The sequence below is a fragment of the Phyllobates terribilis genome, unplaced genomic scaffold (assembly GCF_046119375.1).
Source record: "Phyllobates terribilis strain yellow unplaced genomic scaffold, ASM4611937v1 Scaffold_182__1_contigs__length_3807330, whole genome shotgun sequence".
In the NCBI taxonomy this organism is placed as follows: domain Eukaryota; kingdom Metazoa; phylum Chordata; class Amphibia; order Anura; family Dendrobatidae; genus Phyllobates; species Phyllobates terribilis.
The window spans coordinates 948,969-1,021,057 of record NW_027362942.1 but is presented as its reverse complement, the minus strand read 5'-3'; positions in this window follow the sequence as shown (position 1 = coordinate 1,021,057).

Genomic DNA, 72,089 nt, shown 5'->3' with positions numbered 1-72,089 from the left:
AAAAATTTCAGAATTGCACCTTCCAATGCGGAGAAATTACTGTTTGTGCATTTACAATACTCATTGATTTTTGCCATTGAAAAACATCATGTTATTCATATACCAGAAATGTTTGAAGCTACTGACTGAATGAAAAGAGCTGGCATCTCACTCTCTTTGAATCTTCTTTATCATGCTAAGAGGAGCAGGAAAAAGCAAAAAATTTGAGAATTGCACCTTGCAATGTGGAGAAATTACTGTTTGTGCATTTACAATATTCATTGATTTTTGCCATTGAAAAACGTCCAGAAATGTTTGAAGCTACTGACTGAATGAAAGGAGCTGGCATCTCACTCTCTTTGAATCTTCTTTATCATGCTAAGAGGAGCAGGAAAAAGCAAAAAATTTCAGAATTGCACCTTGCAATGCGGAGAAATTACTGTTTGTGCATTTACAATATTCATTGATTTTTGCCATTGAAAAACATCATGTTATTCATGTACCAGAAATGTTTGAAGCTACTGACTGAATGAAAAGAGCTGGCATCTCACTCTCTTTGAATCTTCTTTATCATGCTAAGAGGAGCAGGAAAAGGCAAAAAATTTCAGAATTGCACCTTGCAATGTGGAGAAATTACTGTTTGTGCATTTACAATATTCATTGGTTTTTGCCATTGAAAAACGTCCAGAAATGTTTGGAGCTCCTGACTGAATGAAAGGAGCTGGCATCTCACTCTCTTTGAATCTTCTTTATCATGCTAGGATTAGCAGGAAAAAGCAAAAAAATTTCAGAATTGCACCTTGCAATGTGGAGAAATTACTGTTTGTGCATTTACAATATTCATTGATTTTTGCCATTGAAAAACATCATGCTATTCATATACCAGAAATGTTTGAAGCTACTGACTGAATGAAAAGAGCTGGCATCTCACTCTCTTTGAATCTTCTTTATCATGCTAAGAGGAGCAGGAAAAAGCAAAACATTTCAGAATTGCACCTTGCAATGTGGAGAAATTACTATTTGTGCATTTACAATATTCATTGATTTTTGCCATTGAAAAACGTCCAGAAATGTTTGAAGCTACTGACTGAATGAAAGGAGCTGGCATCTCACTCTTTGAATCTTCTTTATCATGCTAAGAGGAGCAGGAAAAAGCAAAAAATTTCAGAATTGCACCTTGCAATGCGGAGAAATTACTGTTTGTGCATTTACAATATTCATTGATTTTTGCCATTGAAAAACATCATGTTATTCATATACCAGAAATGTTTGAAGCTACTGACTGAATGAAAAGAGCTGGCATCTCACTCTCTTTGAATATTCTTTATCATGCTAAGAGGAGCAGGAAAAAGCAAAAAATTTCAGAATTGCACCTTGCAATGTGGAGAAATTACTGTTTGTGCATTTACAATATTCATTGATTTTTGCCATTGAAAAACGTCCAGAAATGTTTGAAGCTACTGACTGAATGAAAGGAGCTGGCATCTCACTCTCTTTGAATCTTCTTTATCATGCTAAGAGGAGCAGGAAAAAGCAAAAAATTTTAGAATTGCACCTTGCAATGCGGAGAAATTACTGTTTGTGCATTTACAATATTCATTGATTTTTGCCATTGAAAAACATCATGTTATTCATATACCAGAAATGTTTGAAGCTACTGACTGAATGAAAAGAGCTGGCATCTCACTCTCTTTGAATCTTCTTTATCATGCTAAGAGGAGCAGGAAAAAGGAAAAAATTTCAGAATTGCACCTTGCAATGTGGAGAAATTACTGTTTGTGCATTTACAATATTCATTGGTTTTTGCCATTGAAAAACGACCAGAAATGTTTGAAGCTCCTGACTGAATGAAAGGAGCTGGCATCTCACTCTCTTTGAATCTTCTTTATCATGCTAGGGTTAGCAGGAAAAAGCAAAAAATTTCAGAATTGCACCTTGCAATGCGGAGAAATTACTGTTTGTGCATTTACAATATTCATTGATTTTTGCCATTGAAAAACATCATGTTATTCATATACCAGAAATGTTTGAAGCTACTGACTGAATGAAAAGAGCTGGCATCTCACTCTCTTTGAATCTTCTTTATCATGCTAAGAGGAGCAGGAAAAAGCAAAAAATTTCAGAATTGCAACTTGCAATGTGGAGAAATTACTGTTTGTGCATTTACAATATTCATAGGTTTTTGCCATTAAAAAAAGTCCAGAAATGTTTGAAGCTACTGACTGAATGAAAGGAGCTGGCATCTCACTCTCTTTGAATCTTCTTTATCATGCTAGGATTAGCAGGAAAAAGCAAAAAATTTCAGAATTGCACCTTGCAATGCGGAGAAATTACTGTTTGTGCATTTACAATATTCATTGATTTTTGCCATTGAAAAACATCATGTTATTCATATACCAGAAATGTTTGAAGCTACTGACTGAATGAAAAGAGCTGGCATCTCACTCTCTTTGAATCTTCTTTATCATGCTAAGAGGAGCAGGAAAAAGCAAAAAAATTCAGAATTGCACCTTGCAATGTGGAGAAATTACTGTTTGTGCATTTACAATATTCATTGGTTTTTGCCATTGAAAAACGTCCAGAAATGTTTGAAGCTACTGACTGAATGAAAGGAGCTGGCATCTCACTCTCTTTGAATCTTCTTTATCATGCTAGGATCAGCAGGAAAAAGCAAAAAATTTCAGAATTGCACCTTGCAATGCGGAGAAATTATTGTTTGTGCATTTACAATATTCATTGATTTTTGCCATTGAAAAGCATCATGTTATTCATATACCAGAAATGTTTGAAGCTACTGACTGAATGAAAAGAGCTGGCATCTCACTCTCTTTGAATCTTCTTTATCATGCTAAGAGGAGCAGGAAAAAGCAAAAAATTTCAGAATTGCACCTTGCAATGTGGAGAAATTACAATTTGTGCATGTAAAATATTCATTGATTTTTGCCATTGAAAAACGTCCAGAAATGTTTGAAGCTACTGACTGAATGAAAGGAGCTGGCATCTCACTCTCTTTGAATCTTCTTTATCATGCTAGGATTAGCAGGAAAAAGCAAAAAATGTCAGAATTGCACCTTGCAATGCGGAGAAATTACTATTTGTGCATTTAAAATATTCATTGATTTTTGCCATTGAAAAACGTCCAGAAATGTTTGAAGCTACTGACTGAATGAAAAGAGCTGGCATCTCACTCTCTTTGAATCTTCTTTATCATGCTAAGAGGAGCAGGAAAAAGCAAAAAATTTCAGAATTGCACCTTGCAATGCAGAGAAATTACTATTTGTGCATTTAAAATATTCATTGATTTTTGCCATTGAAAAACGTCCAGAAATGTTTGAAGCTACTGACTGAATGAAAAGAGCTGGCATCTCACTCTCTTTGAATCTTCTTTATCATGCTAAGAGGAGCAGGAAAAAGCAAAAAATTTCAGAATTGCACCTTGCAATGTGGAGAAATTGCTGTTTGTGCATTTACAATATTCATTGATTTTTGAAATTGAAAAACGTCCAGAAATGTTTGAAGCTACTGACTGAATGAAAGGAGCTGGCATCTCACTCTCTTTGAATCTTCTTTATCATGCTAAGAGGAGCAGGAAAAAGCAAAAAATTTCAGAATTGCACCTTGCAATGCGGAGAAATTACTGTTTGTGCATTTACAATATTCATTGATTTTTGCCATTGAAAAACATCATGTTATTCATATACCAGAAATGTTTGAAGCTACTGACTGAATGAAAAGAGCTGGCATCTCACTCTCTTTGAATTTTCTTTATCATGCTAAGAGGAGCAGGAAAAAGCAAAAAATTTCAGAATTACACCTTGCAATGTGGAGAAATTACTGTTTGTGCATTTACAATATTCATTGGTTTTTGCCATTGAAAAACGTCCAGAAATGTTTGAAGCTCCTGACTGAATGAAAGGAGCTGGCATCTCACTCTCTTTGAATCTTCTTTATCATGCTAGGATTAGCAGGAAAAAGCAAAAAATTTCAGAATTGCACCTTGCAGTGCGGAGAAATTACTGTTTGTGCATTTACAATATTCATTGATTTTTGCCATTGAAAAACATCATGTTATTCATATACCAGAAATGTTTGAAGCTACTGACTGAATGAAAAGAGCTGGCATCTCACTCTCTTTGAATCTTCTTTATCATGCTAAGAGGAGCAGGAAAAAGCAAAAAATTTCAGAATTGCACCTTGCAATGTGGAGAAATTACTGTTTGTGCATTTACAATATTCATTGGTTTTTGCCATTGAAAAACGTCCAGAAATGTTTGAAGCTACTGACTGAATGAAAGGAGCTGGCATCTCACTCTCTTTGAATCTTCTTTATCATGCTAGGATTAGCAGGAAAAAGCAAAAAATTTCAGAATTGCACCTTGCAATGCGGAGAAATTACTGTTTGTGCATTTACAATATTCCTTGATTTTTGCCATTGAAAAACATCATGTTATTCATATACCAGAAATGTTTGAAGCTACTGACTGAATGAAAAGAGCTGGCATCTCACTCTCTTTGAATCTTCTTTATCATGCTAAGAGGAGCAGGAAAAAGCAAAAAATTTCAGAATTGCACCTTGCAATGTGGAGAAATTACTGTTTGTGCATTTACAATATTCATTGGTTTTTGAAATTGAAAAAAGTCCAGAAATGTTTGAAGCTCCTGACTGAATGAAAGGAGCTGGCATCTCACTCTCTTTGAATCTTCTTTATCATGCTAGGATTAGCAGGAAAAAGCAAAAAATTTCAGAATTGCACCTTGCAATGTGGAGAAATTACTGTTTGTGCATTTACAATATTCATTGGTTTTTGCCATTGAAAAACGTCCAGAAATGTTTGAAGCTCCTGACTGAATGAAAGGAGCTGGCATCTCACTCTCTTTGAATCTTCTTTATCATGCTAGGATTAGCAGGAAAAAGCAAAAAATTTCAGAATTGCACCTTGCAATGCGGAGAAATTACTGTTTGTGCATTTACAATATTCATTGATTTTTGCCATTGAAAAACATCATGTTATTCATATACCAGAAATGTTTGAAGCTACTGACTGAATGAAAAGAGCTGGCATCTCACTCTCTTTGAATCTTCTTTATCATGCTAAGAGGAGCAGGAAAAAGCAAAAAATTTCAGAATTGCACCTTGCAATGTGGAGAAATTACTGTTTGTGCATTTACAATATTCATTGGTTTTTGCCATTGAAAAACGACCAGAAATGTTTGAAGCTCCTGACTGAACGAAAGGAGCTGGCATCTCACTCTCTTTGAATCTTCTTTATCATGCTAGGGTTAGCAGGAAAAAGCAAAAAATTTCAGAATTGCACCTTGCAGTGCGGAGAAATTACTGTTTGTGCATTTACAATATTCATTGATTTTTGCCATTGAAAAACATCATGTTATTCATATACCAGAAATGTTTGAAGCTACTGACTGAATGAAAAGAGCTGGCATCTCACTCTCTTTCAAACTTCTTTATCATGCTAAGAGGAGCAGGAAAAAGCAAAAAATTTCAGAATTGCAACTTGCAATGTGGAGAAATTACTGTTTGTGCATTTACAATATTCATTGGTTTTTGCCATTGAAAAACGTCCAGAAATGTTTGAAGCTACTGACTGAATGAAAGGAGCTGGTATCTCACTCTCTTTGAATCTTCTTTATCATGCTAGGATTAGCAGGAAAAAGCAAAAAATTTCAGAATTGCACCTTGCAATGCGGAGAAATTACTGTTTGTGCATTTACAATATTCCTTGATTTTTGCCATTGAAAAACATCATGTTATTCATATACCAGAAATGTTTGAAGCTACTGACTGAATGAAAAGAGCTGGCATCTCACTCTCTTTGAATCTTCTTTATCATGCTAAGAGGAGCAGGAAAAAGCAAAAAATTTCAGAATTGCACCTTGCAATGTGGAGAAATTACTGTTTGTGCATTTACAATATTCATTGGTTTTTGAAATTGAAAAAAGTCCAGAAATGTTTGAAGCTCCTGACTGAATGAAAGGAGCTGGCATCTCACTCTCTTTGAATCTTCTTTATCATGCTAGGATTAGCAGGAAAAAGCAAAAAATTTCAGAATTGCACCTTGCAATGTGGAGAAATTACTGTTTGTGCATTTACAATATTCATTGGTTTTTGCCATTGAAAAACGTCCAGAAATGTTTGAAGCTCCTGACTGAATGAAAGGAGCTGGCATCTCACTCTCTTTGAATCTTCTTTATCATGCTAGGATTAGCAGGAAAAAGCAAAAAATTTCAGAATTGCACCTTGCAATGCGGAGAAATTACTGTTTGTGCATTTACAATATTCATTGATTTTTGCCATTGAAAAACATCATGTTATTCATATACCAGAAATGTTTGAAGCTACTGACTGAATGAAAAGAGCTGGCATCTCACTCTCTTTGAATCTTCTTTATCATGCTAAGAGGAGCAGGAAAAAGCAAAAAATTTCAGAATTGCACCTTGCAATGTGGAGAAATTACTGTTTGTGCATTTACAATATTCATTGGTTTTTGCCATTGAAAAACGACCAGAAATGTTTGAAGCTCCTGACTGAACGAAAGGAGCTGGCATCTCACTCTCTTTGAATCTTCTTTATCATGCTAGGGTTAGCAGGAAAAAGCAAAAAATTTCAGAATTGCACCTTGCAGTGCGGAGAAATTACTGTTTGTGCATTTACAATATTCATTGATTTTTGCCATTGAAAAACATCATGTTATTCATATACCAGAAATGTTTGAAGCTACTGACTGAATGAAAAGAGCTGGCATCTCACTCTCTTTCAATCTTCTTTATCATGCTAAGAGGAGCAGGAAAAAGCAAAAAATTTCAGAATTGCAACTTGCAATGTGGAGAAATTACTGTTTGTGCATTTACAATATTCATTGGTTTTTGCCATTGAAAAACGTCCAGAAATGTTTGAAGCTACTGACTGAATGAAAGAAGCTGGCATCTCACTCTCTTTGAATCTTCTTTATCATGCTAGGATTAGCAGGAAAAAGCAAAAAATTTCAGAATTGCACCTTGCAATGCGGAGAAATTACTGTTTGTGCATTTACAATATTCCTTGATTTTTGCCATTGAAAAACATCATGTTATTCATATACCAGAAATGTTTGAAGCTACTGACTGAATGAAAAGAGCTGGCATCTCACTCTCTTTGAATCTTCTTTATCATGCTAAGAGGAGCAGGAAAAAGCAAAAAATTTCAGAATTGCACCTTGCAATGTGGAGAAATTACTGTTTGTGCATTTACAATATTCATTGGTTTTTGAAACTGAAAAAAGTCCAGAAATGTTTGAAGCTCCTGACTGAATGAAAGGAGCTGGCATCTCACTCTCTTTGAATCTTCTTTATCATGCTAGGATTAGCAGGAAAAAGCAAAAAATTTCAGAATTGCACCTTGCAATGTGGAGAAATTACTGTTTGTGCATTTACAATATTCATTGGTTTTTGCCATTGAAAAACGTCCAGAAATGTTTGAAGCTCCTGACTGAATGAAAGGAGCTGGCATCTCACTCTCTTTGAATCTTCTTTATCATGCTAGGATTAGCAGGAAAAAGCAAAAAATTTCAGAATTGCACCTTGCAATGCGGAGAAATTACTGTTTGTGCATTTACAATATTCATTGATTTTTGCCATTGAAAAACATCATGTTATTCATATACCAGAAATGTTTGAAGCTACTGACTGAATGAAAAGAGCTGGCATCTCACTCTCTTTGAATCTTCTTTATCATGCTAAGAGGAGCAGGAAAAAGCAAAAAATTTCAGAATTGCACCTTGCAATGTGGAGAAATTACTGTTTGTGCATTTACAATATTCATTGGTTTTTGCCATTGAAAAACGACCAGAAATGTTTGAAGCTCCTGACTGAACGAAAGGAGCTGGCATCTCACTCTCTTTGAATCTTCTTTATCATGCTAGGGTTAGCAGGAAAAAGCAAAAAATTTCAGAATTGCACCTTGCAGTGCGGAGAAATTACTGTTTGTGCATTTACAATATTCATTGATTTTTGCCATTGAAAAACATCATGTTATTCATATACCAGAAATGTTTGAAGCTACTGACTGAATGAAAAGAGCTGGCATCTCACTCTCTTTCAATCTTCTTTATCATGCTAAGAGAAGCAGGAAAAAGCAAAAAATTTCAGAATTGCAACTTGCAATGTGGAGAAATTACTGTTTGTGCATTTACAATATTCATTGGTTTTTGCCATTGAAAAACGTCCAGAAATGTTTGAAGCTACTGACTGAATGAAAGGAGCTGGCATCTCACTCTCTTTGAATCTTCTTTATCATGCTAGGATTAGCAGGAAAAAGCAAAAAATTTCAGAATTGCACCTTGCAATGCGGAGAAATTACTGTTTGTGCATTTACAATATTCATTGATTTTTGCCATTGAAAAACATCATGTTATTCATATACCAGAAATGTTTGAAGCTACTGACTGAATGAAAAGAGCTGGCATCTCACTCTCTTTGAATCTTCTTTATCATGCTAAGAGGAGCAGGAAAAAGCAAAAAATTTCAGAATTGCACCTTGCAATGTGGAGAAATTACTGTTTGTGCATTTACAATATTCATTGGTTTTTGCCATTGAAAAACGTCCAGAAATGTTTGAAGCTACTGACTGAATGAAAGGAGCTGGCATCTCACTCTCTTTGAATCTTCTTTATCATGCTAGGATTAGCAGGAAAAAGCAAAAAATTTCAGAATTGCACCTTGCAATGCGGAGAAATTATTGTTTGTGCATTTACAATATTCATTGATTTTTGCCATTGAAAAGCATCATGTTATTCATATACCAGAAATGTTTGAAGCTACTGACTGAATGAAAAGAGCTGGCATCTCACTCTCTTTGAATCTTCTTTATCATGCTAAGAGGAGCAGGAAAAAGCAAAAAATTTCAGAATTGCACCTTGCAATGTGGAGAAATTACTGTTTGTGCATTTACAATATTCATTGGTTTTTGAAATTGAAAAACGTCCAGAAATGTTTGAAGCTCCTGACTGAATGAAAGGAGCTGGCATCTCACTCTCTTTGAATCTTCTTTATCATGCTAGGATTAGCAGGAAAAAGCAAAAAATTTCAGAATTGCACCTTGCAATGTGGAGAAATTACTGTTTGTGCATTTACAATATTCATTGGTTTTTGCCATTGAAAAACGTCCAGAAATGTTTGAAGCTCCTGACTGAATGAAAGGAGCTGGCATCTCACTCTCTTTGAATCTTCTTTATCATGCTAGGATTAGCAGGAAAAAGCAAAAAATTTCAGAATTGCACCTTGTAATGCGGAGAAATTACTGTTTGTGCATTTACAATATTCATTGATTTTTGCCATTGAAAAACATCATGTTATTCATATACCAGAAATGTTTGAAGCTACTGACTGAATGAAAAGAGCTGGCATCTCACTCTCTTTGAATCTTCTTTATCATGCTAAGAGGAGCAGGAAAAAGCAAAAAATTTCAGAATTGCACCTTGCAATGTGGAGAAATTACTGTTTGTGCATTTACAATATTCATTGGTTTTTGCCATTGAAAAACGACCAGAAATGTTTGAAGCTCCTGACTGAATGAAAGGAGCTGGCATCTCACTCTCTTTGAATCTTCTTTATCATGCTAGGGTTAGCAGGAAAAAGCAAAAAATTTCAGAATTGCACCTTGCAGTGCGGAGAAATTACTGTTTGTGCATTTACAATATTCATTGATTTTTGCCATTGAAAAACATCATGTTATTCATATACCAGAAATGTTTGAAGCTACTGACTGAATGAAAAGAGCTGGCATCTCACTCTCTTTGAATCTTCTTTATCATGCTAAGAGGAGCAGGAAAAAGCAAAAAATTTCAGAATTGCAACTTGCAATGTGGAGAAATTACTGTTTGTGCATTTACAATATTCATTGGTTTTTGCCATTGAAAAACGTCCAGAAATGTTTGAAGCTACTGACTGAATGAAAGGAGCTGGCATCTCACTCTCTTTGAATCTTCTTTATCATGCTAGGATTAGCAGGAAAAAGCAAAAAATTTCAGAATTGCACCTTGCAATGCGGAGAAATTACTGTTTGTGCATTTACAATATTCATTGATTTTTGCCATTGAAAAACATCATGTTATTCATATACCAGAAATGTTTGAAGCTACTGACTGAATGAAAAGAGCTGGCATCTCACTCTCTTTGAATCTTCTTTATCATGCTAAGAGGAGCAGGAAAAAGCAAAAAAATTTCAGAATTGCACCTTGCAATGTGGAGAAATTACTGTTTGTGCATTTACAATATTCATTGGTTTTTGCCATTGAAAAACGTCCAGAAATATTTGAAGCTACTGACTGAATGAAAGGAGCTGGCATCTCACTCTCTTTGAATCTTCTTTATCATGCTAGGATTAGCAGGAAAAAGCAAAAAATTTCAGAATTGCACCTTGCAATGCGGAGAAATTATTGTTTGTGCATATACAATATTCATTGATTTTTGCCATTGAAAAGCATCATGTTATTCATATACCAGAAATATTTGAAGCTACTGACTGAATGAAAAGAGCTGGCATCTCACTCTCTTTGAATCTTCTTTATCATGCTAAGAGGAGCAGGAAAAAGCAAAAAATTTCAGAATTGCACCTTGCAATGTGGAGAAATTACTATTTGTGCATTTACAATATTCATTGATTTTTGCCATTGAAAAACGTCCAGAAATGTTTGAAGCTACTGACTGAATGAAAGGAGCTGGCATCGCACTCTCTTTGAATCTTCTTTATCATGCTAGGATTAGCAGGAAAAAGCAAAAAATTTCAGAATTGCACCTTGCAATGCGGAGAAATTACTATTTGTGCATTTAAAATATTCATTGATTTTTGCCATTGAAAAACGTCCAGAAATGTTTGAAGCTACTGACTGAATGAAAAGAGCTGGCATCTCACTCTCTTTGAATCTTCTTTATCATGCTAAGAGGAGCAGGAAAAAGCAAAAAATTTCAGAATTGCACCTTGCAATGTGGAGAAATTACTGTTTGTGCATTTACAATATTCATTGATTTTTGAAATTGAAAAACGTCCAGAAATGTTTGAAGCTACTGACTGAATGAAAGGAGCTGGCATCTCGCTCTCTTTGAATCTTCTTTATCATGCTAAGAGGAGCAGGAAAAAGCAAAAAATTTCAGAATTGCACCTTGCAATGCGGAGAAATTACTGTTTGTGCATTTACAATATTCATTGATTTTTGCCATTGAAAAACATCATGTTATTCATATACCAGAAATGTTTGAAGCTACTGACTGAATGAAAAGAGCTGGCATCTCACTCTCTTTGAATCTTCTTTATCATGCTAAGAGGAGCAGGAAAAAGCAAAAAATTTCAGAATTACACCTTGCAATGTGGAGAAATTACTGTTTGTGCATTTACAATATTCATTGGTTTTTGCCATTGAAAAACGTCCAGAAATGTTTGAAGCTCCTGACTGAATGAAAGGAGCTGGCATCTCACTCTCTTTGAATCTTCTTTATCATGCTAGGATTAGCAGGAAAAAGCAAAAAATTTCAGAATTGCACCTTGCAGTGCGGAGAAATTACTGTTTGTGCATTTACAATATTCATTGATTTTTGCCATTGAAAAACATCATGTTATTCATATACCAGAAATGTTTGAAGCTACTGACTGAATGAAAAGAGCTGGCATCTCACTCTCTTTGAATCTTCTTTATCATGCTAAGAGGAGAAGGAAAAAGCAAAAAATTTCAGAATTGCACCTTGCAATGTGGAGAAATTACTGTTTGTGCATTTACAATATTCATTGGTTTTTGCCATTGAAAAATGTCCAGAAATGTTTGAAGCTACTGACTGAATGAAAGGAGCTGGCATCTCACTCTCTTTGAATCTTCTTTATCATGCTAGGATTAGCAGGAAAAAGCAAAAAATTTCAGAATTGCACCTTGCAATGCGGAGAAATTACTGTTTGTGCATTTACAATATTCCTTGATTTTTGCCATTGAAAAACATCATGTTATTCATATACCAGAAATGTTTGAAGCTACTGACTGAATGAAAAGAGCTGGCATCTCACTCTCTTTGAATCTTCTTTATCATGCTAAGAGGAGCAGGAAAAAGCAAAAAATTTCAGAATTGCACCTTGCAATGTGGAGAAATTACTGTTTGTGCATTTACAATATTCATTGGTTTTTGAAATTGAAAAACGTCCAGAAATGTTTGAAGCTCCTGACTGAATGAAAGGAGCTGGCATCTCACTCTCTTTGAATCTTCTTTATCATGCTAGGATTAGCAGGAAAAAGCAAAAAATTTCAGAATTGCACCTTGCAATGTGGAGAAATTACTGTTTGTGCATTTACAATATTCATTGGTTTTTGCCATTGAAAAACGTCCAGAAATGTTTGAAGCTCCTGACTGAATGAAAGGAGCTGGCATCTCACTCTCCTTGAATCTTCTTTATCATGCTAGGATTAGCAGGAAAAAGCAAAAAATTTCAGAATTGCACCTTGCATTGCGGAGAAATTACTGTTTGTGCATTTACAATATTCATTGATTTTTGCCATTGAAAAACATCATGTTATTCATATACCAGAAATGTTTGAAGCTACTGACTGAATGAAAAGAGCTGGCATCTCACTCTCTTTGAATCTTCTTTATCATGCTAAGAGGAGCAGGAAAAAGCAAAAAATTTCAGAATTGCACCTTGCAATGTGGAGAAATTACTATTTGTGCATTTACAATATTCATTGATTTTTGCCATTGAAAAACGTCCAGAAATGTTTGAAGCTACTGACTGAATGAAAGGAGCTGGCATCTCACTCTCTTTGAATCTTCTTTAACATGCTAAGAGGAGCAGGAAAAAGCAAAAAATTTCAGAATTGCACCTTGCAATGCGGAGAAATTACTGTTTGTGCATTTACAATATTCATTGATTTTTGCCATTGAAAAACAACATGTTATTCATATACCAGAAATGTTTGAAGCTACTGACTGAATGAAAAGAGCTGGCATCTCACTCTCTTTGAATCTTCTTTATCATGCTAAGAGGAGCAGGAAAAAGCAAAAAATTTCAGAATTACACCTTGCAATGTGGAGAAATTACTGTTTGTGCATTTCAATATTCATTGATTTTTGCCATTGAAAAACGTCCAGAAATGTTTGAAGCTACTGACTGAATGAAAGGAGCTGGCATCTCACTCTCTTTGAATCTTCTTTATCATGCTAGGATTAGCAGGAAAAAGCAAAAAATGTCAGAATTGCACCTTGCAATGCGGAGAAATTACTATTTGTGCATTTAAAATATTCATTGATTTTTGCCATTGAAAAACGTCCAGAAATGTTTGAAGCTACTGACTGAATGAAAAGAGCTGGCATCTCACTCTCTTTGAATCTTCTTTATCATGCTAAGAGGAGCAGGAAAAAGCAAAAAATTTCAGAATTGCACCTTGCAATGTGGAGAAATTACTGTTTGTGCATTTACAATATTCATTGATTTTTGAAATTGAAAAACGTCCAGAAATGTTTGAAGCTACTGACTGAATGAAAGGAGCTGGCATCTCACTCTCTTTGAATCTTCTTTATCATGCTAAGAGGAGCAGGAAAAAGCAAAAAATTTCAGAATTGCACCTTGCAATGCGGAGAAATTACTGTTTGTGCATTTACAATATTCATTGATTTTTGCCATTGAAAAACATCATGTTATTCATATACCAGAAATGTTTGAAGCTACTGACTGAATGAAAAGAGCTGGCATCTCACTCTCTTTGAATCATCTTTATGATGCTAAGAGGAGCAGGAAAAAGCAAAAAATTTCAGAATTACACCTTGCAATGTGGAGAAATTACTGTTTGTGCATTTACAATATTCATTGGTTTTTGCCATTGAAAAACGTCCAGAAATGTTTGAAGCTCCTGACTGAATGAAAGGAGCTGGCATCTCACTCTCTTTGAATCTTCTTTATCATGCTAGGATTAGCAGGAAAAAGCAAAAAATTTCAGAATTGCACCTTGCAGTGCGGAGAAATTACTGTTTGTGCATTTACAATATTCATTGATTTTTGCCATTGAAAAACATCATGTTATTCATATACCAGAAATGTTTGAAGCTACTGACTGAATGAAAAGAGCTGGCATCTCACTCTCTTTGAATCCTCTTTATCATGCTAAGAGGAGCAGGAAAAAGCAAAAAATTTCAGAATTGCACCTTGCAATGTGGAGAAATTACTGTTTGTGCATTTACAATATTCATTGGTTTTTGCCATTGAAAAACGTCCAGAAATGTTTGAAGCTACTGACTGAATGAAAGGAGCTGGCATCTCACTCTCTTTGAATCTTCTTTATCATGCTAGGATTAGCAGGAAAAAGCAAAAAATTTCAGAATTGCACCTTGCAATGCGGAGAAATTACTGTTTGTGCATTTACAATATTCCTTGATTTTTGCCATTGAAAAACATCATGTTATTCATATACCAGAAATGTTTGAAGCTACTGACTGAATGAAAAGAGCTGGCATCTCACTCTCTTTGAATCTTCTTTATCATGCTAAGAGGAGCAGGAAAAAGCAAAAAATTTCAGAATTGCACCTTGCAATGTGGAGAAATTACTGTTTGTGCATTTACAATATTCATTGGTTTTTGAAATTGAAAAACGTCCAGAAATGTTTGAAGCTCCTGACTGAATGAAAGGAGCTGGCATCTCACTCTCTTTGAATCTTCTTTATCATGCTAGGATTAGCAGGAAAAAGCAAAAAATTTCAGAATTGCACCTTGCAATGTGGAGAAATTACTGTTTGTGCATTTACAATATTCATTGGTTTTTGCCATTGAAAAACGTCCAGAAATGTTTGAAGCTCCTGACTGAATGAAAGGAGCTGGCATCTCACTCTCTTTGAATCTTCTTTATCATGCTAGGATTAGCAGGAAAAAGCTAAAAATTTCAGAATTGCACCTTGCAATGCGGAGAAATTACTGTTTGTGCATTTACAATATTCATTGATTTTTGCCATTGAAAAACATCATGTTATTCATATACCAGAAATGTTTGAAGCTACTGACTGAATGAAAAGAGCTGGCATCTCACTCTCTTTGAATCTTCTTTATCATGCTAAGAGGAGCAGGAAAAAGCAAAAAATTTCAGAATTGCACCTTGCAATGTGGAGAAATTACTGTTTGTGCATTTACAATATTCATTGGTTTTTGCCATTGAAAAACGACCAGAAATGTTTGAAGCTCCTGACTGAATGAAAGGAGCTGGCATCTCACTCTCTTTGAATCTTCTTTATCATGCTAGGGTTAGCAGGAAAAAGCAAAAAATTTCAGAATTGCACCTTGCAGTGCGGAGAAATTACTGTTTGTGCATTTACAATATTCATTGATTTTTGCCATTGAAAAACATCATGTTATTCATATACCAGAAATGTTTGAAGCTACTGACTGAATGAAAAGAGCTGGCATCTCACTCTCTTTGAATCTTCTTTATCATGCTAAGAGGAGCAGGAAAAAGCAAAAAATTTCAGAATTACACCTTGCAATGTGGAGAAATTACTGTTTGTGCATTTACAATATTCATTGGTTTTTGCCATTGAAAAACGTCCAGAAATGTTTGAAGCTCCTGACTGAATGAAAGGAGCTGGCATCTCACTCTCTTTGAATCTTCTTTATCATGCTAGGATTAGCAGGAAAAAGCAAAAAATTTCAGAATTGCACCTTGCAGTGCGGAGAAATTACTGTTTGTGCATTTACAATATTCATTGATTTTTGCCATTGAAAAACATCATGTTATTCATATACCAGAAATGTTTGAAGCTACTGACTGAATGAAAAGAGCTGGCATCTCACTCTCTTTGAATCCTCTTTATCATGCTAAGAGGAGCAGGAAAAAGCAAAAAATTTCAGAATTGCACCTTGCAATGTGGAGAAATTACTGTTTGTGCATTTACAATATTCATTGGTTTTTGCCATTGAAAAACGTCCAGAAATGTTTGAAGCTACTGACTGAATGAAAGGAGCTGGCATCTCACTCTCTTTGAATCTTCTTTATCATGCTAGGATTAGCAGGAAAAAGCAAAAAATTTCAGAATTGCACCTTGCAATGCGGAGAAATTACTGTTTGTGCATTTACAATATTCCTTGATTTTTGCCATTGAAAAACATCATGTTATTCATATACCAGAAATGTTTGAAGCTACTGACTGAATGAAAAGAGCTGGCATCTCACTCTCTTTGAATCTTCTTTATCATGGTAAGAGGAGCAGGAAAAAGCAAAAAATTTCAGAATTGCACCTTGCAATGTGGAGAAATTACTGTTTGTGCATTTACAATATTCATTGGTTTTTGAAATTGAAAAACGTCCAGAAATGTTTGAAGCTCCTGACTGAATGAAAGGAGCTGGCATCTCACTCTCTTTGAATCTTCTTTATCATGCTAGGATTAGCAGGAAAAAGCAAAAAATTTCAGAATTGCACCTTGCAATGTGGAGAAATTACTGTTTGTGCATTTACAATATTCATTGGTTTTTGCCATTGAAAAACGTCCAGAAATGTTTGAAGCTCCTGACTGAATGAAAGGAGCTGGCATCTCACTCTCTTTGAATCTTCTTTATCATGCTAGGATTAGCAGGAAAAAGCAAAAAATTTCAGAATTGCACCTTGCAATGCGGAGAAATTACTGTTTGTGCATTTACAATATTCATTGATTTTTGCCATTGAAAAACATCATGTTATTCATATACCAGAAATGTTTGAAGCTACTGACTGAATGAAAAGAGCTGGCATCTCACTCTCTTTGAATCTTCTTTATCATGCTAAGAGGAGCAGGAAAAAGCAAAAAATTTCAGAATTGCACCTTGCAATGTGGAGAAATTACTGTTTGTGCATTTACAATATTCATTGGTTTTTGCCATTGAAAAACGACCAGAAATGTTTGAAGCTCCTGACTGAATGAAAGGAGCTGGCATCTCACTCTCTTTGAATCTTCTTTATCATGCTAGGGTTAGCAGGAAAAAGCAAAAAATTTCAGAATTGCACCTTGCAGTGCGGAGAAATTACTGTTTGTGCATTTACAATATTCATTGATTTTTGCCATTGAAAAACATCATGTTATTCATATACCAGAAATGTTTGAAGCTACTGACTGCATGAAAAGAGCTGGCATCTCACTCTCTTTGAATCTTCTTTATCATGCTAAGAGGAGCAGGAAAAAGCAAAAAATTTCAGAATTGCAACTTGCAATGTGGAGAAATTACTGTTTGTGCATTTACAATATTCATTGGTTTTTGCCATTGAAAAACGTCCAGAAATGTTTGAAGCTACTGACTGAATGAAAGGAGCTGGCATCTCACTCTCTTTGAATCTTCTTTATCATGCTAGGATTAGCAGGAAAAAGCAAAAAATTTCAGAATTGCACCTTGCAATGCGGAGAAATTACTGTTTGTGCATTTACAATATTCATTGATTTTTGCCATTGAAAAACATCATGTTATTCATATACCAGAAATGTTTGAAGCTACTGACTGAATGAAAAGAGCTGGCATCTCACTCTCTTTGAATCTTCTTTATCATGCTAAGAGGAGCAGGAAAAAGCAAAAAATTTCAGAATTGTACCTTGCAATGTGGAGAAATTACTGTTTGTGCATTTACAATATTCATTGGTTTTTGCCATTGAAAAACGTCCAGAAATGTTTGAAGCTACTGACTGAATGAAAGGAGCTGGCATCTCACTCTCTTTGAATCTTCTTTATCATGCTAGGATTAGCAGGAAAAAGCAAAAAATTTCAGAATTGCACGTTGCAATGCGGAGAAATTTTTGTTTGTGCATTTACAATATTCATTGATTTTTGCCATTGAAAAGCATCATGTTATTCATATAACAGAAATGTTTGAAGCTACTGACTGAATGAAAAGAGCTGGCATCTCACTCTCTTTGAATCTTCTTTATCATGCTAAGAGGAGCAGGAAAAAGCAAAAAATTTCAGAATTGCACCTTGCAATGTGGAGAAATTACTGTTTGTGCATTTACAATATTCATTGGTTTTTGAAATTGAAAAACGTCCAGAAATGTTTGAAGCTCCTGACTGAATGAAAGGAGCTGGCATCTCACTCTCTTTGAATCTTCTTTATCATGCTAGGATTAGCAGGAAAAAGCAAAAAATTTCAGAATTGCACCTTGCAATGTGGAGAAATTACTGTTTGTGCATTTACAATATTCATTGGTTTTTGCCATTGAAAAACGTCCAGAAATGTTTGAAGCTCCTGACTGAATGAAAGGAGCTGGCATCTCACTCTCTTTGAATCTTCTTTATCATGCTAGGATTAGCAGGAAAAAGCAAAAAATTTCAGAATTGCACCTTGCAATGCGGAGAAATTACTGTTTGTGCATTTACAATATTCATTGATTTTTGCCATTGAAAAACATCATGTTATTCATATACCAGAAATGTTTGAAGCTACTGACTGAATGAAAAGAGCTGGCATCTCACTCTCTTTGAATCTTCTTTATCATGCTAAGAGGAGCAGGAAAAAGCAAAAAATTTCAGAATTGCACCTTGCAATGTGGAGAAATTACTGTTTGTGCATTTACAATATTCATTGGTTTTTGCCATTGAAAAACGACCAGAAATGTTTGAAGCTCCTGACTGAATGAAAGGAGCTGGCATCTCACTCTCTTTGAATCTTCTTTATCATGCTAGGGTTAGCAGGAAAAAGCAAAAAATTTCAGAATTGCACCTTGCAGTGCGGAGAAATTACTGTTTGTGCATTTACAATATTCATTGATTTTTGCCATTGAAAAACATCATGTTATTCATATACCAGAAATGTTTGAAGCTACTGACTGAATGAAAAGAGCTGGCATCTCACTCTCTTTGAATCTTCTTTATCATGCTAAGAGGAGCAGGAAAAAGCAAAAAATTTCAGAATTGCAACTTGCAATGTGGAGAAATTACTGTTTGTGCATTTACAATATTCATTGGTTTTTGCCATTGAAAAACGTCCAGAAATGTTTGAAGCTACTGACTGAATGAAAGGAGCTGGCATCTCACTCTCTTTGAATCTTCTTTATCATGCTAGGATTAACAGGAAAAAGCAAAAAATTTCAGAATTGCACCTTGCAATGCGGAGAAATTACTGTTTGTGCATTTACAATATTCATTGATTTTTGCCATTGAAAAGCATCATATTATTCATATACCAGAAACATTTGAAGCTACTGACTGAATGAAAAGAGCTGGCATCTCACTCTCTTTGAATCTTCTTTATCATGCTAAGAGGAGCAGGAAAAAGCAAAAAATTTCAGAATTGCACCTTGCAATGTGGAGAAATTACTATTTGTGCATTTACAATATTCATTGATTTTTGCCATTGAAAAACGTCCAGAAATGTTTGAAGCTACTGACTGAATGAAAGGAGCTGGCATCGCACTCTCTTTGAATCTTCTTTATCATGCTAGGATTAGCAGGAAAAAGCAAAAAATTTCAGAATTGCACCTTGCAATGCGGAGAAATTACTGTTTGTGCATTTAAAATATTCATTGATTTTTGCCATTGAAAAACGTCCAGAAATGTTTGAAGCTACTGACTGAATGAAAAGAGCTGGCATCTCACTCTCTTTGAATCTTCTTTACCATGCTAAGAGGAGCAGGAAAAAGCAAAAAATTTCAGAATTGCACCTTGCAATGTGGAGAAATTACTGTTTGTGCATTTACAATATTCATTGATTTTTGAAATTGAAAAACGTCCAGAAATGTTTGAAGCTACTGACTGAATGAAAGGAGCTGGCATCTCACTCTCTTTGAATCTTCTTTATCATGCTAAGAGGTGCAGGAAAAAGCAAAAAATTTCAGAATTGCACCTTGCAATGCGGAGAAATTACTGTTTGTGCATTTACAATATTCATTGATTTTTGCCATTGAAAAACATCATGTTATTCATATACCAGAAATGTTTGAAGCTACTGACTGAATGAAAAGAGCTGGCATCTCACTCTCTTTGAATCTTCTTTATCATGCTAAGAGGAGCAGGAAAAAGCAAAAAATTTCAGAATTACACCTTGCAATGTGGAGAAATTACTGTTTGTGCATTTACAATATTCATTGGTTTTTGCCATTGAAAAACGTCCAGAAATGTTTGAAGCTCCTGACTGAATGAAAGGAGCTGGCATCTCACTCTCTTTGAATCTTCTTTATCATGCTAGGATTAGCAGGAAAAAGCAAAAAATTTCAGAATTGCACCTTGCAGTGCGGAGAAATTACTGTTTGTGCATTTACAATATTCATTGATTTTTGCCATTGAAAAACATCATGTTATTCATATACCAGAAATGTTTGAAGCTACTGACTGAATGAAAAGAGCTGGCATCTCACTCTCTTTGAATCTTCTTTATCATGCTAAGAGGAGCAGGAAAAAGCAAAAAATTTCAGAATTGCACCTTGCAATGTGGAGAAATTACTGTTTGTGCATTTACAATATTCATTGGTTTTTGCCATTGAAAAACGTCCAGAAATGTTTGAAGCTACTGACTGAATGAAAGGAGCTGGCATCTCACTCTCTTTGAATCTTCTTTATCATGCTAGGATTAGCAGGAAAAAGCAAAAAATTTCAGAATTGCACCTTGCAATGCGGAGAAATTACTGTTTGTGCATTTACAATATTCCTTGATTTTTGCCATTGAAAAACATCATGTTATTCATATACCAGAAATGTTTGAAGCTACTGACTGAATGAAAAGAGCTGGCATCTCACTCTCTTTGAATCTTCTTTATCATGCTAAGAGGAGCAGGAAAAAGCAAAAAATTTCAGAATTGCACCTTGCAATGTGGAGAAATTACTGTTTGTGCATTTACAATATTCATCGGTTTTGAAATTGAAAAACGTCCAGAAATGTTTGAAGCTCCTGACTGAATGAAAGGAGCTGGCATCTCACTCTCTTTGAATCTTCTTTATCATGCTAGGATTAGCAGGAAAAAGCAAAAAATTTCAGAATTGCACCTTGCAATGTGGAGAAATTACTGTTTGTGCATTTACAATATTCATTGGTTTTTGCCATTGAAAAACGTCCAGAAATGTTTGAAGCCCCATGACTGAATGAAAGGAGCTGGCATCTCACTCTCTTTGAATCTTCTTTATCATGCTAGGATTAGCAGGAAAAAGCAAAAAATTTCAGAATTGCACCTTGCAATGCGGAGAAATTACTGTTTGTGCATTTACAATATTCATTGATTTTTGCCATTGAAAAACATCATGTTATTCATATACCAGAAATGTTTGAAGCTACTGACTGAATGAAAAGAGCTGGCATCTCACTCTCTTTGAATCTTCTTTATCATGCTAAGAGGAGCAGGAAAAAGCAAAAAATTTCAGAATTGCACCTTGCAATGTGGAGAAATTACTATTTGTGCATTTACAATATTCATTGATTTTTGCCATTGAAAAACGTCCAGAAATGTTTGAAGCTACTGACTGAATGAAAGGAGCTGGCATCTCACTCTCTTTGAATCTTCTTTATCATGCTAAGAGGAGCAGGAAAAAGCAAAAAATTTCAGAATTGCACCTTGCAATGCGGAGAAATTACTGTTTGTGCATTTACAATATTCATTGATTTTTGCCATTGAAAAACAACATGTTATTCATATACCAGAAATGTTTGAAGCTACTGACTGAATGAAAAGAGCTGGCATCTCACTCTCTTTGAATCTTCTTTATCATGCTAAGAGGAGCAGGAAAAAGCAAAAAATTTCAGAATTACACCTTGCAATGTGGAGAAATTACTGTTTGTGCATTTACAATATTCATTGATTTTTGCCATTGAAAAACGTCCAGAAATGTTTGAAGCTACTGACTGAATGAAAGGAGCTGGCATCTCACTCTCTTTGAATCTTCTTTATCATGCTAAGAGGAGCAGGAAAAAGCAAAAAATTTCAGAATTGCACCTTGCAATGTGGAGAAATTACTGTTTGTGCATTTACAATATTCATTGATTTTTGCCATTGAAAAACGTCCAGAAATGTTTGAAGCTACTGACTGAATGAAAGGAGCTGGCATCTCACTCTCTTTGAATCTTCTTTATCATGCTAAGACGAGCAGGAAAAAGCAAAAAATTTCAGAATTGCACCTTGCCATGCGGAGAAATTACTGTTTGTGCATTTACAATATTCATTGATTTTTGCCATTGAAAAACATCATGTTATTCATATACCAGAAATGTTTGAAGCTACTGACTGAATGAAAAGAGCTGGCATCTCACTCTCTTTGAATCTTCTTTATCATGCTAAGAGGAGCAGGAAAAAGCAAAAAATTTCAGAATTACACCTTGCAATGTGGAGAAATTACTGTTTGTGCATTTACAATATTCATTGATTTTTGCCATTGAAAAACGTCCAGAAATGTTTGAAGCTACTGACTGAATGAAAGGAGCTGGCATCTCACTCTCTTTGAATCTTCTTTATCATGCTAAGAGGAGCAGGAAAAAGCAAAAAATTTCAGAATTGCACCTTGCAATGCGGAGAAATTACTGTTTGTGCATTTACAATATTCATTGATTTTTGCCATTGAAAAACATCATGTTATTCATATACCAGAAATGTTTGAAGCTACTGACTGAATGAAAGGAGCTGGCATCTCACTCTCTTTGAATCTTCTTTATCATGCTAGGATTAGCAGGAAAAAGCAAAAAATTTCAGAATTGCACCTTGCAATGCGGAGAAATTACTGTTTGTGCATTTACAATATTCCTTGATTTTTGCCATTGAAAAACATCATGTTATTCATATACCAGAAATGTTTGAAGCTACTGACTGAATGAAAAGAGCTGGCATCTCACTCTCTTTGAATCTTCTTTTTCATGCTAAGAGGAGCAGGAAAAAGCAAAAAATTTCAGAATTGCACCTTGCAATGTGGAGAAATTACTGTTTGTGCATTTACAATATTCATTGGTTTTTGAAATTGAAAAACGTCCAGAAATGTTTGAAGCTCCTGACTGAATGAAAGGAGCTGGCATCTCACTCTCTTTGAATCTTCTTTATCATGCTAGGATTAGCAGGAAAAAGCAAAAAATTTCAGAATTGCACCTTGCAATGTGGAGAAATTACTGTTTGTGCATTTACAATATTCATTGATTTTTGCCATTGAAAAACGTCCAGAAATGTTTGAAGCTCCTGACTGAATGAAAGGAGCTGGCATCTCACTCTCTTTGAATCTTCTTTATCATGCTAGGATTAGCAGGAAAAAGCAAAAAATTTCAGAATTGCACCTTGCAATGCGGAGAAATTACTGTTTGTGCATTTACAATATTCATTGATTTTTGCCATTGAAAAACATCATGTTATTCATATACCAGAAATGTTTGAAGCTACTGACTGAATGAAAAGAGCTGGCATCTCACTCTCTTTGAATCTTCTTTATCATGCTAAGAGGAGCAGGAAAAAGCAAAAAATTTCAGAATTGCACCTTGCAATGTGGAGAAATTACTATTTGTGCATTTACAATATTCATTGATTTTTGCCATTGAAAAACGTCCAGAAATGTTTGAAGCTACTGACTGAATGAAAGGAGCTGGCATCTCACTCTCTTTGAATCTTCTTTATCATGCTAAGAGGAGCAGGAAAAAGCAAAAAATTTCAGAATTGCACCTTGCAATGCGGAGAAATTACTGTTTGTGCATTTACAATATTCATTGATTTTTGCCATTGAAAAACATCATGTTATTCATATACCAGAAATGTTTGAAGCTACTGACTGAATGAAAAGAGCTGGCATCTCACTCTCTTTGAATCTTCTTTATCATGCTAAGAGGAGCAGGAAAAAACAAAAAATTTCAGAATTACACCTTGCAATGTGGAGAAATTACTGTTTGTGCATTTACAATATTCATTGATTTTTGCCATTGAAAAACGTCCAGAAATGTTTGAAGCTACTGACTGAATGAAAGGAGCTGGCATCTCACTCTCTTTGAATCTTCTTTATCATGCTAAGAGGAGCAGGAAAAAGCAAAAAATTTCAGAATTGCACCTTGCAATGTGGAGAAATTACTGTTTGTGCATTTACAATATTCATTGATTTTTGCCATTGAAAAACGTCCAGAAATGTTTGAAGCTACTGACTGAATGAAAGGAGCTGGCATCTCACTCTCTTTGAATCTTCTTTATCATGCTAAGAGGAGCAGGAAAAAGCAAAAAATTTCAGAATTGCACCTTGCAATGCGGAGAAATTACTGTTTGTGCATTTACAATATTCATTGATTTTTGCCATTGAAAAACATCATGTTATTCATATACCAGAAATGTTTGAAGCTACTGACTGAATGAAAAGAGCTGGCATCTCACTCTCTTTGAATCTTCTTTATCATGCTAAGAGGAGCAGGAAAAAGCAAAAAATTTCAGAATTACACCTTGCAATGTGGAGAAATTACTGTTTGTGCATTTACAATGTTCATTGATTTTTGCCATTGAAAAACGTCCAGAAATGTTTGAAGCTACTGACTGAATGAAAGGAGCTGGCATCTCACTCTCTTTGAATCTTCTTTATCATGCTAAGAGGAGCAGGAAAAAGCAAAAAATTTCAGAATTGCACCTTGCAATGCGGAGAAATTACTGTTTGTGCATTTACAATATTCATTGATTTTTGCCATTGAAAAACATCATGTTATTCATATACCAGAAATGTTTGAAGCTACTTACTGAATGAAAAGAGCTGGCATCTCACTCTCTTTGAATCTTCTTTATCATGCTAAGAGGAGCAGGAAAAAGCAAAAAATTTCAGAATTGCACCTTGCAATGTGGAGAAATTACTGTTTGTGCATTTACAATATTCATTGGTTTTTGCCATTGAAAAACGTCCAGAAATGTTTGAAGCTCCTGACTGAATGAAAGGAGCTGGCATCTCACTCTCTTTGAATCTTCTTTATCATGCTAGGATTAGCAGGAAAAAGCAAAAAGTTTCAGAATTGCACCTTGCAATGCGGAGAAATTACTATTTGTGCATTTAAAATATTCATTGATTTTTGCCATTGAAAAACGTCCCGAAATGTTTGAAGCTACTGACTGAATGAAAGGAGCTGGCATCTCACTCTCTTTGAATCTTCTTTATCATGCTAAGAGGAGCAGGAAAAAGCAAAAAATTTCAGAATTGCACCTTGCAATGCGGAGAAATTACTGTTTGTGCATTTACAATATTCATTGATTTTTTCCATTGAAAAACATGTTATTCATATACCAGAAATGTTTGAAGCTACTGACTGAATGAAAAGAGCTGGCATCTCACTCTCTTTGAATCTTCTTTATCATGCTAAGAGGAGCAGGAAAAAGCAAAAAATTTCAGAATTGCACCTTGCAATGTGGAGAAATTACTGTTTGTGCATTTACAATATTCATTGATTTTTGAAATTGAAAAACGTCCAGAAATGTTTGAAGCTACTGACTGAATGAAAGGAGCTGGCATCTCACTCTCTTTGAATCTTCTTTATCATGCTAAGAGGAGCAGGAAAAAGCAAAAAATTTCAGAATTGCACCTTGCAATGCGGAGAAATTACTGTTTGTGCATTTACAATATTCATTGATTTTTGCCATTGAAAAACATCATGTTATTCATATACCAGAAATGTTTGAAGCTACTGACTGAATGAAAAGAGCTGGCATCTCACTCTCTTTGAATCTTCTTTATCATGCTAAGAGGAGCAGGAAAAAGCAAAAAATTTCAGAATTACACCTTGCAATGTGGAGAAATTACTGTTTGTGCATTTACAATATTCATTGATTTTTGCCATTGAAAAACGTCCAGAAATGTTTGAAGCTACTGACTGAATGAAAGGAGCTGGCATCTCACTCTCTTTGAATCTTCTTTATCATGCTAAGAGGAGCAGGAAAAAGCAAAAAATTTCGGAATTGCACCTTGCAATGTGGAGAAATTACTGTTTGTGCATTTACAATATTCATTGATTTTTGCCATTGAAAAACGTCCAGAAATGTTTGAAGCTACTGACTGAATGAAAGGAGCTGGCATCTCACTCTCTTTGAATCTTCTTTATCATGCTAAGAGAAGCAGGAAAAAGCAAAAAATTTCAGAATTGCACCTTGCAATGCGGAGAAATTACTGTTTGTGCATTTACAATATTCATTGATTTTTGCCATTGAAAAACATCATGTTATTCATATACCAGAAATGTTTGAAGCTACTGACTGAATGAAAAGAGCTGGCATCTCACTCTCTTTGAATCTTCTTTATCATGCTAAGAGGAGCAGGAAAAAGCAAAAAATTTCAGAATTACACCTTGCAATGTGGAGAAATTACTGTTTGTGCATTTACAATATTCATTGATTTTTGCCATTGAAAAACGTCCAGAAATGTTTGAAGCTACTGACTGAATGAAAGGAGCTGGCATCTCACTCTCTTTGAATCTTCTTTATCATGCTAAGAGGAGCAGGAAAAAGCAAAAAATTTCAGAATTGCACCTTGCAATGCGGAGAAATTACTGTTTGTGCATTTACAATATTCATTGATTTTTGCCATTGAAAAACATCATGTTATTCATATACCAGAAATGTTTGAAGCTACTGACTGAATGAAAAGAGCTGGCATCTCACTCTCTTTGAATCTTCTTTATCATGCTAAGAGGAGCAGGAAAAAGCAAAAAATTTCAGAATTACACCTTGCAATGTGGAGAAATTACTGTTTGTGCATTTACAATATTCATTGATTTTTGCCATTGAAAAACGTCCAGAAATGTTTGAAGCTACTGACTGAATGAAAGGAGCTGGCATCTCACTCTCTTTGAATCTTCTTTATCATGCTAAGAGGAGCAGGAAAAAGCAAAAAATTTCAGAATTGCACCTTGCAATGCGGAGAAATTACTGTTTGTGCATTTACAATATTCATTGATTTTTGCCATTGAAAAACATCATGTTATTCATATACCAGAAATGTTTGAAGCTACTTACTGAATGAAAAGAGCTGGCATCTCACTCTCTTTGAATCTTCTTTATCATGCTAAGAGGAGCAGGAAAAAGCAAAAAATTTCAGAATTGCACCTTGCAATGTGGAGAAATTACTATTTGTGCATTTACAATATTCATTGATTTTTGCCATTGAAAAACGTCCAGAAATGTTTGAAGCTACTGACTGAATGAAAGGAGCTGGCATCTCACTCTCTTTGAATCTTCTTTATCATGCTAAGAGGAGCAGGAAAAAGCAAAAAATTTCAGAATTGCACCTTGCAATGCGGAGAAATTACTGTTTGTGCATTTACAATATTCATTGATTTTTGCCATTGAAAAACATCATGTTATTCATATACCAGAAATGTTTGAAGCTACTGACTGAATGAAAGGAGCTGGCATCTCACTCTCTTTGAATCTTCTTTATCATGCTAGGATTAGCAGGAAAAAGCAAAAAATTTCAGAATTGCACCTTGCAATGCGGAGAAATTACTGTTTGTGCATTTACAATATTCCTTGATTTTTGCCATTGAAAAACATCATGTTATTCATATACCAGAAATGTTTGAAGCTACTGACTGAATGAAAAGAGCTGGCATCTCACTCTCTTTGAATCTTCTTTTTCATGCTAAGAGGAGCAGGAAAAAGCAAAAAATTTCAGAATTGCACCTTGCAATGTGGAGAAATTACTGTTTGTGCATTTACAATATTCATTGGTTTTTGAAATTGAAAAACGTCCAGAAATGTTTGAAGCTCCTGACTGAATGAAAGGAGCTGGCATCTCACTCTCTTTGAATCTTCTTTATCATGCTAGGATTAGCAGGAAAAAGCAAAAAATTTCAGAATTGCACCTTGCAATGTGGAGAAATTACTGTTTGTGCATTTACAATATTCATTGATTTTTGCCATTGAAAAACGTCCAGAAATGTTTGAAGCTCCTGACTGAATGAAAGGAGCTGGCATCTCACTCTCTTTGAATCTTCTTTATCATGCTAGGATTAGCAGGAAAAAGCAAAAAATTTCAGAATTGCACCTTGCAATGCGGAGAAATTACTGTTTGTGCATTTACAATATTCATTGATTTTTGCCATTGAAAAACATCATGTTATTCATATACCAGAAATGTTTGAAGCTACTGACTGAATGAAAAGAGCTGGCATCTCACTCTCTTTGAATCTTCTTTATCATGCTAAGAGGAGCAGGAAAAAGCAAAAAATTTCAGAATTGCACCTTGCAATGTGGAGAAATTACTATTTGTGCATTTACAATATTCATTGATTTTTGCCATTGAAAAACGTCCAGAAATGTTTGAAGCTACTGACTGAATGAAAGGAGCTGGCATCTCACTCTCTTTGAATCTTCTTTATCATGCTAAGAGGAGCAGGAAAAAGCAAAAAATTTCAGAATTGCACCTTGCAATGCGGAGAAATTACTGTTTGTGCATTTACAATATTCATTGATTTTTGCCATTGAAAAACATCATGTTATTCATATACCAGAAATGTTTGAAGCTACTGACTGAATGAAAAGAGCTGGCATCTCACTCTCTTTGAATCTTCTTTATCATGCTAAGAGGAGCAGGAAAAAACAAAAAATTTCAGAATTACACCTTGCAATGTGGAGAAATTACTGTTTGTGCATTTACAATATTCATTGATTTTTGCCATTGAAAAACGTCCAGAAATGTTTGAAGCTACTGACTGAATGAAAGGAGCTGGCATCTCACTCTCTTTGAATCTTCTTTATCATGCTAAGAGGAGCAGGAAAAAGCAAAAAATTTCAGAATTGCACCTTGCAATGTGGAGAAATTACTGTTTGTGCATTTACAATATTCATTGATTTTTGCCATTGAAAAACGTCCAGAAATGTTTGAAGCTACTGACTGAATGAAAGGAGCTGGCATCTCACTCTCTTTGAATCTTCTTTATCATGCTAAGAGGAGCAGGAAAAAGCAAAAAATTTCAGAATTGCACCTTGCAATGCGGAGAAATTACTGTTTGTGCATTTACAATATTCATTGATTTTTGCCATTGAAAAACATCATGTTATTCATATACCAGAAATGTTTGAAGCTACTGACTGAATGAAAAGAGCTGGCATCTCACTCTCTTTGAATCTTCTTTATCATGCTAAGAGGAGCAGGAAAAAGCAAAAAATTTCAGAATTACACCTTGCAATGTGGAGAAATTACTGTTTGTGCATTTACAATGTTCATTGATTTTTGCCATTGAAAAACGTCCAGAAATGTTTGAAGCTACTGACTGAATGAAAGGAGCTGGCATCTCACTCTCTTTGAATCTTCTTTATCATGCTAAGAGGAGCAGGAAAAAGCAAAAAATTTCAGAATTGCACCTTGCAATGCGGAGAAATTACTGTTTGTGCATTTACAATATTCATTGATTTTTGCCATTGAAAAACATCATGTTATTCATATACCAGAAATGTTTGAAGCTACTTACTGAATGAAAAGAGCTGGCATCTCACTCTCTTTGAATCTTCTTTATCATGCTAAGAGGAGCAGGAAAAAGCAAAAAATTTCAGAATTGCACCTTGCAATGTGGAGAAATTACTGTTTGTGCATTTACAATATTCATTGGTTTTTGCCATTGAAAAACGTCCAGAAATGTTTGAAGCTCCTGACTGAATGAAAGGAGCTGGCATCTCACTCTCTTTGAATCTTCTTTATCATGCTAGGATTAGCAGGAAAAAGCAAAAAGTTTCAGAATTGCACCTTGCAATGCGGAGAAATTACTATTTGTGCATTTAAAATATTCATTGATTTTTGCCATTGAAAAACGTCCCGAAATGTTTGAAGCTACTGACTGAATGAAAGGAGCTGGCATCTCACTCTCTTTGAATCTTCTTTATCATGCTAAGAGGAGCAGGAAAAAGCAAAAAATTTCAGAATTGCACCTTGCAATGCGGAGAAATTACTGTTTGTGCATTTACAATATTCATTGATTTTTTCCATTGAAAAACATGTTATTCATATACCAGAAATGTTTGAAGCTACTGACTGAATGAAAAGAGCTGGCATCTCACTCTCTTTGAATCTTCTTTATCATGCTAAGAGGAGCAGGAAAAAGCAAAAAATTTCAGAATTGCACCTTGCAATGTGGAGAAATTACTGTTTGTGCATTTACAATATTCATTGATTTTTGAAATTGAAAAACGTCCAGAAATGTTTGAAGCTACTGACTGAATGAAAGGAGCTGGCATCTCACTCTCTTTGAATCTTCTTTATCATGCTAAGAGGAGCAGGAAAAAGCAAAAAATTTCAGAATTGCACCTTGCAATGCGGAGAAATTACTGTTTGTGCATTTACAATATTCATTGATTTTTGCCATTGAAAAACATCATGTTATTCATATACCAGAAATGTTTGAAGCTACTGACTGAATGAAAAGAGCTGGCATCTCACTCTCTTTGAATCTTCTTTATCATGCTAAGAGGAGCAGGAAAAAGCAAAAAATTTCAGAATTACACCTTGCAATGTGGAGAAATTACTGTTTGTGCATTTACAATATTCATTGATTTTTGCCATTGAAAAACGTCCAGAAATGTTTGAAGCTACTGACTGAATGAAAGGAGCTGGCATCTCACTCTCTTTGAATCTTCTTTATCATGCTAAGAGGAGCAGGAAAAAGCAAAAAATTTCGGAATTGCACCTTGCAATGTGGAGAAATTACTGTTTGTGCATTTACAATATTCATTGATTTTTGCCATTGAAAAACGTCCAGAAATGTTTGAAGCTACTGACTGAATGAAAGGAGCTGGCATCTCACTCTCTTTGAATCTTCTTTATCATGCTAAGAGAAGCAGGAAAAAGCAAAAAATTTCAGAATTGCACCTTGCAATGCGGAGAAATTACTGTTTGTGCATTTACAATATTCATTGATTTTTGCCATTGAAAAACATCATGTTATTCATATACCAGAAATGTTTGAAGCTACTGACTGAATGAAAAGAGCTGGCATCTCACTCTCTTTGAATCTTCTTTATCATGCTAAGAGGAGCAGGAAAAAGCAAAAAATTTCAGAATTACACCTTGCAATGTGGAGAAATTACTGTTTGTGCATTTACAATATTCATTGATTTTTGCCATTGAAAAACGTCCAGAAATGTTTGAAGCTACTGACTGAATGAAAGGAGCTGGCATCTCACTCTCTTTGAATCTTCTTTATCATGCTAAGAGGAGCAGGAAAAAGCAAAAAATTTCAGAATTGCACCTTGCAATGCGGAGAAATTACTGTTTGTGCATTTACAATATTCATTGATTTTTGCCATTGAAAAACATCATGTTATTCATATACCAGAAATGTTTGAAGCTACTGACTGAATGAAAAGAGCTGGCATCTCACTCTCTTTGAATCTTCTTTATCATGCTAAGAGGAGCAGGAAAAAGCAAAAAATTTCAGAATTACACCTTGCAATGTGGAGAAATTACTGTTTGTGCATTTACAATATTCATTGATTTTTGCCATTGAAAAACGTCCAGAAATGTTTGAAGCTACTGACTGAATGAAAGGAGCTGGCATCTCACTCTCTTTGAATCTTCTTTATCATGCTAAGAGGAGCAGGAAAAAGCAAAAAATTTCAGAATTGCACCTTGCAATGCGGAGAAATTACTGTTTGTGCATTTACAATATTCATTGATTTTTGCCATTGAAAAACATCATGTTATTCATATACCAGAAATGTTTGAAGCTACTTACTGAATGAAAAGAGCTGGCATCTCACTCTCTTTGAATCTTCTTTATCATGCTAAGAGGAGCAGGAAAAAGCAAAAAATTTCAGAATTGCACCTTGCAATGTGGAGAAATTACTATTTGTGCATTTACAATATTCATTGATTTTTGCCATTGAAAAACGTCCAGAAATGTTTGAAGCTACTGACTGAATGAAAGGAGCTGGCATCTCACTCTCTTTGAATCTTCTTTATCATGCTAAGAGGAGCAGGAAAAAGCAAAAAATTTCAGAATTGCACCTTGCAATGCGGAGAAATTACTGTTTGTACATTTACAATATTCATTGATTTTTGCCATTGAAAAACATCATGTTATTCATATACCAGAAATGTTTGAAGCTACTGACTGAATGAAAAGAGCTGGCATCTCACTCTCTTTGAATCTTCTTTATCATGCTAAGAGGAGCAGGAAAAAGCAAAAAATTTCAGAATTACACCTTGCAATGTGGAGAAATTACTGTTTGTGCATTTACAATATTCATTGATTTTTGCCATTGAAAAACGTCCAGAAATGTTTGAAGCTACTGACTGAATGAAAGGAGCTGGCATCTCACTCTCTTTGAATCTTCTTTATGATGCTAAGAGGAGCAGGAAAAAGCAAAAAATTTCAGAATTGCACCTTGCAATGTGGAGAAATTACTGTTTGTGCATTTACAATATTCATTGATTTTTGCCATTGAAAAACGTCCAGAAATGTTTGAAGCTACTGACTGAATGAAAGGAGCTGGCATCTCACTCTCTTTGAATCTTCTTTATCATGCTAAGAGGAGCAGGAAAAAGCAAAATATTTCAGAATTGCACCTTGCAATGCGGAGAAATTACTGTTTGTGCATTTACAATATTCATTGATTTTTGCCATTGAAAAACATCATGTTATTCATATACCAGAAATGTTTGAAGCTACTGACTGAATGAAAAGAGCTGGCATCTCACTCTCTTTGAATCTTCTTTACCATGCTAAGAGGAGCAGGAAAAAGCAAAAAATTTCAGAATTACACCTTGCAATGTGGAGAAATTACTGTTTGTGCATTTACAATATTCATTGATTTTTGCCATTGAAAAACGTCCAGAAATGTTTGAAGCTACTGACTGAATGAAAGGAGCTGGCATCTCACTCTCTTTGAATCTTCTTTATCATGCTAAGAGGAGCAGGAAAAAGCAAAAAATTTCAGAATTGCACCTTGCAATGCGGAGAAATTACTGTTTGTGCATTTACAATATTCATTGATTTTTGCCATTGAAAAACATCATGTTATTCATATACCAGAAATGTTTGAAGCTACTGACTGAATGAAAAGAGCTGGCATCTCACTCTCTTTGAATCTTCTTTATCATGCTAAGAGGAGTAGTGTTGAGCCATGCCCGTAGTGTTCGAGTTCGGTTCGGTTCGTCGAACACCCGTGTGTTCGCCGAACTGTTCGTCGAACTGTTCGTCGAACACCTTCGAACACCGTTAAAACCAATGGCAGGCAAACAAAAACACATAGAAACACATAGAAAACACCTTCAAAGGTGTCCAAAAGCTGACAAACTGCTCAGAAGACACAACTAACACATGGAAAAGTGACAAGTACATATAGTCATGCGAAAAGAAAAGAGGTGGAGGAGTAAAAGGAGGGGTAGACACAGATATAGGCATGTCATGCCCTTCTAAAATCCAAAAAGTGAGAAGCCGACACGGCCAGTCCGCTCCTGCCCTTGCCACCTCCGTGTCGCCGGGTTTGTGCCAGAGCCGCGGTGAACCCTGATGGCCAGCCCCCCTCTCCCAATACTGGTGCCTGTCCGCTGGTGGGTCGAGCGAGCTCCCCTGTGGTGGAGGCAGCTCTAAGCTTTTTAATTTAAATTGTCTCTCTAATTTGAATGAATACACTTTAAATCCATTTACAAGGATCTATTGGAGGGCAAGTCTCATGCCAGCAGCTGCGTAATTCCAGCTCCAGTAGCGTCCACTAAAGCTGCTGCAGTTAAAAAGCTTTTATAAGGATCGAGCTTGGCTGTCCACCGCAAGGCATCCTACTGCCAGTCCCAGCCCCTATGCCTTGGGGTGCCTCCTGATGCTCTTCACTGAGTATCCCGTGGTCCCGAAGCATTTCCTTTGAAAAAATTAAGTGTCCAAACTACAGGTGGTGTAGCTTGCTTAACAGCCGGGATAATCCGCTGACTAGCAGACACTGCTACTAGGCACAAAGTATTTCCTGGGCTAGATGTAGTTAAAAATTTGTAAGTAGATACTCTCGTTGGATGCTGAGAAAGCATTCCATAGAGTCTCCTGGCACGCCATATATGATTCTCTTAAAAAGCTTGGGGTAGGGGTCTAGGGGACCCTTTTATAGCCAAAATCACGGCCCTGTATCACAATACGTCACCTAGGCTGAAGATAAATGGAACTGTAGCACCCTGAGGGCTCGGTTGCTACAGACGTATTGCACCTCACCCAGAGGTGTGATATCTCACTCTCAGATAAGGATGGAGTGTGGATCAGGACCCGACACCTGCATGCATTACACCACATTGCCGTGGGGCAGGGCGACCAATATGCCCCTGAGATGGGCACCACAGTCCCTGTCCCTGGCTGGAGTGGGGGGAGGGAACACTGAGGAAGGGGAACCCTGCAGTGCAGGAGCAGGGAGGAAGCAGTTCCTGGGTGCATTGAGAAGGGAGTATAAAAGGTGGGCACCATCTTAGTTCAGTGCAGAGAAGTCTGAGCAGAAGTGGCAGGGAGCAGGGGCTCTGCATGAGCTCTGCTCCGGAGGCGGGCCTAGTAACAGAGGCCCAGGCCTGCAAGAGGGAGAAGGAAGGAAGAGGAGCGGAGAAGGCTCCAGGAACGAGGAATGAAGGGATCCCAGGGGTGCGGACGGGCGAGTCGCCACCGCACGCCCGAATCCACCTGCGTGGAGGGGTCAGGCCAAAGGGGGAGACCGGTCCCCGAACTAGTGGAGGCAGGAAACGACCCTCAGCTAGAAACCGGAGGCTCTGACATTTTATGTGGCGCAGCCCCTTGCTACACCCGCTAGGAAGGCACCACATAGGGTCAGGGAAACTGGCGCCAAGTTTACCAAGAGGAGGCCCGAGGCAGCCGGACAGAAGTGTTGGTAAGAAAGGCCAGACAAAGGACACACAAAGGGGGTCCTGTGAAGCGCTCCAAAGTTATCTGGGAGTTGTCTGAGCCCCTCACCTGGTGAGCACAGTACGACGTGGGCAGCCGTTACCTGCAGACGTGGTCTGGATAATAAGAACTGTGAGTAAAGGCCCTGAACTGCATCACTGACTCCGTGTCGTTACTGCTGCTGCCCTGCACCATCACCCCCATCCTCCGCATACACTGCCCTGAGGCTATACTCCTCCCGTGGGGAGTTATGCTACGCTCTGCTGCACCCACAACACCAGCCTTAGCGGTCTGCCCTGTAGCGGCGGTTCACTCTGACCGCAATCCACGGGTGGCGTAGTCGGACATTTAAACATCAAAACCACATAAATAGTTCCGCCACTGGTTTGACCACCCTGAGCCACGGAACCGGATCGCCGCCACGAAGACTACAACCACCAGCATCCACCAAAAAGGGTCCGGCTCCGGGTGTCCCAAGGCCCAGGGGGTGCGTCAGAACATTTTCATCACCTTTCACAATCACCAATGGGACAAGGCAGGGATGTCCTCTGTCCCCTCTCTTATACATCCTAGTGACGGAGCACCTGCTCTCATCAATTCGCCATAACCCCAATATTAGGTGGATTGAGGTGGGAGGCACCGAGTACAAGTGCTCTCTATTTGCTGATGATGTCCTAGTATATATCACTCAATCACATATATCCATCCATGCTGTTATGGCTGAAATAGATCACTTTGTTACATGGTCAAATTTTAAAATCAATGCAGCGAAGTCTGAGGCCCTCGATGTCTCCCTCCCCAAATCCATATAGGATTCCATCCAGTCCAATTTTCCCTTTGCCTGGCCCTCACAGGGTATCAAATACTTAGGAATTCCTATTCATAGAGACCTCTCCCATCTATGTTATCTTAATTTTGGGCCCTTTATTGAACAACTCCATACAGACCACGGTTGGCAAGTTAGAACTGTAAGATTCACTACGTGAACCACTGGTGTTTTGTGGAAAAGCACATGTACACTGCGTTCCAAATTATTATGCAAAAAGTGTTTAGGAGTGATAAGGGAAGAATTTGTTTGTTTGTCAGTTAAACTCATTGATGGTGATGTGTGTCAGGGCTCTTTATATCACTGTAAGCAATTGCAGACACCTGTGCTAATTAGTTTGGCAGGTGTGTCCAATGAAAGGCAAGACTACTTAAGAAGGCTGTCTCACATTATTAAGCAGCCTACATTTTCTGCCAAAATGGGAAAGAAAAAGGATGTGTCGGCTGCTGAGAAGCAACAAATTGTGGAGTGTTTAGGTCAAGGCATGACTACAATCAACATTGTGCGATGATCAGGATGAAGTGTCTTGGCAATCAAGAAGTATGTAGCTGATTCACAGTACACACGTGTGCGTGCTGATAAGGGCAAATTGAGGACTCTTTCCTACAGGCAATTACGTCAGGTTGAAAGAGCAGCGGCAAAAAAGCCTTGTCATAGCAGCAGACAAGTTTTTGAAGCTGCTTGTGCCTCCAACGTCCCCCGAACAACAAGATGCAGGGTCCTTCAGAGGTTTGCAGCTGTGCATACGCCATCCTGTCGACCTCCTCTATCCACTTCACACAAGCAGAAACGGCTCCAGTGGGCCAAACATTACATGAAGACTGATTTCAAAACTGTTTTGTTCACGGATGAGTGCCGTGCAGCGCTCGATGGTCCAGATGGATGGAGTGGAGGATGGCTGGTTGATGGACACCCCACGCAAACACGACTACAGCGCCAACAAGGAGGAGGTGGAGTAATATTTTGGCCTGGAATCATGGGGAGAGAGATTGTCGGCCCCTTTAGGATCCCTGAAGGCGCTAAAGATGAACTCCATAATGTATGTGGATTTTCTCAAACAGCACTTCCTGCCATGGTTTAAGAAGAAGAACTGTGTATTTCACAGCAAGATCATTTTTCTGCATGATAATGCACCATCTCATGCTGCACATAAAACATCTGCATCTCTGGCTGATATGGGCATAAAAGGGGACAAACTTATGGTGTGACCCCCATGCTCCCCTGACCTGTACCCCATTCAGAACCTTTGGAGCATCATTAAAAGGAGTGTCTATGATGGCGGGAGGCAGTTCACATCTAAGCAACAGCTCTGGGAGGGTATTCTGTCCTCATGCAAAACAATTGAAGCAGAAACCATCCAAAACCTGACAAATTCAATGGACGAGAGAGTTCAGAAGCTCCTTTCGAACAAGGGGTCCTATGTGAAAATGTAACATCACCTAGAATAAAGTTTTGAGTTGAAAACTGTTTGATTTCAGTTTCTAACAACCTGCTAATGCTTATAATTTCAAAAATGACCATTTTTTTGGTCTTTATTAAAATGAAAAGGTTGATCGAAAAGTTTGGGGGATCTAAGAGTGTGGCAACCCAGTAGTCATGATTACTTCGAATTCTGACAATATGAGGGTCATGCTGCAGGTAGTGCAGCAAGAAGGCACTTATGTGTCTTGCGCATCTCGGAGCCCCAAAATTATTTTCTGGGCTAGATGCAGCTGAAAATTATTATTAATTTTAAATCTGGTGAAGCTTTAGTGTAGATGGCCTAATAGGATCAGTGCTGCAAACTGCTACAAAGCCCAAATTATTTTCCAGCCAAGATACAGATAAACATGATTAGTAATTTGAAAGCTTAAAACGGTTGGTAGGGTGATTTTAACCAATCATCAAGCTTTTACTCTCCCCAGGATGACACAGGGGTAGAAAAGTCGTTTCGGATCCATGATTTGTTCATCTTTATGAACGTGAGTCTGTCTACATTATCAGTGGAGAGCCGCGTGCGCTTATCTGTCAGCACACCACCAGCAGCGCTGAACACACGTTCAGACAGAACGCTGGTTGCGGGGCATGACAAGATCTCCAAGGCGTAAGTGGCTAGCTCCGGCCATTTATCCAGATTGGAAGCCCAAAAAGAGCAAGGGTCCAGTGACACAGTCGTGGCTTCAATGTTTACTTGGAGATACTCCTGTACCATCGTCTCTAGGCGTTGACTATGTGTCAGACTTCTTGTCTCCTGTGGCCTTGCAAAGGATGGGCTAAAAAAGTGGTGAAATGATTCCGCAAAATTGATGTTACCAGCAGATACTGTGGTTCTGTTACGGTTTGAGTGCTGAACACTTGACGGTCCCACGGTTGGCAAGTTGGAACTGTGAGATTCACTACGTGCACCACTGGTATTTTGTGGAAAAGCACATGTAAGATTCTGCAACAGTCTCTGCTGATACTCCTGCATGCGTGCATCCCTTTCTATGGCAGGAATAATTTCTGCAAATTTACTTTTGTACCGGGGATCTAACAGTGTGGCAACCCAGTAGTCAGGATTATTTCTAATTCTCACAATTCGAGGGTCATGTTGCAGGTAGTGCAGCAAGAAGGCACTCATGTGTGTTGCGCATCCAGGAGCACCAAGTCCCTGTTGTGTTGGTGGCGAGGTAACAATCATGCTTCCTTCCTCTGTCCTCTCCCCCCAACCTCGCACAACAGAAATGTGATCAAGGTCTCCCTCATCTGATGAGTCTTCCATCAGTTCGTCCTCCACTTCTTCCTGGGCTCCTGCACCTTCCTCACTAGTTTGGCTGCTACCATGCGCCCTGGTAAAATCATCTCCCCCACCCTCACATGCCTGCCGCCTTGGTGCTGCCGACCGTCTGGACCTTGCAGATGTTAGCCCTTCCGCATACAACTCCTCCTCCTCTACTTCCTCCACCTCCTCTTGTGCCACCACCTGACTCCGAATTCTGTTTAACATGTGCTCCAGCATGTAAATCACCGGAATAGTCATGCTGATAATGGCATCGTCAGCACTAAACATCTTCTTCGCCATTTCAAAACTGTGCAGAAGGGTGCATAGGTCCCTGATCTGAGACCACTCCTCCAGCGTGATTTGCCCCACCTCTGAATCTCGTTGGCCCAGGCTATACGTCACAACGTATTGCACCAGGGCTTGTTGGTGCTGCCACAGTCGCTGCAACATGTGCAGAGTTGAATTCCACCGGGTAGGCACATCGCATTTTAGCCGGTGAAGTGGCAGGCCCAACGACTTCTGTAGAGATGTAAGTCGCTGAGCTGCGGGATGCGAACGGCGGAAGTGAGCACACAGCGACCGTGCCCTCTGCAGAAGGCCATCTAGTCTGGGATAGTGGGCTAAAAATTGCTGGACAACCAGGTTCAACACGTGAGCCATACAAGGCACGTGTGTGACATTGCCCCGGCGAAGGGCCGCACCCAGGTTTGCAGCATTGTCGCACACGGCCTTCCCTGGTTTCAGGTCCAGTGGAGACAACCATTCATGAAATTGGTTCTCCAGAGCTGACCACAACTCCTCAGCTGTGTGACTCACATTTCCCAGACATTTCAATGTAAAAACCGCCTGATGACGTTGAGCCCTACTGCCAGCATAGTAAGGAGGTGTGCAGGATCCCTTCTGCGCAGTTAGAAAGCTTGTGGCATGACCAGAGAGGCTTTGTGTGCAGGTGGAAGACCGAGAGGAGGTTGAGGAGGCAGAAGCAGTGGAGGAACTTTGACATAAAGAGGATTGACGCACAACTCGTGGGGACGGCAAGACTTGGACAGCAGCCCCTTGTCCTGCTGTCACCATGCTAAGAGGAGCAGGAAAAAGCAAAAAATTTCAGAATTGCACCTTGCAATGTGGAGAAATTACTGTTTGTGCATTTACAATATTCATTGATTTTTGCCATTGAAAAACGTCCAGAAATGTTTGAAGCTACTGACTGAATGAAAGGAGCTGGCATCTCACTCTCTTTGAATCTTCTTTATCATGCTAAGAGGAGCAGGAAAAAGCAAAAAATTTCAGAATTGCACCTTGCAATGCGGAGAAATTACTGTTTGTGCATTTACAATATTCATTGATTTTTGCCATTGAAAAACATCATGTTATTCATATACCAGAAATGTTTGAAGCTACTGACTGAATGAAAAGAGCTGGCATCTCACTCTCTTTGAATGTTCTTTATCATGCTAAGAGGAGCAGGAAAAAGCAAAAAATTTCAGAATTACACCTTGCAATGTGGAGAAATTACTGTTTGTGCATTTACAATATTCATTGGTTTTTGCCATTGAAAAACGTCCAGAAATGTTTGAAGCTCCTGACTGAATGAAAGGAGCTGGCATCTCACTCTTTTTGAATCTTCTTAATCATGCTAGGATTAGCAGGAAAAAGCAAAAAATTTCAGAATTGCACCTTGCAATGCGGAGAAATTACTGTTTGTGCATTTACAATATTCATTGATTTTTGCCATTGAAAAACACCATGTTATTCATATACCAGAAATGTTTGAAGCTACTGAATGAATGAAAATAGCTGGCATCTCACTCTCTTTGAATCTTCTTTATCATGCTAAGAGGAGCAGGAAAAAGCAAAACATTTCAGAATTGCACCTTGCAATGTGGAGAAATTACTATTTGTGCATTTACAATATTCATTGATTTTTGCCATTGAAAAACGTCCAGAAATGTTTGAAGCTACTGACTGAATGAAAGGAGCTGGCATCTCACTCTCTTTGAATCTTCTTTATCATGCTAAGAGGAGCAGGAAAAAGCAAAAAATTTCAGAATTGCACCTTGCAATGCGGAGAAATTACTGTTTGTGCATTTACAATATTCATTGATTTTTGCCATTGAAAAACATCATGTTATTCATATACCAGAAATGTTTGAAGCTACTGACTGAATGAAAAGAGCTGGCATCTCACTCTCTTTGAATCTTCTTTATCATGCTAAGAGGAGCAGGAAAAAGCAAAAAATTTCAGAATTGCACCTTGCAATGTGGAGAAATTACTGTTTGTGCATTTACAATATTCATTGATTTTTGCCATTGAAAAACGTCCAGAAATGTTTGAAGCTACTGACTGAATGAAAGGAGCTGGCATCTCACTCTCTTTGAATCTTCTTTATCATGCTAAGAGGAGCAGGAAAAAGCAAAAAATTTCAGAATTGCACCTTGCAATGCGGAGAAATTACTGTTTGTGCATTTACAATATTCATTGATTTTTGCCATTGAAAAACGTCCAGAAATGTTTGAAGCTACTGACTGAATGAAAGGAGCTGGCATCTCACTCTTTGAATCATCTTTATCATGCTAAGAGGAGCAGGAAAAAGCAAAACATTTCAGAATTGCACCTTGCAATGCGGAGAAATTACTGTTTGTGCATTTACAATATTCATTGATTTTTGCCATTGAAAAACATCATGTTATTCATATACCAGAAATGTTTGAAGCTACTGACTGAATGAAAATAGCTGGCATCTCACTCTCTTTGAATCTTCTTTATCATGCTAAGAGGAGCAGGAAAAAGCAAAACATTTCAGAATTGCACCTTGCAATGTGGAGAAATTACTATTTGTGCATTTACAATATTCATTGATTTTTGCCATTGAAAAACGTCCAGAAATGTTTGAAGCTACTGACTGAATGAAAGGAGCTGGCATCTCACTCTCTTTGAATCTTCTTTATCATGCTAAGAGGAGCAGGAAAAAGCAAAAAATTTCAGAATTGCACCTTGCAATGCGGAGAAATTACTGTTTGTGCATTTACAATATTCATTGATTTTTGCCATTGAAAAACATCATGTTATTCATATACCAGAAATGTTTGAAGCTACTGACTGAATGAAAAGAGCTGGCATCTCACTCTCTTTGAATCTTCTTTATCATGCTAAGAGGAGCAGGAAAAAGCAAAAAATTTCAGAATTGCACCTTGCAATGTGGAGAAATTACTGTTTGTGCATTTACAATATTCATTGATTTTTGCCATTGAAAAACGTCCAGAAATGTTTGAAGCTACTGACTGAATGAAAGGAGCTGGCATCTCACTCTCTTTGAATCTTCTTTATCATGCTAAGAGGAGCAGGAAAAAGCAAAAAATTTCAGAATTGCACCTTGCAATGCGGAGAAATTACTGTTTGTGCATTTACAATATTCATTGATTTTTGCCATTGAAAAACATCATGTTATTCATATACCAGAAATGTTTGAAGCTACTGACTGAATGAAAAGAGCTGGCATCTCACTCTCTTTGAATCTTCTTTATCATGCTAAGAGGAGCAGGAAAAAGCAAAAAATTTCAGAATTGCACCTTGCAATGTGGAGAAATTACTGTTTGTGCATTTACAATATTCATTGATTTTTGCCATTGAAAAACGTCCAGAAATGTTTGAAGCTACTGACTGAATGAAAGGAGCTGGCATCTCACTCTCTTTGAATCTTCTTTATCATGCTAAGAGGAGCAGGAAAAAGCAAAAAATTTCAGAATTGCACCTTGCAATGCAGAGAAATTACTGTTTGTGCATTTACAATATTCATTGATTTTTGCCATTGAAAAACATCATGTTATTCATATACCAGAAATGTTTGAAGCTACTGACTGAATGAAAAGAGCTGGCATCTCACTCTCTTTGAATCTTCTTTATCATGCTAAGAGGAGCAGGAAAAAGCAAAAAATTTCAAAATTGCACCTTGCAATGTGGAGAAATTACTGTTTGTGCATTTACAATATTCATTGGTTTTTGCCATTGAAAAACGTCCAGAAATGTTTGAAGCTCCTGACTGAATGAAAGGAGCTGGCATCTCACTCTTTTTGAATCTTCTTTATCATGCTAGGATTAGCAGGAAAAAGCAAAAAATTTCAGAATTGCACCTTGCAATGCGGAGAAATTACTGTTTGTGCATTTACAATATTCATTGATTTTTGCCATTGAAAAACATCATGTTATTCATATACCAGAAATGTTTGAAGCTACTGACTGAAGGAAAAGAGCTGGCATCTCACTCTCTTTGATTCTTCTTTATCATGCTAAGAGGAGCAGGAAAAAGCAAAAAATTTCAGAATTGCACCTTGCAATGTGGAGAAATTACTGTTTGTGCATTTACAATATTCATTGATTTTTGCCATTGAAAAATGTCCAGAAATGTTTGGAGCTACTGACTGAATGAAAGGAGCTGGCATCTCACTCTCTTTGAATCTTCTTTATCATGCTAAGAGGAGCAGGAAAAAGCAAAAAATTTCAGAATTGCACCTTGCAATGCGGAGAAATTACTGTTTGTGCATTTACAATATTCATTGATTTTTGCCATTGAAAAACATCATGTTATTCATATACCAGAAATGTTTGAAGCTACTGACTGAATGAAAAGAGCTGGCATCTCACTCTCTTTGAATCTTCTTTATCATGCTAAGAGGAGCAGGAAAAAGCAAAAAATTTCAGAATTACACCTTGCAATGTGGAGAAATTACTGTTTGTGCATTTACAATATTCATTGGTTTTTGCCATTGAAAAACGTCCAGAAATGTTTGAAGCTCCTGACTGAATGAAAGGAGCTGGCATCTCACTCTCTTTGAATCTTCTTTATCATGCTAGGATTAGCAGGAAAAAGCAAAAAAATTCAGAATTGCACCTTGCAATGCGGAGAAATTACTGTTTGTGCATTTACAATATTCATTGATTTTTGCCATTGAAAAACATCATGTTATTCATATACCAGAAATGTTTGAAGCTACTGACTGAATGAAAAGAGCTGGCATCTCACTCTCTTTGAATCTTCTTTATCATGCTAAGAGGAGCAGGAAAAAGCAAAAAATTTCAGAATTGCACCTTGCAATGTGGAGAAATTACTGTTTGTGCATTTACAATATTCATTGGTTTTTGCCATTGAAAAACGTCCAGAAATGTTTGAAGCTACTGACTGAATGAAAGGAGCTGGCATCTCACTCTCTTTGAATCTTCTTTATAATGCTAGGATTAGCAGGAAAAAGCAAAAAATTTCAGAATTGCACCTTGCAATGCGGAGAAATTACTGTTTGTGCATTTACAATATTCATTGATTTTTGCCATTGAAAAACATCATGTTATTCATATACCAGAAATGTTTGAAGCTACTGACTGAATGAAAAGAGCTGGCATCTCACTCTCTTTGAATCTTCTTTATCATGCTAAGAGGAGCAGGAAAAAGCAAAAAATTTCAGAATTGCACCTTGCAATGTGGAGAAATTACTATTTGTGCATTTACAATATTCATTGATTTTTGCCATTGAAAAACGTCCAGAAATGTTTGAAGCTACTGACTGAATGAAAGGAGCTGGCATCTCACTCTTTGAATCATCTTTATCATGCTAAGAGGAGCAGGAAAAAGCAAAAAATTTCAGAATTGCACCTTGCAATGCGGAGAAATTACTGTTTGTGCATTTACAATATTCATTGATTTTTGCCATTGAAAAACATCATGTTATTCATATACCAGAAATGTTTGAAGCTACTGACTGAATGAAAAGAGCTGGCATCTCACTCTCTTTGAATCTTCTTTATCATGCTAAGAGGAGCAGGAAAAAGCAAAAAATTTCACAATTGCACCTTGCAATGTGGAGAAATTACTGTTTGTGCATTTACAATATTCATTGGTTTTTGCCATTGAAAAACGTCCAGAAATGTTTGAAGCTACTGACTGAATGAAAGGAGCTGGCATCTCACTCTCTTTGAATCTTCTTTATCATGCTAGGATTAGCAGGAAAAAGCCAAAAATTTCAGAATTGCACCTTGCAATGCGGAGAAATTACTGTTTGTGCATTTACAATATTCATTGATTTTTGCCATTGAAAAACATCATGTTATTCATATACCAGAAATGTTTGAAGCTACTGACTGAATGAAAAGAGCTGGCATCTCACTCTCTTTGAATCTTCTTTATCATGCTAAGAGGAGCAGGAAAAAGCAAAACATTTCAGAATTGCACCTTGCAATGTGGAGAAATTACTATTTGTGCATTTACAATATTCATTGATTTTTGCCATTGAAAAACGTCCAGAAGTGTTTGAAGCTACTGACTGAATGAAAGGAGCTGGCATCTCACTCTCTTTGAATCTTCTTTATCATGCTAAGAGGAGCAGGAAAAAGCAAAAAATTTCAGAATTGCACCTTGCAATGCGGAGAAATTACTGTTTGTGCATTTACAATATTCATTGATTTTTGCCATTGAAAAACATCATGTTATTCATATACCAGAAATGTTTGAAGCTACTGACTGCATGAAAAGAGCTGGCATCTCACTCTCTTTGAATCTTCTTTATCATGCTAAGAGGAGCAGGAAAAAGCAAAAAATTTCAGAATTGCACCTTGCAATGTGGAGAAATTACTGTTTGTGCATTTACAATATTCATTGATTTTTGCCATTGAAAAACGTCCAGAAATGTTTGAAGCTACTGACTGAATGAAAGGAGCTGGTATCTCACTCTCTTTGAATCTTCTTTATCATGCTAAGAGGAGCAGGAAAAAGCAAAAAATTTCAGAATTGCACCTTGCAATGCGGAGAAATTACTGTTTGTGCATTTACAATATTCATTGATTTTTGCCATTGAAAAACATCATGTTATTCATATACCAGAAATGTTTGAAGCTACTGACTGAATGAAAAGAGCTGGCATCTCACTCTCTTTTAATCTTCTTTATCATGCTAAGAGGAGCAGGAAAAAGCAAAAAATTTCAGAATTGCACCTTGCAATGTGGAGAAATTACTGTTTGTGCATTTACAATATTCATTGGTTTTTGCCATTGAAAAACGTCCAGAAATGTTTGAAGCTCCTGAGTGAATGAAAGGAGCTGGCATCTCACTCTCTTTGAATCTTCTTTATCATGCTAGGATTAGCAGGAAAAAGCAAAAAATTTCAGAATTGCACCTTGCAATGCGGAGAAATTACTGTTTGTGCATTTACAATATTCATTGATTTTTGCCATTGAAAAACATCATGTTATTCATATACCAGAAATGTTTGAAGCTACTGACTGAATGAAAAGAGCTGGCATCTCACTCTCTTTGAATCTTCTTTATCATGCTAAGAGGAGCAGGAAAAAGCAAAACATTTCAGAATTGCACCTTGCAATGTGGAGAAATTACTATTTGTGCATTTACAATATTCATTGATTTTTGCCATTGAAAAACGTCCAGAAATGTTTGAAGCTACTGACTGAATGAAAGGAGCTGGCATCTCACTCTCTTTGAATCTTCTTTATCATGCTAAGAGGAGCAGGAAAGCAAAAAATTTCAGAATTGCACCTTGCAATGCGGAGAAATTACTGTTTGTGCATTTACAATATTCATTGATTTTTGCCATTGAAAAACATCATGTTATTCATATACCAGAAATGTTTGAAGCTACTGACTGAATGAAAAGAGCTGGCATCTCACTCTCTTTGAATCTTCTTTATCATGCTAAGAGGAGCAGGAAAAAGCAAAAAATTTCAGAATTGCACCTTGCAATGTGGAGAAATTACTGTTTGTGCATTTACAATATTCATTGATTTTTGCCATTGAAAAACGTCCAGAAATGTTTGAAGCTACTGACTGAATGAAAGGAGCTGGCATCTCACTCTCTTTGAATCTTCTTTATCATGCTAAGAGGAGCAGGAAAAAGCAAAAAATTTCAGAATTGCACCTTGCAATGCGGAGAAATTACTGTTTGTGCATTTACAATATTCATTGATTTTTGCCATTGAAAAACATCATGTTATTCATATACCAGAAATGTTTGAAGCTACTGACTGAATGAAAAGAGCTGGCATCTCACTCTCTTTGAATCTTCTTTATCATGCTAAGAGGAGCAGGAAAAAGCAAAAAATTTCAGAATTGCACCTTGCAATGTGGAGAAATTACTGTTTGTGCATTTACAATATTCATTGGTTTTTGCCATTGAAAAACGTCCAGAAATGTTTGAAGCTCCTGAGTGAATGAAAGGAGCTGGCATCTCACTCTCTTTGAATCTTCTTTATCATGCTAGGATTAGCAGGAAAAAGCAAAAAATTTCAGAATTGCACCTTGCAATGCGGAGAAATTACTGTTTGTGCATTTACAATATTCATTGATTTTTGCCATTGAAAAACATCATGTTATTCATATACCAGAAATGTTTGAAGCTACTGACTGCATGAAAAGAGCTGGCATCTCACTCTCTTTGAATCTTCTTTATCATGCTAAGAGGAGCAGGAAAAAGCAAAAAATTTCAGAATTGCACCTTGCAATGTGGAGAAATTACTGTTTGTGCATTTACAATATTCATTGATTTTTGCCATTGAAAAACGTCCAGAAATGTTTGAAGCTACTGACTGAATGAAAGGAGCTGGTATCTCACTCTCTTTGAATCTTCTTTATCATGCTAAGAGGAGCAGGAAAAAGCAAAAAATTTCAGAATTGCACCTTGCAATGCGGAGAAATTACTGTTTGTGCATTTACAATATTCATTGATTTTTGCCATTGAAAAACATCATGTTATTCATATACCAGAAATGTTTGAAGCTACTGACTGAATGAAAAGAGCTGGCATCTCACTCTCTTTTAATCTTCTTTATCATGCTAAGAGGAGCAGGAAAAAGCAAAAAATTTCAGAATTGCACCTTGCAATGTGGAGAAATTACTGTTTGTGCATTTACAATATTCATTGGTTTTTGCCATTGAAAAACGTCCAGAAATGTTTGAAGCTCCTGAGTGAATGAAAGGAGCTGGCATCTCACTCTCTTTGAATCTTCTTTATCATGCTAGGATTAGCAGGAAAAAGCAAAAAATTTCAGAATTGCACCTTGCAATGCGGAGAAATTACTGTTTGTGCATTTACAATATTCATTGATTTTTGCCATTGAAAAACATCATGTTATTCATATACCAGAAATGTTTGAAGCTACTGACTGAATGAAAAGAGCTGGCATCTCACTCTCTTTGAATCTTCTTTATCATGCTAAGAGGAGCAGGAAAAAGCAAAACATTTCAGAATTGCACCTTGCAATGTGGAGAAATTACTATTTGTGCATTTACAATATTCATTGATTTTTGCCATTGAAAAACGTCCAGAAATGTTTGAAGCTACTGACTGAATGAAAGGAGCTGGCATCTCACTCTCTTTGAATCTTCTTTATCATGCTAGGATTAGCAGGAAAAAGCAAAAAATTTCAGAATTGCACCTTGCAATGCGGAGAAATTACTGTTTGTGCATTTACAATATTCATTGATTTTTGCCATTGAAAAACATCATGTTATTCATATACCAGAAATGTTTGAAGCTACTGACTGAATGAAAAGAGCTGGCATCTCACTCTCTTTGAATCTTCTTTATCATGCTAAGAGGAGCAGGAAAAAGCAAAAAATTTCAGAATTGCACCTTGCAATGTGGAGAAATTACTATTTGTGCATTTACAATATTCATTGATTTTTGCCATTGAAAAACGTCCAGAAATGTTTGAAGCTACTGACTGAATGAAAGGAGCTGGCATCTCACTCTCTTTGAATCTTCTTTATCATGCTAAGAGGAGCAGGAAAGAAAAAAATTTCAGAATTGCACCTTGCAATGCGGAGAAATTACTGTTTGTGCATTTACAATATTCATTGATTTTTGCCAATGAAAAACATCATGTTATTCATATACCAGAAATGTTTGAAGCTACTGACTGAATGAAAAGAGCTGGCATCTCACTCTCTTTGAATCTTCTTTATCATGCTAAGAGGAGCAGGAAAAAGCAAAAAATTTCAGAATTGCACCTTGCAATGTGGAGAAATTACTGTTTTTGCATTTACAATATTCATTGATTTTTGCCATTGAAAAACGTCCAGAAATGTTTGAAGCTACTGACTGAATGAAAGGAGCTGGCATCTCACTCTCTTTGAATCTTCTTTATCATGCTAAGAGGAGCAGGAAAAAGCAAAAAAATTCAGAATTGCACCTTGCAATGCGGAGAAATTACTGTTTGTGCATTTACAATATTCATTGATTTTTGCCATTGAAAAACATCATGTTATTCATATACCAGAAATGTTTGAAGCTACTGACTGAATGAAAAGAGCTGGCATCTCACTCTCTTTGAATCTTCTTTATCATGCTAAGAGGAGCAGGAAAAAGCAAAAAATTTCAGAATTGCACCTTGCAATGTGGAGAAATTACATTTTGTGCATTTACAATATTCATTGGTTTTTGCCATTGAAAAACGTCCAGAAATGTTTGAAGCTACTGACTGAATGAAAGGAGCTGGCATCTCACTCTCTTTGAATCTTCTTTATCATGCTAGGATTAGCAGGAAAAAGCAAAAAATTTCAGAATTGCACCTTGCAATGCGGAGAAATTACTGTTTGTGCATTTACAATATTCATTGATTTTTGCCATTGAAAAACATCATGTTATTCATATACCAGAAATGTTTGAAGCTACTGACTGAATGAAAAGAGCTGGCATCTCACTCTCTTTGAATCTTCTTTATCATGCTAAGAGGAGCAGGAAAAAGCAAAACATTTCAGAATTGCACCTTGCAATGTGGAGAAATTACTATTTGTGCATTTACAATATTCATTGATTTTTGCCATTGAAAAACGTCCAGAAGTGTTTGAAGCTACTGACTGAATGAAAGGAGCTGGCATCTCACTCTCTTTGAATCTTCTTTATCATGCTAAGAGGAGCAGGAAAAAGCAAAAAATTTCAGAATTGCACCTTGCAATGCGGAGAAATTACTGTTTGTGCATTTACAATATTCATTGATTTTTGCCATTGAAAAACATCATGTTATTCATATACCAGAAATGTTTGAAGCTACTGACTGAATGAAAAGAGCTGGCATCTCACTCTCTTTTAATCTTCTTTATCATGCTAAGAGGAGCAGGAAAAAGCAAAAAATTTCAGAATTGCACCTTGCAATGTGGAGAAATTACTGTTTGTGCATTTACAATATTCATTGTTTTTTGCCATTGAAAAACGTCCAGAAATGTTTGCAGCTCCTGAGTGAATGAAAGGAGCTGGCATCTCACTCTCTTTGAATCTTCTTTATCATGCTAGGATTAGCAGGAAAAAGCAAAAAATTTCAGAATTGCACCTTGCAATGCGGAGAAATTACTGTTTGTGCATTTACAATATTCATTGATTTTTGCCATTGAAAAACATCATGTTATTCATATACCAGAAATGTTTGAAGCTACTGACTGAATGAAAAGAGCTGGCATCTCACTCTCTTTGAATCTTCTTTATCATGCTAAGAGGAGCAGGAAAAAGCAAAACATTTCAGAATTGCACCTTGCAATGTGGAGAAATTACTATTTGTGCATTTACAATATTCATTGATTTTTGCCATTGAAAAACGTCCAGAAATGTTTGAAGCTACTGACTGAATGAAAGGAGCTGGCATCTCACTCTCTTTGAATCTTCTTTATCATGCTAAGAGGAGCAGGAAAGAAAAAAATTTCAGAATTGCACCTTGCAATGCGGAGAAATTACTGTTTGTGCATTTACAATATTCATTGATTTTTGCCATTGAAAAACATCATGTTATTCATATACCAGAAATGTTTGAAGCTACTGACTGAATGAAAAGAGCTGGCATCTCACTCTCTTTGAATCTTCTTTATCATGCTAAGAGGAGCAGGAAAAAGCAAAAAATTTCAGAATTGCACCTTGCAATGTGGAGAAATTACTGTTTGTGCATTTACAATATTCATTGATTTTTGCCATTGAAAAACGTCCAGAAATGTTTGAAGCTACTGACTGAATGAAAGGAGCTGGCATCTCACTCTCTTTGAATCTTCTTTATCATGCTAAGAGGAGCAGGAAAAAGCAAAAAATTTCAGAATTGCACCTTGCAATGCGGAGAAATTACTGTTTGTGCATTTACAATATTCATTGATTTTTGCCATTGAAAAACATCATGTTATTCATATACCAGAAATGTTTGAAGCTACTGACTGAATGAAAAGAGCTGGCATCTCACTCTCTTTGAATCTTCTTTATCATGCTAAGAGGAGCAGGAAAAAGCAAAAAATTTCAGAATTGCACCTTGCAATGTGGAGAAATTACTGTTTGTGCATTTACAATATTCATTGGTTTTTGCCATTGAAAAACGTCCAGAAATGTTTGAAGCTCCTGAGTGAATGAAAGGAGCTGGCATCTCACTCTCTTTGAATCTTCTTTATCATGCTAGGATTAGCAGGAAAAAGCAAAAAATTTCAGAATTGCACCTTGCAATGCGGAGAAATTACTGTTTGTGCATTTACAATATTCATTGATTTTTGCCATTGAAAAACATCATGTTATTCATATACCAGAAATGTTTGAAGCTACTGACTGAATGAAAAGAGCTGGCATCTCACTCTCTTTGAATCTTCTTTATCATGCTAAGAGGAGCAGGAAAAAGCAAAACATTTCAGAATTGCACCTTGCAATGTGGAGAAATTACTATTTGTGCATTTACAATATTCATTGATTTTTGCCATTGAAAAACGTCCAGAAATGTTTGAAGCTACTGACTGAATGAAAGGAGCTGGCATCTCACTCTCTTTGAATCTTCTTTATCATGCTAAGAGGAGCAGGAAAGAAAAAAATTTCAGAATTGCACCTTGCAATGCGGAGAAATTACTGTTTGTGCATTTACAATATTCATTGATTTTTGCCATTGAAAAACATCATGTTATTCATATACCAGAAATGTTTGAAGCTACTGACTGAATGAAAAGAGCTGGCATCTCACTCTCTTTGAATCTTCTTTATCATGCTAAGAGGAGCAGGAAAAAGCAAAAAATTTCAGAATTGCACCTTGCAATGTGGAGAAATTACTGTTTTTGCATTTACAATATTCATTGATTTTTGCCATTGAAAAACGTCCAGAAATGTTTGAAGCTACTGACTGAATGAAAGGAGCTGGCATCTCACTCTCTTTGAATCTTCTTTATCATGCTAAGAGGAGCAGGAAAAAGCAAAAAATTTCAGAATTGCACCTTGCAATGCGGAGAAATTACTGTTTGTGCATTTACAATATTCATTGATTTTTGCCATTGAAAAACATCATGTTATTCATATACCAGAAATGTTTGAAGCTACTGACTGAATGAAAAGAGCTGGCATCTCACTCTCTTTGAATCTTCTTTATCATGCTAAGAGGAGCAGGAAAAAGCAAAAAATTTCAGAATTGCACCTTGCAATGTGGAGAAATTACATTTTGTGCATGTACAATATTCATTGGTTTTTGCCATTGAAAAACGTCCAGAAATGTTTGAAGCTCCTGACTGAATGAAAGGAGCTGGCATCTCACTCTCTTTGAATCTTCTTTATCATGCAAGGGTTAGCAGGAAAAAGCAAAAAATTTCAGAATTGCACCTTGCAATGCGGAGAAATTACTGTTTGTGCATTTACAATATTCATTGATTTTTGCCATTGAAAAACATCATGTTATTCATATACCAGAAATGTTTGAAGCTACTGACTGAATGAAAAGAGCTGGCATCTCACTCTCTTTGAATCTTCTTTATCATGCTAAGAGGAGCAGGAAAAAGCAAAAAATTTCAGAATTGCACCTTGCAATGTGGAGAAATTACTATTTGTGCATTTACAATATTCATTGATTTTTGCCATTGAAAAACGTCCAGAAATGTTTGAAGCTACTGACTGAATGAAAGGAGCTGGCATCTCACTCTCTTTGAATCTTCTTTATCATGCTAAGAGGAGCAGGAAAAGGCAAAAAATTTCAGAATTGCACCTTGCAATGCGGAGAAATTACTGTTTGTGCATTTACAATATTCATTGATTTTTGCCATTGAAAAACATCATGTTATTCATATACCAGAAATGTTTGAAGCTACTGACTGAATGAAAAGAGCTGGCATCTCACTCTCTTTGAATCTTCTTTATCATGCTAAGAGGAGCAGGAAAAAGCAAAAAATTTCAGAATTGCACCTTGCAATGTGGAGAAATTACTGTTTGTGCATTTACAATATTCATTGATTTTTGCCATTGAAAAACGTCCAGAAATGTTTGAAGCTACTGACTGAATGAAAGGAGCTGGTATCTCACTCTCTTTGAATCTTCTTTATCATGCTAGGATTAGCAGGAAAAAGCAAAAAATTTCAGAATTGCACCTTGCAATGCGGAGAAATTACTGTTTGTGCATTTACAATATTCATTGATTTTTGCCATTGAAAAACATCATGTTATTCATATACCAGAAATGTTTGAAGCTACTGACTGAATGAAAAGAGCTGGCATCTCACTCTCTTTGAATCTTCTTTATCATGCTAAGAGGAGCAGGAAAAAGCAAAACATTTCAGAATTGCACCTTGCAATGTGGAGAAATTACTATTTGTGCATTTACAATATTCATTGATTTTTGCCATTGAAAAACGTCCAGAAATGTTTGAAGCTACTGACTGAATGAAAGGAGCTGGCATCTCACTCTCTTTGAATCTTCTTTATCATGCTAAGAGGAGCAGGAAAGAAAAAAATTTCAGAATTGCACCTTGCAATGCGGAGAAATTACTGTTTGTGCATTTACAATATTCATTGATTTTTGCCATTGAAAAACATCATGTTATTCATATACCAGAAATGTTTGAAGCTACTGACTGAATGAAAAGAGCTGGCATCTCACTCTCTTTGAATCTTCTTTATCATGCTAAGAGGAGCAGGAAAAAGCAAAAAATTTCAGAATTGCACCTTGCAATGTGGAGAAATTACTGTTTGTGCATTTACAATATTCATTGATTTTTGCCATTGAAAAACGTCCAGAAATGTTTGAAGCTACTGACTGAATGAAAGGAGCTGGCATCTCACTCTCTTTGAATCTTCTTTATCATGCTAAGAGGAGCAGGAAAAAGCAAAAAATTTCAGAATTGCACCTTGCAATGCGGAGAAATTACTGTTTGTGCATTTACAATATTCATTGATTTTTGCCATTGAAAAACATCATGTTATTCATATACCAGAAATGTTTGAAGCTACTGACTGAATGAAAAGAGCTGGCATCTCACTCTCTTTGAATCTTCTTTATCATGCTAAGAGGAGCAGGAAAAAGCAAAAAATTTCAGAATTGCACCTTGCAATGTGGAGAAATTACTGTTTGTGCATTTACAATATTCATTGGTTTTTGCCATTGAAAAACGTCCAGAAATGTTTGAAGCTCCTGAGTGAATGAAAGGAGCTGGCATCTCACTCTCTTTGAATCTTCTTTATCATGCTAGGATTAGCAGGAAAAAGCAAAAAATTTCAGAATTGCACCTTGCAATGCGGAGAAATTACTGTTTGTGCATTTACAATATTCATTGATTTTTGCCATTGAAAAACATCATGTTATTCATATACCAGAAATGTTTGAAGCTACTGACTGAATGAAAAGAGCTGGCATCTCACTCTCTTTGAATCTTCTTTATCATGCTAAGAGGAGCAGGAAAAAGCAAAACATTTCAGAATTGCACCTTGCAATGTGGAGAAATTACTATTTGTGCATTTACAATATTCATTGATTTTTGCCATTGAAAAACGTCCAGAAATGTTTGAAGCTACTGACTGAATGAAAGGAGCTGGCATCTCACTCTCTTTGAATCTTCTTTATCATGCTAAGAGGAGCAGGAAAGAAAAAAATTTCAGAATTGCACCTTGCAATGCGGAGAAATTACTGTTTGTGCATTTACAATATTCATTGATTTTTGCCATTGAAAAACATCATGTTATTCATATACCAGAAATGTTTGAAGCTACTGACTGAATGAAAAGAGCTGGCATCTCACTCTCTTTGAATCTTCTTTATCATGCTAAGAGGAGCAGGAAAAAGCAAAAAATTTCAGAATTGCACCTTGCAATGTGGAGAAATTACTGTTTTTGCATTTACAATATTCATTGATTTTTGCCATTGAAAAACGTCCAGAAATGTTTGAAGCTACTGACTGAATGAAAGGAGCTGGCATCTCACTCTCTTTGAATCTTCTTTATCATGCTAAGAGGAGCAGGAAAAAGCAAAAAATTTCAGAATTGCACCTTGCAATGCGGAGAAATTACTGTTTGTGCATTTACAATATTCATTGATTTTTGCCATTGAAAAACATCATGTTATTCATATACCAGAAATGTTTGAAGCTACTGACTGAATGAAAAGAGCTGGCATCTCACTCTCTTTGAATCTTCTTTATCATGCTAAGAGGAGCAGGAAAAAGCAAAAAATTTCAGAATTGCACCTTGCAATGTGGAGAAATTACATTTTGTGCATTTACAATATTCATTGGTTTTTGCCATTGAAAAACGTCCAGAAATGTTTGAAGCTCCTGACTGAATGAAAGGAGCTGGCATCTCACTCTCTTTGAATCTTCTTTATCATGCAAGGGTTAGCAGGAAAAAGCAAAAAATTTCAGAATTGCACCTTGCAATGCGGAGAAATTACTGTTTGTGCATTTACAATATTCATTGATTTTTGCCATTGAAAAACATCATGTTATTCATATACCAGAAATGTTTGAAGCTACTGACTGAATGAAAAGAGCTGGCATCTCACTCTCTTTGAATCTTCTTTATCATGCTAAGAGGAGCAGGAAAAAGCAAAAAATTTCAGAATTGCACCTTGCAATGTGGAGAAATTACTATTTGTGCATTTACAATATTCATTGATTTTTGCCATTGAAAAACGTCCAGAAATGTTTGAAGCTACTGACTGAATGAAAGGAGCTGGCATCTCACTCTCTTTGAATCTTCTTTATCATGCTAAGAGGAGCAGGAAAAGGCCAAAAATTTCAGAATTGCACCTTGCAATGCGGAGAAATTACTGTTTGTGCATTTACAATATTCATTGATTTTTGCCATTGAAAAACATCATGTTATTCATATACCAGAAATGTTTGAAGCTACTGACTGAATGAAAAGAGCTGGCTTCTCACTCTCTTTGAATCTTCTTTATCATGCTAAGAGGAGCAGGAAAAAGCAAAAAATTTCAGAATTGCACCTTGCAATGTGGAGAAATTACTGTTTGTGCATTTACAATATTCATTGGTTTTTGCCATTGAAAAACGTCCAGAAATGTTTGAAGCTCCTGACTGAATGAAAGGAGCTGGCATCTCACTCTCTTTGAATCTTCTTTATCATGCTAGGATTAGCAGGAAAAAGCAAAAAATTTCAGAATTGCACCTTGCAATGCGGAGAAATTACTGTTTGTGCATTTACAATATTCATTGATTTTTGCCATTGAAAAACATCATGTTATTCATATACCAGAAATGTTTGAAGCTACTGACTGAATGAAAAGAGCTGGCATCTCACTCTCTTTGAATCTTCTTTATCATGCTAAGAGGAGCAGGAAAAAGCAAAAAATTTCAGAATTGCACCTTGCAATGTGGAAAAATTACTGTTTGTGCATTTACAATATTCATTGATTTTTGCCATTGAAAAACGTCCAGAAATCTTTGAAGCTACTGACTGAATGAAAGGAGCTGGCATCTCACTCTCTTTAAATCTTCTTTATCATGCTAAGAGGAGCAGGAAAAAGCAAAAAATTTCAGAATTGCACCTTGCAATGCGGAGAAATTACTGTTTGTGCATTTACAATATTCATTGATTTTTGCCATTGAAAAACATCATGTTATTCATATACCAGAAATGTTTGAAGCTACTGACTGAATGAAAAGAGCTGGCATCTCACTCTCTTTGAATCTTCTTTATCATGCTAAGAGGAGCAGGAAAAAGCAAAAAATTTCAGAATTACACCTTGCAATGTGGAGAAATTACTGTTTGTGCATTTACAATATTCATTGATTTTTGCCATTGAAAAACGTCCAGAAATGTTTGAAGCTACTGACTGAATGAAAGGAGCTGGCATCTCACTCTCTTTGAATCTTCTTTATCATGCTAAGAGGAGCAGGAAAAAGCAAAAAATTTCAGAATTGCACCTTGCAATGCGGAGAAATTACTGTTTGTGCATTTACAATATTCATTGATTTTTGCCATTGAAAAACATCATGTTATTCATATACCAGAAATGTTTGAAGCTACTGACTGAATGAAAAGAGCTGGCATCTCACTCTCTTTGAATCTTCTTTATCATGCTAAGTGGAGCAGGAAAAAGCAAAAAATTTCAGAATTGCACCTTGCAATGTGGAGAAATTACATTTTGTGCATTTACAATATTCATTGGTTTTTGCCATTGAAAAACGTCCAGAAATGTTTGAAGCTCCTGACTGAATGAAAGGAGCTGGCATCTCACTCTCTTTGAATCTTCTTTATCATGCAAGGGTTAGCAGGAAAAAGCAAAAAATTTCAGAATTGCACCTTGCAATGCGGAGAAATTACTGTTTGTGCATTTACAATATTCATTGATTTTTGCCATTGAAAAACATCATGTTATTCATATACCAGAAATGTTTGAAGCTACTGACTGAATGAAAAGAGCTGGCATCTCACTCTCTTTGAATCTTCTTTATCATGCTAAGAGGAGCAGGAAAAAGCAAAAAATTTCAGAATTGCACCTTGCAATGTGGAGAAATTACTGTTTGTGCATTTACAATATTCATTGATTTTTGCCATTGAAAAACGTCCAGAAATGTTTGAAGCTACTGACTGAATGAAAGGAGCTGGCATCTCACTCTCTTTGAATCTTCTTTATCATGCTAAGAGGAGCAGGAAAAGGCCAAAAATTTCAGAATTGCACCTTGCAATGCGGAGAAATTACTGTTTGTGCATTTACAATATTCATTGATTTTTGCCATTGAAAAACATCATGTTATTCATATACCAGAAATGTTTGAAGCTACTGACTGAATGAAAAGAGCTGGCTTCTCACTCTCTTTGAATCTTCTTTATCATGCTAAGAGGAGCAGGAAAAAGCAAAAAATTTCAGAATTGCACCTTGCAATGTGGAGAAATTACTGTTTGTGCATTTACAATATTCATTGGTTTTTGCCATTGAAAAACGTCCAGAAATGTTTGAAGCTCCTGACTGAATGAAAGGAGCTGGCATCTCACTCTCTTTGAATCTTCTTTATCATGCTAGGATTAGCAGGAAAAAGCAAAAAATTTCAGAATTGCACCTTGCAATGCGGAGAAATTACTGTTTGTGCATTTACAATATTCATTGATTTTTGCCATTGAAAAACATCATGTTATTCATATACCAGAAATGTTTGAAGCTACTGACTGAATGAAAAGAGCTGGCATCTCACTATCTTTGAATCTTCTTTATCATGCTAAGAGGAGCAGGAAAAAGCAAAAAATTTCAGAATTGCACCTTGCAATGTGGAAAAATTACTGTTTGTGCATTTACAATATTCATTGATTTTTGCCATTGAAAAACGTCCAGAAATCTTTGAAGCTACTGACTGAATGAAAGGAGCTGGCATCTCACTCTCTTTAAATCTTCTTTATCATGCTAAGAGGAGCAGGAAAAAGCAAAAAATTTCAGAATTGCACCTTGCAATGCGGAGAAATTACTGTTTGTGCATTTACAATATTCATTGATTTTTGCCATTGAAAAACATCATGTTATTCATATACCAGAAATGTTTGAAGCTACTGACTGAATGAAAAGAGCTGGCATCTCACTCTCTTTGAATCTTCTTTATCATGCTAAGAGGAGCAGGAAAAAGCAAAAAATTTCAGAATTACACCTTGCAATGTGGAGAAATTACTGTTTGTGCATTTACAATATTCATTGATTTTTGCCATTGAAAAACGTCCAGAAATGTTTGAAGCTACTGACTGAATGAAAGGAGCTGGCATCTCACTCTCTTTGAATCTTCTTTATCATGCTAAGAGGAGCAGGAAAAAGCAAAAAATTTCAGAATTGCACCTTGCAATGCGGAGAAATTACTGTTTGTGCATTTACAATATTCATTGATTTTTGCCATTGAAAAACATCATGTTATTCATATACCAGAAATGTTTGAAGCTACTGACTGAATGAAAAGAGCTGGCATCTCACTCTCTTTGAATCTTCTTTATCATGCTAAGAGGAGCAGGAAAAAGCAAAAAATTTCAGAATTGCACCTTGCAATGTGGAGAAATTACTGTTTGTGCATTTACAATATTCATTGGTTTTTGCCATTGAAAAACGTCCAGAAATGTTTGAAGCTCCTGACTGAATGAAAGGAGCTGGCATCTCACTCTCTTTGAATCTTCTTTATCATGCTAGGATTAGCAGGAAAAAGCAAAAAATTTCAGAATTGCACCTTGCAATGCGGAGAAATTACTGTTTGTGCATTTACAATATTCATTGATTTTTGCCATTGAAAAACATCATGTTATTCATATACCAGAAATGTTTGAAGCTACTGACTGAATGAAAAGAGCTGGCATCTCACTCTCTTTGAATCTTCTTTATCATGCTAAGAGGAGCAGGAAAAAACAAAAAATTTCAGAATTGCACCTTGCAATGTGGAGAAATTACTGTTTGTGCATTTACAATATTCATTGGTTTTTGCCATTGAAAAACGTCCAGAAATGTTTGAAGCTACTGACTGAATGAAAGGAGCTGGCATCTCACTCTCTTTGAGTCTTCTTTATCATGCTAAGAGGAGCAGGAAAAGGCAAAAAATTTCAGAATTGCACCTTGCAATGCGGAGAAATTACTGTTTGTGCATTTACAATATTCATTGATTTTTGCCATTGAAAAATATCATGTTATTCATATACCAGAAATGTTTGAAGCTACTGACTGAATGAAAAGAGCTGGCATCTCACTCTCTTTGAATCTTCTTTATCATGCTAAGAGGAGCAGAAAAAAGCAAAAAATTTCAGAATTGCACCTTGCAATGTGGAGAAATTACTGTTTGTGCATTTACAATATTCATTGGTTTTTGCCATTGAAAAACGTCCAGAAATGTTTGAAGCTCCTGACTGAATGAAAGGAGCTGGCATCTCACTCTCTTTGAATCTTCTTTATCATGCTAGGATTAGCAGGAAAAAGCAAAAAATTTCAGAATTGCACCTTGCAATGCGGAGAAATTACTGTTTGTGCATTTACAATATTCATTGATTTTTGCCATTGAAAAACATCATGTTATTCATATACCAGAAATGTTTGAAGCTACTGACTGAATGAAAAGAGCTGGCATCTCACTCTCTTTGAATCTTCTTTATCATGCTAAGAGGAGCAGGAAAAAGCAAAAAATTTCAGAATTGCACCTTGCAATGTGGAAAAATTACTGTTTGTGCATTTACAATATTCATTGATTTTTGCCATTGAAAAAGGTCCAGAAATCTTTGAAGCTACTGACTGAATGAAAGGAGCTGGCATCTCACTCTCTTTAAATCTTCTTTATCATGCTAAGAGGAGCAGGAAAAAGCAAAAAATTTCAGAATTGCACCTTGCAATGCGGAGAAATTACTGTTTGTGCATTTACAATATTCATTGATTTTTGCCATTGAAAAACATCATGTTATTCATATACCAGAAATGTTTGAAGCTACTGACTGAATGAAAAGAGCTGGCATCTCACTCTCTTTGAATCTTCTTTATCATGCTAAGAGGAGCAGGAAAAAGCAAAAAATTTCAGAATTACACCTTGCAATGTGGAGAAATTACTGTTTGTGCATTTACAATATTCATTGATTTTTGCCATTGAAAAACGTCCAGAAATGTTTGAAGCTACTGACTGAATGAAAGGAGCTGGCATCTCACTCTCTTTGAATCTTCTTTATCATGCTAAGAGGAGCAGGAAAAAGCAAAAAATTTCAGAATTGCACCTTGCAATGCGGAGAAATTACTGTTTGTGCATTTACAATATTCATTGATTTTTGCCATTGAAAAACATCATGTTATTCATATACCAGAAATGTTTGAAGCTACTGACTGAATGAAAAGAGCTGGCATCTCACTCTCTTTGAATATTCTTTATCATGCTAAGAGGAGCAGGAAAAAGCAAAAAATTTCAGAATTACACCTTGCAATGTGGAGAAATTACTGTTTGTGCATTTACAATATTCATTGATTTTTGCCATTGAAAAACGTCCAGAAATGTTTAAAGCTACTGACTGAATGAAAGGAGCTGGCATCTCACTCTCTTTGAATCTTCTTTATCATGCTAAGAGGAGCAGGAAAAAGCAAAAAATTTCAGAATTGCACCTTGCAATGCGGAGAAATTACTGTTTGTGCATTTACAATATTCATTGATTTTTGCCATTGAAAAACATCATGTTATTCATATACCAGAAATGTTTGAAGCTACTGACTGAATGAAAAGAGCTGGCATCTCACTCTCTTTGAATCTTCTTTATCATGCTAAGAGGAGCAGGAAAAAGCAAAAAATTTCAGAATTGCACCTTGCAATGTGGAGAAATTACTGTTTGTGCATTTACAATATTCATTGGTTTTTGCCATTGAAAAACGTCCAGAAATGTTTGAAGCTCCTGACTGAATGAAAGGAGCTGGCATCTCACTCTCTTTGAATGTTCTTTATCATGCTAGGATTAGCAGGAAAAAGCAAAAAATTTCAGAATTGCACCTTGCAATGCGGAGAAATTACTGTTTGTGCATTTACAATATTCATTGATTTTTGCCATTGAAAAACATCATGTTATTCATATACCAGAAATGTTTGAAGCTACTGACTGAATGAAAAGAGCTGGCATCTCACTCTCTTTGAATCTTCTTTATCATGCTAAGAGGAGCAGGAAAAAGCAAAAAATTTCAGAATTGCACCTTGCAATGTGGAAAAATTACTGTTTGTGCATTTACAATATTCATTGATTTTTGCCATTGAAAAACGTCCAGAAATCTTTGAAGCTACTGACTGAATGAAAGGAGCTGGCATCTCACTCTCTTTAAATCTTCTTTATCATGCTAAGAGGAGCAGGAAAAAGCAAAAAATTTCAGAATTGCACCTTGCAATGTGGAGAAATTACTGTTTGTGCATTTACAATATTCATTGATTTTTGCCATTGGAAAACATCATGTTATTCATATACCAGAAATGTTTGAAGCTACTGACTGAATGAAAAGAGCTGGCATCTCACTCTCTTTGAATCTTCTTTATCATGCTAAGAGGAGGAGGAAAAAGCAAAAAGTTTCAGAATTACACCTTGCAATGTGGAGAAATTACTGTTTGTGCATTTACAATATTCATTGATTTTTGCCATTGAAAAACGTCCAGAAATGTTTGAAGCTACTGACTGAATGAAAGGAGCTGGCATCTCACTCTCTTTGAATCTTCTTTATCATGCTAAGAGGAGCAGGAAAAAGCAAAAAATTTCAGAATTGAACCTTGCAATGCGGAGAAATTACTGTTTGTGCATTTACAATATTCATTGATTTTTGCCATTGAAAAACATCATGTTATTCATATACCAGAAATGTTTGAAGCTACTGACTGAATGAAAAGAGCTGGCATCTCACTCTCTTTGAATCTTCTTTATCATGCTAAGAGGAGCAGGAAAAAGCAAAAAATTTCAGAATTGCATCTAGCAATGTGGAGAAATTACTGTTTGTGCATTTACAATATTCATTGGTTTTTGCCATTGAAAAACGTCCAGAAATGTTTGAAGCTCCTGACTGAATGAAAGGAGCTGGCATCTCACTCTCTTTGAATCTTCTTTATCATGCTAGGATTAGCAGGAAAAAGCAAAAAATTTCAGAATTGCACCTTGCAATGCGGAGAAATTACTGTTTGTGCATTTACAATATTCATTGATTTTTGCCATTGAAAAACATCATGTTATTCATATACCAGAAATGTTTGAAGCTACTGACTGAATGAAAAGAGCTGGCATCTCACTCTGAATCTTCTTTATCATGCTAAGAGGAGCAGGAAAAAGCAAAAAATTTCAGAATTGCAACTTGCAATGTGGAGAAATTACTGTTTGTGCATTCACAATATTCATTGGTTTTTGCCATTGAAAAACGTCCAGAAATGTTTGAAGCTGCTGACTGAATGAAAGGAGCTGGCATCTCACTCTCTTTGAATCTTCTTTATCATGCTAGGATTAGGAGGAAAAAGCAAAAAATTTCAGAATTGCACCTTGCAATGCGGAGAAATTACTGTTTGTGCATTTACAATATTCATTGATTTTTGCCATTGAAAAACATCATGTTATTCATATACCAGAAATGTTTGAAGCTACTGACTGAATGAAAAGAGCTGGCATCTCACTCTCTTTGAATCTTCTTTATCATGCTAAGAGGAGCAGGAAAAAGCAAAAAATTTCAGAATTGCACCTTGCAATGTGGAGAAATTACTGTTTGTGCATTTACAATATTCATTGGTTTTTGCCATTGAAAAACGTCCAGAAATGTTTGAAGCTCCTGACTGAATGAAAGGAGCTGGCATCTCACTCTCTTTGAATCTTCTTTATCATGCTAGGATTAGCAGGAAAAAGCAAAAAATTTCAGAATTGCACCTTGCAATGCGGAGAAATTACTGTTTGTGCATTTACAATATTCATTGATGTTTGCCATTGAAAAACATCATGTTATTCATATACCAGAAATGTTTGAAGCTACTGACTGAATGAAAAGAGCTGGCATCTCACTCTGAATCTTCTTTATCATGCTAAGAGGAGCAGGAAAAAGCAAAAAATTTCAGAATTGCACCTTGCAATGTGGAGAAATTACTGTTTGTGCATTCACAATATTCATTGGTTTTTGCCATTGAAAAACGTCCAGAAATGTTTGAAGCTGCTGACTGAATGAAAGGAGCTGGCATCTCACTCTCTTTGAATCTTCTTTATCATGCTAGGATTAGGAGGAAAAAGCAAAAAATTTCAGAATTGCACCTTGCAATGCGGAGAAATTACTGTTTGTGCATTTACAATATTCATTGATTTTTGCCATTGAAAAACATCATGTTATTCATATACCAGAAATGTTTGAAGCTACTGACTGAATGAAAAGAGCTGGCATCTCACTCTCTTTGAATCTTCTTTATCATGCTAAGAGGAGCAGGAAAAAGCAAAAAATTTCAGAATTGCACCTTGCAATGTGGAGAAATTACTGTTTGTGCATTTACAATATTCATTGGTTTTTGCCATTGAAAAACGTCCAGAAATGTTTGAAGCTCCTGACTGAATGAAAGGAGCTGGCATCTCACTCTCTTTGAATCTTCTTTATCATGCTAGGATTAGCAGGAAAAAGCAAAAAATTTCAGAATTGCACCTTGCAATGCGGAGAAATTACTGTTTGTGCATTTACAATATTCATTGATGTTTGCCATTGAAAAACATCATGTTATTCATATACCAGAAATGTTTGAAGCTACTGACTGAATGAAAAGAGCTGGCATCTCACTCTGAATCTTCTTTATCATGCTAAGAGGAGCAGGAAAAAGCAAAAAATTTCAGAATTGCACCTTGCAATGTGGAGAAATTACTGTTTGTGCATTCACAATATTCATTGGTTTTTGCCATTGAAAAACGTCCAGAAATGTTTGAAGCTACTGACTGAATGAAAGGAGCTGGCATCTCACTCTCTTTGAATCTTCTTTATCATGCTAGGATTAGCAGGAAAAAGCAAAAAATTTCAGAATTGCACCTTGCAATGCGGAGAAATTACTGTTTGTGCATTTACAATATTCATTGATTTTTGCTATTGAAAAACATCATGTTATTCATATACCAGAAATGTTTGAAGCTACTGACTGAATGAAAAGAGCTGGCATCTCACTCTCTTTGAATCTTCTTTATCATGCTAAGAGGAGCAGGAAAAAGCAAAACATTTCAGAATTGCACCTTGCAATGTGGAGAAATTACTATTTGTGCATTTACAATATTCATTGATTTTTGCCATTGAAAAACGTCCAGAAATGTTTGAAGCTACTGACTGAATGAAAGGAGCTGGCATCTCACTCTCTTTGAATCTTCTTTATCATGCTAGGATTAGCAGGAAAAAGCAAAAAATTTCAGAATTGCACTTTGCAATGCGGAGAAATTACTGTTTGTGCATTTACAATATTCATTGATTTTTGCCATTGAAAAACATCATGTTATTCATATACCAGAAATGTTTGAAGCTACTGACTGAATGAAAGGAGCTGGCATCTCACTCTCTTTGAATCTTCTTTATCATGCTAAGAGGAGCAGGAAAAAGCAAAAAATTTCAGAATTGCACCTTGCAATGTGGAGAAATTACTATTTGTGCATTTACAATATTCATTGATTTTTGCCATTGAAAAACGTCCAGAAATGTTTGAAGCTACTGACTGAATGAAAGGAGCTGGCATCTCACTCTCTTTGAATCTTCTTTATCATGCTAAGAGGAGCAGGAAAAAGCAAAAAATTTCAGAATTGCACCTTGCAATGCGGAGAAATTACTGTTTGTGCATTTACAATATTCATTGATTTTTGCCATTGAAAAACATCATGTTATTCATATACCAGAAATGTTTGAAGCTACTGACTGAATGAAAAGAGCTGGCATCTCACTCTCTTTGAATCTTCTTTATCATGCTAAGAGGAGCAGGAAAAAGCAAAAAATTTCAGAATTGCACCTTGCAATGTGGAGAAATTACTGTTTGTGCATTTACAATATTCATTGATTTTTGCCATTGAAAAACGTCCAGAAATGTTTGAAGCTACTGACTGAATGAAAGGAGCTGGCATCTCACTCTCTTTGAATCTTCTTTATCATGGTAAGAGGAGCAGGAAAAAGCAAAAAATTTCAGAATTGCACCTTGCAATGCGGAGAAATTACTGTTTGTGCATTTACAATATTCATTGATTTTTGCCATTGAAAAACATCATGTTATTCATATACCAGAAATGTTTGAAGCTACTGACTGAATGAAAAGAGCTGGCATCTCACTCTCTTTGAATCTTCTTTATCATGCTAAGAGGAGCAGGAAAAAGCAAAAAATTTCAGAATTGCACCTTGCAATATGGAGAAATTACTGTTTGTGCATTTACAATATTCATTGATTTTTGCCATTGAAAAACGTCCAGAAATGTTTGAAGCTACTGACTGAATGAAAGGAGCTGGCATCTCACTCTATTTGAATCTTCTTTATCATGCTAAGAGGAGCAGGAAAAAGCAAAAAATTTCAGAATTGCACCTTGCAATGTGGAGAAATTACTGTTTGTGCATTTACAATATTTATTGATTTTTGCCATTGAAAAACATCATGTTATTCATATACCAGAAATGTTTGAAGCTACTGACTGAAAGAAAAGAGCTGGCGTCTCACTCTCTTTGAATCTTCTTTATCATGCTAAGAGGAGCAGGAAAAAGCAAAAAATTTCAGAATCGCACCTTGCAATGTGGAGAAATTACTCTTTGTGCATTTACAATATTCATTGGTTTTTGCCATTGAAAAACGTCCAGAAATGTTTGAAGCTCCTGACTGAATGAAAGGAGCTGGCATCTCACTCTCTTTGATTCTTCTTTATCATGCTAGGATTATCAGGAAAAAGCAAAAAATTTCAGAATTGCACCTTGCAATGCGGAGAAATTACTGTTTGTGCATTTACAATATTCATTGATTTTTGCCATTGAAAAACATCATGTTATTCATATACCAGAAATGTTTGAAGCTACTGACTGAATGAAAAGAGCTGGCATCTCACTCTCTTTGAATCTTCTTTATCATGCTAAGAGGAGCAGGAAAAAGCAAAAAATTTCAGAATTGCACCTTGCAATGTGGAGAAATTACTGTTTGTGCATTTACAATATTCATTGGCTTTTGCCATTGAAAAACGTCCAGAAATGTTTGAAGCTACTGACTGAATGAAAGGAGCTGGCATCTCATTCTCTTTGAATCTTCTTTATCATGCTAAGAGGAGCAGGAAAAAGCAAAAAATTTCAGAATTGCACCTTGCAATGCGGAGAAATTACTGTTTGTGCATTTACAATATTCATTGATTTTTGCCATTGAAAAACATCATGTTATTCATATACCAGAAATGTTTGAAGCTACTGACTGAATGAAAAGAGCTGGCATCTCACTCTCTTTGAATCTTCTTTATCATGCTAAGAGGAGCAGGAAAAAGCAAAAAATTTCAGAATTGCACCTTGCAATGTGGAGAAATTACTGTTTGTGCATTTACAATATTCATTTTTTTTTGCCATTGAAAAACGTCCAGAAATGTTTGAAGCTCCTGACTGAATGAAAAGAGCTGGCATCTCACTCTCTTTGAATCTTCTTTATCATGCTAAGAGGAGCAGGAAAAAGCAAAAAATTTCAGAATTGCACCTTGCAATGCGGAGAAATTACTGTTTGTGCATTTACAATATTCATTGATTTTTGCCATTGAAAAACATCATGTTATTCACATACCAGAAATGTTTGAAGCTACTGACTGAATGAAAAGAGCTGGCATCTCACTCTGAATCTTCTTTATCATGCTAAGAGGAGCAGGAAAAAAGCAAAAAATTTCAGAATTGCACCTTGCAATGTGGAGAAATTACTGTTTGTGCATTCACAATATTCATTGGTTTTTGCCATTGAAAAACGTCCAGAAATGTTTGAAGCTACTGACTGAATGAAAGGAGCTGGCATCTCACTCTCTTTGAATCTTCTTTATCATGCTAGGATTAGGAGGAAAAAGCAAAAAATTTCAGAATTGCACCTTGCAATGCGGAGAAATTACTGTTTGTGCATTTACAATATTCATTGATTTTTGCCATTGAAAAACATCATGTTATTTATATACCAGAAATGTTTGAAGCTACTGACTGAATGAAAAGAGCTGGCATCTCACTCTCTTTGAATCTTCTTTATCATGCTAAGAGGAGCAGGAAAAAGCAAAAAATTTCAGAATTGCACCTTGCAATGTGGAGAAATTACTGTTTGTGCATTTACAATATTCATTGGTTTTTGCCATTGAAAAACGTCCAGAAATGTTTGAAGCTCCTGACTGAATGAAAGGAGCTGGCATCTCACTCTCTTTGAATCTTCTTTATCATGCTAGGATTAGCAGGAAAAAGCAAAAAATTTCAGAATTGCACCTTGCAATGCGGAGAATTTACTGTTTGTGCATTTACAATATTCATTGATGTTTGCCATTGAAAAACATCATGTTATTCATATACCAGAAATGTTTGAAGCTACTGACTGAATGAAAAGAGCTGGCATCTCACTCTGAATCTTCTTTATCATGCTAAGAGGAGCAGGAAAAAGCAAAAAATTTCAGAATTGCACCTTGCAATGTGGAGAAATTACTGTTTGTGCATTCACAATATTCATTGGTTTTTGCCATTGAAAAACGTCCAGAAATGTTTGAAGCTACTGACTGAATGAAAGGAGCTGGCATCTCACTCTCTTTGAATCTTCTTTATCATGCTAGGATTAGCAGGAAAAAGCAAAAAATTTCAGAATTGCACCTTGCAATGCGGAGAAATTACTGTTTGTGCATTTACAATATTCATTGATTTTTGCCACTGAAAAACATCATGTTATTCATATACCAGAAATGTTTGAAGCTACTGACTGAATGAAAAGAGCTGGCATCTCACTCTCTTTGAATCTTCTTTATCATGCTAAGAGGAGCAGGAAAAAGCAAAAAATTTCAGAATTGCAACTTGCAATGTGGAGAAATTACTATTTGTGCATTTACAATATTCATTGATTTTTGCCATTGAAAAACGTCCAGAAATGTTTGAAGCTACTGACTGAATGAAAGGAGCTGGCATCTCACTCTCTTTGAATCTTCTTTATCATGCTAAGAGGAGCAGGAAAAAGCAAAAAATTTCAGAATTGCACCTTGCAATGCGGAGAAATTACTGTTTGTGCATTTACAATATTCATTGATTTTTGCCATTGAAAAACATCATGTTATTCATATACCAGAAATGTTTGAAGCTACTGACTGAATGAAAAGAGCTGGCATCTCACTCTCTTTGAATCTTCTTTATCATGCTAAGAGGAGCAGGAAAAAGCAAAAAATTTCAGAATTACACCTTGCAATGTGGAGAAATTACTGTTTGTGCATTTACAATATTCATTGATTTTTGCCATTGAAAAACGTCCAGAAATGTTTGAAGCTACTAACTGAATGAAAGGAGCTGGCATCTCACTCTCTTTGAATCTTCTTTATCATGCTAGGATTAGCAGGAAAAAGCAAAAAATTTCAGAATTGCACCTTGCAATGCGGAGAAATTACTGTTTGTGCATTTACAATATTCATTGATTTTTGCCATTGAAAAACATCATGTTATTCATATACCAGAAATGTTTGAAGCTACTGACTGAATGAAAAGAGCTGGCATCTCACTCTCTTTGAATCTTCTTTATCATGCTAAGAGGAGCAGGAAAAAGCAAAAAATTTCAGAATTGCACCTTGCAATGTGGAGAAATTACTATTTGTGCATTTACAATATTCATTGATTTTTGCCATTGAAAAACGTCCAGAAATGTTTGAAGCTACTGACTGAATGAAAGGAGCTGGCATCTCACTCTCTTTGAATCTTCTTTATCATGCTAAGAGGAGCAGGAAAAAGCAAAAAATTTCAGAATTGCACCTTGCAATGCGGAGAAATTACTGTTTGTGCATTTACAATATTCATTGATTTTTGCCATTGAAAAACATCATGTTATTCATATACCAGAAATGTTTGAAGCTACTGACTGAATGAAAAGAGCTGGTATCTCACTCTCTTTGAATCTTCTTTATCATGCTAAGAGGAGCAGGAAAAAGCAAAAAATTTCAGAATTGCACCTTGCAATGTGGAGAAATTACTGTTTGTGCATTTACAATATTCATTTTTTTTTGCCATTGAAAAACGTCCAGAAATGTTTGAAGCTCCTGACTGAATGAAAAGAGCTGGCATCTCACTCTCTTTGAATCTTCTTTATCATGCTAAGAGGAGCAGGAAAAAGCAAAAAATTTCAGAATTGCACCTTGCAATGCGGAGAAATTACTGTTTGTGCATTTACAATATTCATTGATTTTTGCCATTGAAAAACATCATGTTATTCATATACCAGAAATGTTTGAAGCTACTGACTGAATGAAAAGAGCTGGCATCTCACTCTGAATCTTCTTTATCATGCTAAGAGGAGCAGGAAAAAAGCAAAAAATTTCAGAATTGCACCTTGCAATGTGGAGAAATTACTGTTTGTGCATTCACAATATTCATTGGTTTTTGCCATTGAAAAACGTCCAGAAATGTTTGAAGCTCCTGACTGAATGAAAGGAGCTGGCATCTCACTCTCTTTGAATCTTCTTTATCATGCTAGGATTAGCAGGAAAAAGCAAAAAATTTCAGAATTGCACCTTGCAATGCGGAGAATTTACTGTTTGTGCATTTACAATATTCATTGATGTTTGCCATTGAAAAACATCATGTTATTCATATACCAGAAATGTTTGAAGCTACTGACTGAATGAAAAGAGCTGGCATCTCACTCTGAATCTTCTTTATCATGCTAAGAGGAGCAGGAAAAAGCAAAAAATTTCAGAATTGCACCTTGCAATGTGGAGAAATTACTGTTTGTGCATTCACAATATTCATTGGTTTTTGCCATTGAAAAACGTCCAGAAATGTTTGAAGCTACTGACTGAATGAAAGGAGCTGGCATCTCACTCTCTTTGAATCTTCTTTATCATGCTAGGATTAGCAGGAAAAAGCAAAAAATTTCAGAATTGCACCTTGCAATGCGGAGAAATTACTGTTTGTGCATTTACAATATTCATTGATTTTTGCCATTGAAAAACATCATGTTATTCATATACCAGAAATGTTTGAAGCTACTGACTGAATGAAAAGAGCTGGCATCTCACTCTCTTTGAATCTTCTTTATCATGCTAAGAGGAGCAGGAAAAAGCAAAAAATTTCAGAATTGCAACTTGCAATGTGGAGAAATTACTATTTGTGCATTTACAATATTCATTGATTTTTGCCATTGAAAAACGTCCAGAAATGTTTGAAGCTACTGACTGAATGAAAGGAGCTGGCATCTCACTCTCTTTGAATCTTCTTTATCATGCTAAGAGGAGCAGGAAAAAGCAAAAAATTTCAGAATTGCACCTTGCAATGCGGAGAAATTACTGTTTGTGCATTTACAATATTCATTGATTTTTGCCATTGAAAAACATCATGTTATTCATATACCAGAAATGTTTGAAGCTACTGACTGAATGAAAAGAGCTGGCATCTCACTCTCTTTGAATCTTCTTTATCATGCTAAGAGGAGCAGGAAAAAGCAAAAAATTTCAGAATTACACCTTGCAATGTGGAGAAATTACTGTTTGTGCATTTACAATATTCATTGATTTTTGCCATTGAAAAACGTCCAGAAATGTTTGAAGCTACTAACTGAATGAAAGGAGCTGGCATCTCACTCTCTTTGAATCTTCTTTATCATGCTAGGATTAGCAGGAAAAAGCAAAAAATTTCAGAATTGCACCTTGCAATGCGGAGAAATTACTGTTTGTGCATTTACAATATTCATTGATTTTTGCCATTGAAAAACATCATGTTATTCATATACCAGAAATGTTTGAAGCTACTGACTGAATGAAAAGAGCTGGCATCTCACTCTCTTTGAATCTTCTTTATCATGCTAAGAGGAGCAGGAAAAAGCAAAAAATTTCAGAATTGCACCTTGCAATGTGGAGAAATTACTATTTGTGCATTTACAATATTCATTGATTTTTGCCATTGAAAAACGTCCAGAAATGTTTGAAGCTACTGACTGAATGAAAGGAGCTGGCATCTCACTCTCTTTGAATCTTCTTTATCATGCTAAGAGGAGCAGGAAAAAGCAAAAAATTTCAGAATTGCACCTTGCAATGCGGAGAAATTACTGTTTGTGCATTTACAATATTCATTGATTTTTGCCATTGAAAAACATCATGTTATTCATATACCAGAAATGTTTGAAGCTACTGACTGAATGAAAAGAGCTGGCATCTCACTCTCTTTGAATCTTCTTTATCATGCTAAGAGGAGCAGGAAAAAGCAAAAAATTTCAGAATTGCACCTTGCAATGTGGAGAAATTACTGTTTGTGCATTTACAATATTCATTGATTTTTGCCATTGAAAAACGTCCAGAAATGTTTGAAGCTACTGACTGAATGAAAGGAGCTGGCATCTCACTCTCTTTGAATCTTCTTTATCATGGTAAGAGGAGCAGGAAAAAGCAAAAAATTTCAGAATTGCACCTTGCAATGCGGAGAAATTACTGTTTGTGCATTTACAATATTCATTGATTTTTGCCATTGAAAAACATCATGTTATTCATATACCAGAAATGTTTGAAGCTACTGACTGAATGAAAAGAGCTGGCATCTCACTCTCTTTGAATCTTCTTTATCATGCTAAGAGGAGCAGGAAAAATCAAAAAATTTCAGAATTGCACCTTGCAATGTGGAGAAATTACTGTTTGTGCATTTACAATATTCATTGATTTTTGCCATTGAAAAACGTCCAGAAATGTTTGAAGCTACTGACTGAATGAAAGGAGCTGGCATCTCACTCTATTTGAATCTTCTTTATCATGCTAAGAGGAGCAGGAAAAAGCAAAAAATTTCAGAATTGCACCTTGCAATGTGGAGAAATTACTGTTTGTGCATTTACAATATTTATTGATTTTTGCCATTGAAAAACATCATGTTATTCATATACCAGAAATGTTTGAAGCTACTGACTGAATGAAAAGAGCTGGCATCTCACTCTCTTTGAATCTTCTTTATCA